This window comes from Elgaria multicarinata, chromosome 11, assembly GCF_023053635.1.
Source record: "Elgaria multicarinata webbii isolate HBS135686 ecotype San Diego chromosome 11, rElgMul1.1.pri, whole genome shotgun sequence".
Taxonomy (NCBI): domain Eukaryota; kingdom Metazoa; phylum Chordata; class Lepidosauria; order Squamata; family Anguidae; genus Elgaria; species Elgaria multicarinata.
The window spans coordinates 26,669,154-26,741,242 of NC_086181.1; the positions used below are offsets into that span (position 1 = coordinate 26,669,154).

General features: G+C 44.3%; 2 protein-coding genes across 2 annotated transcripts; one reads left to right on the plus strand and one right to left on the minus strand.

Annotated features, from left to right (window-relative positions):
- Positions 1–16,423: 16,423 nt before the first annotated feature.
- On the plus strand, positions 16,424–38,109 carry LOC134405619 (serine protease 27-like). Its single transcript, XM_063136859.1, has 6 exons — positions 16,424–16,476; positions 18,400–18,546; positions 26,302–26,493; positions 29,698–29,969; positions 34,594–34,763; positions 37,813–38,109. Exons 1-6 carry the CDS (start codon positions 16,424–16,426, stop codon positions 38,107–38,109), a joined length of 1,131 nt encoding a protein of 376 aa, XP_062992929.1.
- Positions 38,110–42,665: 4,556 nt separating this feature from the next.
- LOC134406037 (serine protease 33-like) lies at positions 42,666–57,364 on the minus strand. The gene is made up of 6 exons (XM_063137276.1): positions 57,257–57,364; positions 50,644–50,670; positions 49,098–49,260; positions 47,397–47,668; positions 44,685–44,854; positions 42,666–43,002 (listed from the first exon to the last, which is right to left on the minus strand). The coding sequence occupies exons 1-6, from the start codon at positions 57,309–57,311 to the stop codon at positions 42,712–42,714; spliced, it is 978 nt and encodes a 325-aa protein (XP_062993346.1). The 5' UTR covers positions 57,312–57,364; the 3' UTR covers positions 42,666–42,711.
- Between the last annotated feature and the right edge of the window lie 14,725 nt (positions 57,365–72,089).

Here is a 72,089-nt window from a genome sequence, read left to right on the forward strand (position 1 = left end):
AATTCAATACTAAGCTCCACAGTGGCCATTCGGCTTGCTGGCCCACCACATATCCCTGTCCAGCCGATGCGACCCATCAGGGGTCGGTATCAGCTGGGGCACTCCCCTGAAGCAGCTCCGATTCAAAGTGACAGATAGCAGATGCCATTGTCACCTCACCGCAAGCTTGAAAACTCTTGGTAATTCCATGACTTTTTTAAAACAGAGCTTCAGGGTTTCCCCTAGATGGCTTTGGGATGACACCTTCATCATCTGCCTGAAATGCTGTCACTGAGCATTTACTATAGGGCAAACAAGCGTCTAGAGGTACCCCAGGTTAGGAGGGCGCTAAGGTTACCCTGCTTGAGCCCCCGTCCTCCTGCTCTGGAGGCAGTGTACGTTGGTGGATCCGATGTCAGTGGGGGCAGTGAATCCACCCCAGGTTTCAGCCAGAACTCGAAAGAAGGCCACCTTGGATAGCTCCTTTAGATTTCTGACTGGTTCTGATGAAAGCCTGAAGTGGATTCACCACCCCACTGACATCGGATCCACCAGCCTCCACTGCTTGGAGGGACGCTACCATTAAGCGACTGTAGATAATACTGAGTTTCATGGACTCAAAGGGCTGATTCAGCATAAAAGGAGTTATATATGTTGCTATGGAATCCTTCCCTCTTCCAAAGATGCATTCTTTCATTGCTCTCCCAACAGTTCTGTGCAGTCAAAGGCTGCTCTCCCTGCTACCATTCATCATAGACAGACATATTGAAAGCATCGCAAAGCAGTTAGGCATGCTTTCAATCAAACCCTTCCCCCCCCCCCGTCCCCGCCCCCCATACACAGAGAGAGAGAGAGACACAGGCAGGGATGCTCTTTCACTGAGTTCATGCCAACAGAGGGCAGCAAAAGTGACTTTGGTGTCTCATTCATGAGGATCTGCTGCTTCCCAGTGGCCAATGCCCTGGACTGCAGTGGTAAAGTGGCTTCAGCTGAAAAATCCTGACCCAAGTTCAACACAGAATTACAACGGGGGGGGGGGGGGGGCAGGCCACATTAATAATAATAATAATAATAATAATAATAATAATAATAATAATATATTTCTTACCCACCTCTCTGACTGGATCGAGGTGGGGAACAACGGCAAGCACAAAACACATAAAATACTGATTAAAAACATAGTATACACTGTTAAAATAATCCTAAAAGCATATTCAAAGCATCCTAAAATTCCACTGGATAGGCCTCCCTGGAGAGATCAGTCTTGATAGCGTTTTCTTGAATGCTAAAAGACTGTCAAGTCGATGAGTCTCCTCTGGCAGGCCATTCTACAGTCTGGGAGCAGCAGAAGGGAAGGTCCTCTGGGTAATGGTTGTCAGCCTAGTCTTCGCTGACTGGAGTAGATTCTTCCCAGAGGAACTGAGTGTGTGGGGCGGATTGTACAGGAGAAGGCGATCCCGCAGGTAGCCTGGACCCAAACCAGGTAGGGCTTTAAAGGTAATAACCAACACTTTATACTTCGCCTGGAGACTAATTGGCAGCCAGTGAAGAGATTTTAAGACTAGCCAGCTATTGGCCACTCAGCATTTATAATTGGACTATAATCATTGCTGTTATTGCTTTTATCGAAGCAGAGAAATCTCAGGGCATAATCCCATATGTTTAATCAGAAGGAAGTTCTGTTGAGTTTAATGCAGCTTGCTCCCAGGTAAATGGGTATAAGATTCTAGCCCTAGTCAGTTAATTGGGTTGCCAGGTGTCTTACTTTACAGAAGACAGTCTTCTGCTTGCTGTCCAGTCCAAGCCTTGCTTAAAGACAGAGGGTCTGTCTTTATGGGGCATTTCCTGCATCTTGGGCGCGTTATGAGGTCCTTTTGGTACATGACATTGTGTGTCCCTTATCAGGAATGACAGTGCCCTGGTAGGAATAGTGTGGCTCCTGCCTTTTATATACTGCTTTCATACCGCTTTCATAGTGGAATATCCTTCTTGGTGTAGATGAGTCCCATATGTATATGTAACTCTTGTTTTTTTAACCTTAGGGCTCATCTACGCCAAGTAGGATATTCCACTATGAAAGCGGTATGAAAGCAGTATATAAAATGTAGGAGCCACACTACAGTACAGGAGCGACTGGTGTAAATGTGTCATGGGCCCCAACAGTTGTCAGAGCACTTCAATACTGCTATAAAGCAGTAGTGTGGCTCCTGCCTTTTATATACCACTTCCATACTGCTTTCATAGTGGAATATCCTGCTTGGTGTAGATGAGCGTGGTCAGTTAATTATTCTTAGGCCTTAGCTAGACCTACGGTTTATCCCGGGATCATCCCGGGATCATCCCGGGATCATCCCTGTTCATGTAAATGACACACAGGATTTCCCGGGAGCAGGCAGGGATGACCCCGGGACAATCCCAGGATAAACTTTAGGTCTAGCTAAGGCCTCAGTTTATGTAGTGCTCCAGGTGGTTGCTTTCCTCACCAAAATGTACCTTGGCCATCTGTATCGTCCAAGTGCTAAAGAGGTTTTTAACATACACACTGCATTTGGCAAGTTGATAATTAACCAAATTTCTTTAGAGCTGGTCTGCATTCTGGATTTGTGGCCCACTATTATGACCCATTGCCAGGAATGCGTTTCTCAACACAAGTCATCCACCAGGAATCAACACACATAGAAACACACCATCAGCAACAGTCATTCTCCCCTGCAGAGGGCAGCATTGTTCCCCATAGTACCACGTAATACTGCAGTGTGCCTTTGCAAACAGCATCTGTTGCAAACACCCGGAGTGACTCAATTCCTTGATCCCATTTTCTTTGCCCTGGGGGATTCTCACCCTAATTCAGAGAGAGCTACCCACGATTTCCGTTGTTCCGCCTCCTGCACCAGAAGGTTACACAAGCCCCAATGGGAGAGGAGGAGTAACTGAAACAGGCAAACTGTCAACTGAAATTGGTGAAACTCCAAGCCCCATGGCCCATCATTATACCTCTGACCAGACTATGAGCTGGCTAGGTACTTCCGATCCTGGGAGGCGATGGAACAACTTGAGTGTCTGGAAGACTACCTGCTTCACATCTGCCCAACTGAAAAACATAGCCACCATTTGTGAAACATCTCCGTTCGCTGGGGGTATCTGATGCTTCAGGAAGTAATCAGAAGTGATAGCATCAGGATCCAACCCGGGTCCTTCCAGTTCCCTATAAAATGGGGGTTCCCCTCTCTCCTGTCGTTCGACCGGCAAGCACAGACACTTTTATATTCAGGCATCAGGCGGCCTTTTGGCATATAAGCTGATCTGTTGCTAGTGTGTGTGTAATGTGAGCAGAGGTTAATTGGCTGGTGCTATTTATTGCTATTGCAATAACTGATTTATAAAGTTCTGACTTTATACTGTTAGTTTTACCCTACCCAGTGCCTGTTTACCCTACCCTGTGCCTGTTTGCATTCTCTTCCCCTCCTTATTGTTTTATTATGATTTTATTAAGATGTAAGCCTATGCGGCAGGGTCTTGCTATTTACTGTTTTACTCTGTACAGCACCATGTACATTGATGGTGCTATATAAATAAATAATAATAATAACTGCATGTTTGGTATGTCCAATCCACCAAAAGTTATGGTAAGTTTTGATAGGCAGACAGCCTAATTTGAAAAAAAGAAAAAATCTTGAGCCCATTCTATTGCCTTGTTTTAGTATACATTATGAACTCTCTTTACAAGATGGTTATTATGGCTGTGCAAGCTTTGGATTTGGAATTCCAAGGCATGCCGGCCATTTTGTGTGCAATCTGCCATTGTCTGCACAGCCCTAGTGTGAAGAGAGAAAGAAACCCTACAACTCCCGGCATGCAAATTATGGGTACAACTTTAGGTTGAGCAACAGTGATGCCACACCCCTTTTTGGCTTGCAGATGAGATATTCATTAGGGGGAGGAGATAGGGTTATGGTTCAGAAAGGGCATGGCACTGCTGCTACTCAACCTAAAGATGTACCCATAGTTTTCTTAACTTTCCCTTTCTATTCCCTAAATGACAGCAAAGGGTTAGTCCATTATTCTCTAAATGAACAGTATCACTCAGTCTGCAAAGGGTTAGTCCATTATTTCCAATGAGAGGAGAAGCCTGCTCTCTGATTGTCTGCGATGCATGCTGGGAGTTGTAGGACTTTTTTGTCTCATCACACTAGGGCTGTGCAGAAAATGGTGGATAGCATACAAAATGGCTACCATGCTTCAGAATTCTCAGTCCAAAGCTTACCCAGCCCTGATGGATCCATTACATGTGCCAGAGGAATTTCAGTCTATGTTTATACATTTGGAACATGATACCCTTAAAGGGAGTGTTAGAACTAAACAGAGACTGAAAGACTGGTATTGGTGGCCAGGGATGGATTCCCAAGTAGAAGCAGCTACAAAATCTTGTGTCACTTGTCAATTACATGTTAAGACAGAAGTACGCACATACATCATCATTACAACTAATTCCACTCCCAGTTTCTGCATGGGAAAAGATTGTAATTGGTATTATTGCACCATTTATTAATTTATTATATTTATATACCACCCCATAGCCGAAGCTCTCTGGGCAGTTTACAAAAGTTAAAAACAGTGAACATTTAAAAACTATACAAAATTTTAAACCATCAAAAACATAAACAGTATAAAATCAATGGTATCCATTTAAAAACAACGGTTCTGGGCTCAGTTAAAAAACAAACAAATATAGTGTTGTTAAATGCTGTTAAATGCCTGGGAGAAGAGAAAAGTTTTGACCTGGCGCCGAAAAAATGACGACGTTGGATTCTGCTTCAATTGAATGGCATCTTCAAGCCACCATCAATTTGATGGTTTGCCATCAATGTCCTGGAAATTCAATCATTCTGGAGCATTCAGGGTACAGAGGGAAGAAGTGTCTGCTGCAATAATACCCTGGCAGCTCCAGATCTTAATTGCGGTATTAATCCCCCACCCACCCAATGCACACACAACATGCTCTGAAGTGACTGAACGTCCAGGACATTGCAAGAAATTTTCAATGAGGAGCGGTATATAAATAAATAAATAAATCCAAGATGGCAGCTAGAAAATGGTTGATAACCTGATGCCATAGTGCCAGAAACAAATCCAACATAGCAGCTGGAAGCCATTCAGTGGTGGAGCACCAGGAGGGGATTTAAAGGTAATATTAGGCCAGTCACTGGCCTTAGCTAGACCTAAGGTTTATCCCGGGATCGTCCCAGGGTCATCCCTGTTCATGTAAATGACATACAGGGGATCCCAGGAGCAGGCAAGGACAACCCCGGATTGATCCCGGGATAAACCTTAGGTCTAGCTAAGGCCACTATCTCCCTGCTTAACATACTTAACAGGGTTGTTGTGAGGACAAAATGGTGTGGGGGGAAAACATATATAGTGTGCATTATACACTATCTTTAGCTTCTTGGAGATGAGGTATGATATAAAATAATACAATATACTGGGGGTGTTATCAAATGCAAATGCAACCCCTTCACAAGTCTCTCTTGATTAAGGGTTTGGGTTTCTGTTCCTGTCACTGAGGGTTCATCTACACCATGCAGGATATTCCGCTATGAAAGTGGTATATAAAAGGCAGAAGCCACACTACTGCTTTATAGTGGTACTGAAGTGCACTGACAACTGTAGGGGCCCATTGACACATACCATATACCACTTTCATACTGCTTTCATAATTTTTATAGCCTACTTGGTGTAGATGTGTCATGGGCCCAAACGTCAGTGCACTTCAGTACCACTATAAAGCAGTGGTGTAGATCCTGCAGTGAACGTCAATACTGCTATAAAGCAGTAGTGTGGCTCCTGCCTTTTATATACCACTTTCATACTGGGTTTCATAGTGGGATATCCTGCTTGGTGTAGTAGCTTCATCCCACGTACCTGTTTCCATCAAATTATCTCCTACAGCGCTAAGCTGTCGTTGTTGTTGTTGCTAACTAAATCACACCCTGGGTGGCAGTGTTCCTAAGATCCTTTGCGTACTAGGAAAGGGTTTAAGGGGGGAAATGTAAAAAAAAAACATTAAAAATCAACAGATGACGCAATTCAATTCAAATTTGGTATGCTTAAAGCTCTTCTTAATATCTATTACTGTGCCAATTTTGATGTCTTTATCTTTAAAACTTACGCAGATGTAAGCATTTGTTTAATTTGAAGCTTAAAAGTATCAAATCCTGCTCCAGTGCCCCCAGTGGCTGCTCGGAAAATAACAAATGATTCGCTCCAAAACTAGTAGCAAAATAGGTCAGGTCTTTTGGTTTTGAAGCACAATTAAAGCAGGATGCATGGGAGTACTTCATAGTCAATGCAGATTATAAACTGGAAAACTTCAGAGTCCTTTGCACACGATTTGCAGTGATTGCACAGTATAATGCTGGTGTGATAAAGCTCTAGATGAACCCTGCAAGTGTAACAAGATAGTATGGGTTGCTTAATATCATTTGGCAAGTATCTGTTTCTGTATTTGTCACTGAATTTTCCAGGGTAAGGAAAAGGAAATCTATTTTAGGAAATCAGGACAGTAAAAACAACAAGTGGCACAATTCTCAAGGAACAGGAAATAGAAAGCAATGAACTATGAAATGCCCGGCCAATGACATCATTGTGACATAGAAAAGGGATAAGTAAGAGCTGTCTCAAGTAGTATGGGAGTAAATTAATAAGAAATATGGAGGAGGAAAGTTATACCTCAGCAGCAGCATATGAATTAAAATATCAAAATATCAACTTGGACGGACTGGCCTAAAATTCAAAATAACCTAATTCTTCCCCAAGGTAAATCAAAGACTTAGGGCTCATCTACACCAAGCAGATATTCCAATATGAAAGTGGTATGAAAGCAGTATATAAAGGACAGGAGCCACACTACTGCTTTTTCGAGGTATTGAAGTGCACTGACAACTGTTGGGACCCATTGACACAGACCATATACTGCTTTCATACCACTTTCATAGTGTTATAGCCTGCTGGTGTAGATGTGTCATGGACCCCAACAGTTGTCAGTGCACTTCATTACCACTATAAAGCAGTAGTGTAGATCCTGCAGAGCACTTCAATATCACTATAAAGCAGTAGTGTGGCTCCTGCCTTTTATATACCACTTTCATAGTAGAATTAACTGCTTGGTGTAGATGAGCCCTTAGTCATACTTAGAGTAGACCCATGGAAATCAGTAGGAGTTAAATTAGTCAAGATTCCCCCTGGGTACCTCCTGCTCTGCATTTTAGCTAGATGGGCGATTTCTCCCGTCTAGTGGAGGCTTTGAGGGAGGGAGGGAAGAAAGGAGGTTGGGGGTGGCTGAGATAAGTTGTAGCCCCATGCCACCAGTCCCCTCCATGGGAACACCTTCTTTCCCCCATCTCTACGCTTGTATTGCAAGCGTGGGGAGGTAGCCAGAAAGATTCTCTTCACACGGCTGGGAGGGTGAGCAGAGGAGGTGGGGAGCATAGTTTTCTGGCTTCAAGCTCAGAAACCTATCTACATGCTCAGAGCCAAGGAACCAAACAATTCTATGTCCCTTCTACCACCGACAATGTCTGGGGGCATAATATTTCTTGCTATACTAAGTCCCATTGATTTTGGTTAGTCTACTCTAATAATCACTCAGTCTGGATCCAACCAAAATATATTACTAGAAATCTGAAAGTGGCCAGCTTTTTTTAAAAAAAATCTATTTTAATGTGTTTCTATTCTGTTTTTATTTTATTTTATCTTGTGCACCGCTCTGAAATTTTGAATGGGGAGTGGCATATAAATATTGAAAATAAATAAATAAATAAATAAATAAAGGATGAGAGAGGAAAATGCACTTTTTCATGTACATTAAAATGTATTCAGAATGCATTTCCAGAGCCTTTTGTTTTTTAAACTCCAAATAAAGTTCAGAATGCTAATATTATGACAACTTTGAACACCCAAGTGTATGATTATTTACTACACACTCCTTCCTTCATAACTATGTGTCTCTACTTTCAGGTTTGTTTCTATAGCGTAGCTCATGAGCAGGGGGATAAGGGGAGGGAGTGTAGTTACGTGAATGATAGATCCAAATCTATCAGCTCGGAAAATAACAAATGATTCTCTCCAAAACTAGTAGCAATCAGCAGTTGTATGGGGCAAGAAAGCAAGACAGGGAGAAATTATTGCTCAGAATTGTATTGTTCAAGTTATGACTTACAAGGACAATGATTAGCATGAACTCCTGGCTGTTTTTTTCAGAATGGGTAGTGCATTCCCCAAGATCAAGAGATGAGCATATACGGAAATATTCTCTAAAATGTGGTAAAGGGTGCAATGTGAAACTCCATTTCGCAATTGCTCCAACAAGGTGAAGCATGTGTTTTCTTGCTTTTCATTGAAAACAGGTTCTTTGACCCAGTCACAGATTAATAAGAAATCCACCCCAAAAGAAAATAGAAACCATGCCAAAGGTCAAGCCTCCCTGGAAGGCCTTTTTGATGTATTATTTTTAATTGGGGCTATTACCCATTCCAAACGATGATTATGATTAACGTTAATTTTTACCTAAACACTAAAGTTATATTCTTCTTGTGGTGTTAAGGTGTTCTGTCTCCTCTAGGGATTGTTTCTCCACCTTAGAACTATGAACATCCTTACCGTACCACCTGAGTAGAAACCAGATATTCACAGCGCTGATTGGTTGACTGTTGTGTCATTCTTGAAACACTTCACACAGAGACAAGAACAACTTTGCTGGTGCCACAGAACGTATCAGTGCTGCTGTTTAGGTTTCTGAAATACTCTCCCAAGATACTCCATTCCATTTCCCTCGTTCTGGTTTTCCATCCCTTCTCCCTGAACAGTCACTTGCCTTGTGTCTACTGAACATAATCAGTCCTCATTGGGCTGTTTTTAGGGGGTGGATGGTGGCTCTCCCCTTTTTGTGAGGGGTATCTCTGCTGCCAGGATAGGGATGTCTGTTGCTGGGGAAACTAATTCTTTTTTTTGACTCAACAGAGTTCTGTGGTATGTATGACTCACTTTGCATAAGCGAGCCAAAAAGGAAGGCTGTTCCCCAAACTCCAGGAAGCTTTATGCACATTTTTGCAGAAGGTTCTGCAATGTGTGTAAATTTCTGAAGAAGAAAAAAGCAAAAATTGCAGCCACGTTTGTACAAAATACACACATTTTGCCATAATTTGTGCAGATTGCTCAGAAATTTGTGCGAATTGCAGAACCACCCCCCAAACTGCACAACATTCCCAGAAAATCTGTGATTGAGTTGGGTGTCATAGTGGGAACAGAAATGAAGTCTGGGGGAATGGGATGAGCTTAGGAAAACCTGCCAAGCTCACCCCTAAAATGGATTACTTCAGTATCCCTATTTTAATTTTTGTGAACCGCCCAGAGAGCTCCGGCTATTGGGCGGTATAGAAATGTAATAAATAAATAAATAAATAAATAAATAAATAAATCCCTATGCCAGGAGGATGAGAGACTGCTCAGAGAAGTATCTACCTCATTGACACTATGGGAAGGAGTAATAAAGATGGCTTTTCCTTAGAGCAATGAATAGTAGTTTTGTCTTATTTTTAATTATCTTACACTTCGCAAAAATGGTTCATTTCATTCAAGACCTTCAAGCAGTCAGCTTTATGGTGATTTCACCATAAAATGTATTTAAATTAAGGATGTGCCTTGGAGTTGGATGAAGCCCAAAGCCAGAGCAGAATTGGACCATTTTGCTTCAGTTCAGTTGCTTCCTGACTGAGGTGGACTGGGCTTCCCTCTGAAGCCAACAGAACTATAGCTGTTCCAGAACGGGTTTTCATTACAGACTCTTGCTTCAGAAATGCACAGATTTTATGTCTTTCACAAACAGTGTCTTTCAGGTTTGTTTCTATAGTGTAACTCATGAGCAGGGGGATAAGGGGAGGGAGTGTAGTTACGTGAATGATAGATCCAAATCTATCAGCACATTTTACCATGGGCTCTAATCACTGTGCTTTGGGGGAGGGACTGAGTTCTGTTCAGTGTTTCATAAAGATTCTTCCTTTCTTCCATTTTCCCCCATACAGTGTAGCAGCTTAGAGTAGAAGGATATGAAGTAGAAGGTTCTCTCTTACTAGATGGGTTGGGATAGGATGCCTTGGCTTCAGGTTTTGTTAGTTTAATTTCATTCTAAATCATCCTTTCCTTTCTGCTGTAACTCAGTCCTTCCCTCAAATGGTTTTCTTGCAAAATCTTTTTGAGATACCTTACTTTGATTTCTCAGCCATTATGTCTTGGGTTGTCTGTGTATGTGTGTGTGTGTGTGTGTGTTCATGTAGAATAGAAAGTCAACAGGAAGCAAGAACCCTAAGTTTTCTGGACCTCAACCCAAATTTGGCACCAAGTTGAAGTGGCCTGTCTCTAAATCAGTCCAAGATGAATCAGGCCATTTTTCAAAGCACCACATCAAGGCATGAATTGATGCTAGGGGTTGTTGCACAGCACTAATTAAAATGTAGTTGTTTAATTCATTGGCTAAAAGCCCAAATGTCTATCAATTAAAAAAAACCCACCAAAAATCTTTATGAATCCCTTATCATCTTGCTCTCATGATGTGCAACAATTGGTGGCCTCTGATAGAGATATGCATCCCTCCGCCCCTATGGATCAACAGATGTATCCAGATGATTCAGTGTGGAATGGCTGGCTATTGTGATACAGATGTGAAGGCATAACCAGATAGGAAGATGCCTTATACTGAGTTCATCTAGTCCAGTATTCTTGACACTGACAGACAGTGCTCTCCAGAGTGTCTGGAGGGATTCTTTCCTTGCTTTACCTGGAAAAGCTGGGAATCGAACCTGGGACCTTCTGCATGCAAAGCATGTGCTCTATCACACTGAGCTATGGCCCCTCCTCTATGGTTGAATGGACCAAAGTCTGAGTGGTATGAACATAAGTTGAGTAAAGTGGACCTTTGGAGGACAAGGATGAATTTAAAAATTGGATGGATGGATGGATACATAGAATCATAGAATAGTAGAGCTGGAAGGGGCCTATAAGGCCATCAAGTCCAACCCCCTGCTCAATGCAGGAATCCACCTTAAAGCATACCTGACAGATGGCTGTCCAGCTGCCTCTTGAATGCCTCTAGGTTGGGAGAGCCCACGACCTCCCTAAGTCATTGGTTCCATTGTCATAATGCTTTAACAGTTAGGAATTTTTTTCCTGATGTCCAGCCGAAATCTGGCTTCCTGTAACTTGAGCCTACTAGTCTGTGTCTTGTACTCTGGGATGATCCAGAAGAGATCCTGGCCCTCCTCTGTGTGACAACTCTTCAAGTATTTGAAGAGTGCGATCATATCTCCCCTCTCTCTTCTCATCTCAAGGCTAAACATGCCCAGTTCTTTCAGTCTCTCCTCACAGGGCTTTGTTTCCTGTTTGCCCTCCTCTGAAACCCTAGGTCCTAGGGTATGATCCAAAAGCACATGATGCAGCAACCCTAACTCTGGGCGTTGACTCTCTCTCCTTGCTAACACTCTTTCCTCACACACAATCAACCATGTGTTTCTCTCACACCCTGTCTGTTCCTTTGCCCTCTCCAAACTGTAATGGGCATCTCATTTGAAAACATAGAGAGATCTTCGTCTATCAGAGGACCATCTCCAAACCATTAGCTCTCCATTGAAGAAACATCAACCTATCACCCTGCACCAGCTTCCCAAATCCAGTGCCCTCCTTCTCTTGTTCTACAACTTTCAGCACCCCACACTTCAGCCAACTTTCTAGTCCATAGTTGGAGTCTAACACAACTGGAGGGAACCGGGTTAGGGAAGGCTGCCTTGGATTATAAACCTGCAATTTTACATGACCAGCAGCAGCCAGCAGTCATAACAAGATAGTATATCTCTTATTTCATATGTTACAGGTGTGTGAGTGTGTGATCCAGAGCATGATTCACAGCAATGCCACTGAGAGGTCACCTTTGTACTGGTTGCATACAACTCAGTACCTCCAATACAACGACAGATGTTTCCCTCAGTGAATCACCTGTTGTCTGTTTACCAGAAGACAGTCATGAGAGCATCTTTCTTAACATCTTTCCACACCCAGGAGCTTACACACTCATCTTTCCACATAGACCCTTTGCCAGTTGAACAGGTGTAAATATTCAAAGTACTGATTCACCCGAAACAGTCAAGGAGCTGAGTAGCACCATTGGAATTATTATTATTATTATTATTATTATTATTATTATTATTATTTCTGGTAGAAACGAAGCGATTCAAACCAGATCTATAACATGCAGAAAGTCTTCTCAAGGGTGGTTTTAGAGGACACACACCCAGCTCAACTCTGAAATAAGCCCCATCAAATTCATTGGGACTTGAATTTTTCCCCTAGTAAGGGTAATTGGGATCATAGCATGATTTGCAGCCCTAAATATTAAAATGACATTTTAACTTGCAAAATGCCCATCATTATTCTGGCAGGGAGGTAATGAATGGATTGAGAGAGTGCTGTTATATTACAGAGAGCTAGTTCCTTGAAGTGGAGTGTGAGACACCTCGTGGTAAGACAGGGCAAGTGTAGGAATCATAGAATCATAGAATAGTAGAATTGGAAGGGGCCTATAAGGCCATTGAGTTCAACCCCCTGCTCAATGCAGGAAGCCTATTGATGGTGTCTCCCACCCCCACTTTCCTTCCACAGATGACATTCATGGAGTCCCTCTTCTGTATTTGTAACACCCCCGATTTTCACACTGCCTGAGTGCATCCCCCTACCCTGCTATTGTTTCTTCATTCGTTGATTAAGGGAATGTATGTATACTAGGGATGTGCTCCGTTTCTCCTCAAACCGGAGAAGCAGGAGCGGAGCGGGGGGCTTCGCCTACCCTTAAGGGGGAGGCGAAGAGGATTGGGGGGCCGGCGGAGCGTTGCGAAGAGGATCGAGGTGAAGGCGGATCCTTTGCCTCGATCTGGAGCTCCGCAAGAAAGGTAAGTGGGGTTGACTGGGCCCTGCCGCTGCCGCTGTCGCCCATGCAGCGACAGCGGCAGGGCCCAGTAAACACCCCCTCCCTCCTCTCCCTTACCTGCGTCCGTCCGTGGTCCCACGGCTTCTTCAATTGAGCCCGCAGCTGAACCAGGAAGTCTAGGCCGCACTTGCGGCCCAGACTTCCTGGTTGAGCCACAGACTCAATTGAAGAAGCCGAGGGACCACGGATGGATGCAGGTAAGGCCCCCCTCCCCCTTGGTCTCTGCAGGTAAGGGAGAGGAGGGAGGGGGCCCTTACCTGGCACCACTCCCCTCCACTGCGGAGCTCTGATTCGGAGCTGGAGCTCCGCGGCGAAGAGGAGCGGACTATGGGCGGAGCGGCGCGGAGTGGAGCAGGCCAATCCGAAATTTTCGGATCGGCCTGCGGGGCAGATCGGGGGGTCCGTGCACACCCCTAATGTATACTGCACCATAACAACTGAAGTTAATTCTCACCTAATATTACACACATTCATGGAGGCTCTTCTCTCCACGATGGGCGATGTATTCGTTTCAGGCAGGGAGGTCAAAACTCATTAAGCCCAAGGGTCAAATGCAACTTCAGAGGAGGTCTTGGGGGCATATGCCAGTGGTGGGTAGGACCAGTCAAAATGGGTGGAGCTAAAATACACAAAACACCAGCATGTTTCAGCTTAAAGCTCTTAGTGACAGTGACTAAACCTTAGGTAGTGGTGACTCCGATTTCACTGAGGCTGAATCCATATACCCAGAACCCTAAAGGAGCTGAACATATTTTGGGGAGACAGTTCAGCACTTTGAATAGCTCCTTTAGACACACACTTAGTTTCCACATGCTTAATAGGATGTTTAATTCCACAATAGCCTTGGTTGTCATTCTTTCCCATCTTGACCCAACTCACTTTAATTTTTATGAACATTTCATTACATTAATTTCATTTAGACGCCAAGTAAACACATGGGTTTTTAACAAAGCCTTTGATGGTTAAACTCACTGGCACATTGTTTTAACTGTTTTAACTGTATCTATTGCTTTTAAATTATATATTGTTTTAATTTGGAACATGGTTTAATTTGTTTTAAACTGTGTATATTTATTGTTTTACACTGTATGTTTTTATCTGTATGCCACCCTGAGATCTTAGTGATATAGGGCGGTATATAAATATTTTAAATAAATAATAAATAAATAAAAGTACCAGTAAGGCAAAACTTATTACAACAGAAGATGACTATAGAAGGATAAAACGTTAAAATACAATAAAAAATATTAAGTTGTAAAATAAATATATTGACCATTATGGAACTAAAATCTTGTCACTTTGGATTTGCAGATTGAAATCACTTCCTAGGTGTTCAGGTTGAGCAGAGGATACATATGAAGTGGTCTAATATTGAATCAGGCCTTGCTCCAGGTAGCTCAGTCTGGCCTATACCAGCCTTCCCCAACCTGGGCGTTTTCAGATGTTTTGGACTACAATCCCCATCAGCTCAATGATCAGGCCAATGACTGAGGATGATGGGAGTTGTAGTCCAAACATCTGGAGGGACCCAGGTTGGGGAAGGCTGAACTATCTTGACAAGCAGTGCCTCTCCAAGGTCTCAAGCAGACCAGGGCTTTCCCAGTCCTGCTACTTGAAATCTAAAGTCATCAAAAAAAGTAACTGAAGATATGAAAGGGGGGGGTGTTTGCATGAAAAGCATATGCTTCTGCTATCGGTGGAGGCTTTGATTTCAGTGGGGTTGCGTATCCATTCTAGGTTTCAGTCAAAACCCTAAAAGAGCTAGCCAATGTGATGAACGAATGGATTCGCAGCCCCACCAAAATCGGAGCAACCAGCCCCCACTGAACTTCCACATACATACACACATACACATACACCCTAGTGTGTGTGTGTGTGTGTGTGTGTGTGTGAGAGAGAGAGAGAGAGAGAGAGAGAGAGAGAGAATTACTGAAGTAGTAACAATAAAATATTAAAAGGAAAACAACATAGGCCGTAGCTAGACCTAAGGTTTATCCCAGGATTGTCCCAGGTTCATCCCTGCCTGAGCGCTGGATGCCCTGCGTGGCACTTAGATGAACAGGTTTGACCCCAAGACAATCCTGGGATAAACCTTAGGTCTAGCTATGGCCATAGAATCCCAGGGGTGGGAGTCTAACTCAAAAATGTAGGCCAGCCTCAAATAATACGACTATCAATCTACCATACTCCAGTTTGTTTTATTTATGTATTATTACATCTCCATATCACCCAAGAGCCAAAGGTGTCTGGGCAGTTCACACAACTGAAAGCATAAAATACAAGATGATAAAACACAATGTAAAAAAATTTAAAGTTCTGGAAATGCCCTTTTTGGGTCGCCATCTTCCTTAAAGATGGTGGCTCTCCTGGAGAAACTCAAGCCGCTGCTCTGCTACCAGAAACTAAATGTTCGTTGTAGAGAATGTCTAGGTCCTAGAAATACAGAGACTGTCCCTAGAAGATAAGGACAGTGGAACGTTCATATGCTGTCTCCAGGTGCAAACTGTACAATCCTTTTTTGCAGCAAAGAAAATGCCAAAAACTACCACTGGGGGGGGGGGGGAACGGGACTTGGGCCCGAACTAACAACACGAAAGAATGTGATTCCTCTAAGTCAAATTCTTCTGCCCCTTGTGATAGTTCTATGAGGGATACCAGTTGCACCCTGCTCTCTACTGCTGTGGCCCTTCCCAAGCAGCATGTAGGAATTTGGGTGGACATGTGTCCTACATTACTCGAGGCAATTCTCTGTTTTAAGGGCTGTCCAGTCCAAGTTCAGTATTAAGATGAAGAACCATAAGAAGGAAGACTAGGGGGACTTGAAGTTGCCCATCACCAGTTGGGCAACCTCAGTTGCAGAATGAGCAGGCCCATGGATTACCTGGTCACAGTCTTCCCCCCACATGGTGTGAATAGTATCATTATTTCTAAAATCTGCACCCATACATATACATTAGGATATGCAAATGTTATGCAAATCTGTGCCTGCTTTTGTCCTCTTTTGGGGGGATGTGTAAGTGGCCACTCTAGAAGGAAGTATACATTCATAACTCTTGCCCACAGAGGGTTTTTTAGACATTTGGAAGGGGCAGGGGAAACGGGAGGTTATTCCTTTACTGCCTGGGTACAGCCCAGGGGTGGGATTCTAACTCAAAAACATAGGCCAGCCTCAGATGGTATGGCTATCAATCTACCATAATCGAGAGTTTGTTTTATTTATGTATTTATTACATCTCCATACCGCCCAATAGCCAAAGCTGTCTGGGCAGTTCACATAATACAATGCATTAAAAAAAAATACAAGAAGGTAAATACAATATAAAAAATTAAAGGTTTCCAAAAATGCCCTTTTCCAACTGCAATAGTTTGCAACAGTAGATCTATTGCAGTTCAGGGCCTCCATCTTCCTTAAAGATGGCGGCTCTCCTGGAAGACGGGCAGCTTGCCAGTGTCAGCAGAGGCTTTAGGTAAGTCCTGTGGGCAGGGAGCAGCAGCTGGTCATCTGGCCAAATCAGTCTGACGCACTTTGGCCCCATCCGGTGCCACCTCAGATTCAGGATGAATTGGCACCCGCTTTGACTCGGATTAAGGGTTCAGGACCGAAGTGGTGCATGCCCCTACTAGCACAGAACAAGTACAGAACAAGAACTACAAATATGTGCAGAGCCAATAAATCAAGCACAGAATACATAATAAGTCAGAAACAGTCAGGGAATATAATATGCATATTGGTAGCATATTATTCTTAATTAAGCCTTTGTAAAATGGGTACATTTCTCACCTGTCTTTAAAATAGACAGGCTAGGAAAAAATACTGATTTTACTGCTTGAGTACACTTAGGAGATTTAGGTCACAATCCTATGCATTTTTAAACCCCAAAAAAGTCCTACAACTCCCAGCAAGTCCCAGCCAGCATGACTTGCTGTGGCATGCTGATTGCTGTCAGACTTTTTCAGTCTGTACCTGCATAGGATTGCCATTAAGTTTTCTGACTGTGCAATCCTAAGTATCCACTTTGAATTAAGCCCCATTAGGAACTTACTCCTACGCTAGGGTGACCATATGAAAAGGGGGACAGGGCTCCTGTATCTTTAACAGTTGTATAGAAAAGGGAATTTCAGCAGAAATTATTCGTATGCATGCTGCACCTGGTGGAATTCCCTCTTCAACACAACAGTTAAAGCTGCAGCAGCTACACTAGAGTGACCAGATACAAAAGAGGGCAGGGTTCCTACAGCTTTAGTTTAGCTGCTGCAGCTTCAACTGTTGTGATGAAGAGGGAATTTCACCAGGTGCTGCCTGTATACAAATGACACCTGCTGAAATTCCCTTGTCTGTGCAACTGTTAAAAATACAGGAGCCCTGTCCTCCTTTTTATATGATCACCCTATCAAATGCACATCAGATGACAGAGAAGAGATTCTCATAATGTCTGGAGACATGCAGCCCTTCATTAACTGACTAATATTAGAGATGTATGCCACACCATTTATGCAAACTGTTCAAGCCCTCTTACAAAGAATCCATGAACTGCAACCCTATATATGTCTACTCAGGAGTAAGTCATGTTGATTTCAATAGGGTATACTCTCAGGTAAGCAGTTTGCTGCCTCAAAACAATAACAAAACAAAATAGGCATGGAAAATGCAGCCCATAAACCCAACAGTCTAGAACCGCAGTTAAAGCAGTAAAATAATGATCGGGACCACCTGTGTGTTTAACAGAGCATTAATACAATCCTGTATTTATCAGAGTTAAAGAGAGCTTTGGCTATTGGGTGGTATAGAAATGTAATAAATAAATAATTCTTTGCAATCACATTAATAAACAACCAATAACAAAAATTGGACCTCCACAGTCCATCATCCATCATCCAATCACCCATCATCCAAATGGATTTGAAGCTCTACTCTTTGAGCAACAATATTTAAAATACACCTATTGGATAAGAGGAGGTGGGTTAGGGAGCATGTTAAAGAATAGCTAAAATGAAGCTAAGCGATTCTCTCAACGCTTCCTATGAGAAGTGGAAGGAACAGAGGAACTCCTAGCTGCAAGGAATGCAAAAATGGAACACTGAGGAGGTGACTTTGGGATAGCGGGAGCCAGCCAAATGGTGCATGATTGGGAAGGAAGGATTCTTCCCGTTGGTCCACATTGCATGAAAAACAGAGTTAGAAACAGGGAAATGGAGAGGCCTGGATGGAAGAAGGCAGAAGTGCCAAGCTGTATTTACCCAACTGGTTTCGTAACATTCCCAGCCATCAACACCCAAATTTGGCCGTATTCCCAGTGTGAATACACCCTGCCGGGATCCATATATAAGCGCCCGACGTTTGCACTGCACAGACAATAACGTGTGCTACCAGATGCTTCTTATTTTGGAAGAGTGCCCTTCCTTACCTCTCCTTGCCTACAAGAAAAAGAAGAAGAAGCAAGCAGTAGCACTATGGGGTGTGAAGGGCAAGGACCAGGGGGAAGAAGGAGATTAATGGGATTGGCTTTGCTGATGTTTCTACAGGCGATGATGGGTAAGTGTTGCTTTTGCTAAATGAGCAAGTAATTCCCATCAATAGGGGACATGCCTGAGCCAACATCACCACTCAGCATCCTGGGGCAGCTGCCAGAACCCCACCTTGGCCCACCACTGATGCCCCCCCAGATCCCTTTTACCTTCTTTTTTTCTGGCAGCAGGCAGTCCCAGGCATCTCTTTAAACTTCCCACAATGCCCAGGGGTGATATTGTCTCAGAGTGGCATGGGTTGACATGGTGGTGCAAACCTGCCTGCTGCCACCACCAGGTAAGCCCATGGGGGCTCACCAAATTAGATGGGGTCGATCAGATGGAAACGCACACACCCCATTACAGAGAAAGCCCACTGACCTAGAGGGCCCTTTGCCTAGGGCCCTCTCGAACATAGAGCTCGACCTGAGGCATGTTGGGTGTCTGGGAAGTGGATGATTTGCTGCAACTTACATCATGGAAGGCTAGGTTTGAGTCTTGCTTGGCATGTCATTCTTCTGGACTCTGCTATCCAGAAAGAGGGAACTTCAAAAAAGGAAGACTTCCCAACATTGGGCCTGCTTGGCCATTGGATGAAGGAATAGGTGTCCCCAATAAGTCTCTCCTGATTTTTACATTGTTCTGATCTGGTTCGTTCTGCTTGAGATGTCCTAAGCCATGATGCTTGAAATTAAGACAAGCTTTGCTTAAGGTAAGCTTTCTAGAACAAAGCAAATGAGGGGAACTTTGTGGGATCTTAACCACCCTGTTATCTAATCAAAGTAACCCTTTTCAAAATCTGAGGTGTTAAGATAAAATATCTGCTTACATTACCTTCTGAAGTTAAGATCTGCTTTGCCAAACCAGAGCTGCTAGACTGCCCAGATCCATGTCTTGCACACAGACTTTGCAAGACTTTAATAGATTTATAAATTCACTAGATTTGTCCTAACTCTGAGATCCTTGAAGGCTCGGAGGTAAGGTCTTACCCGTAGGCTATTTCCAGGATAAGTAGAGATGCCTTGAATGTATTGGGAAGTATCAATGTTTTTGTTATAGTGTACATTTCGGTATATGGTTTGAATTAGTGTGATAATTAAATACATGTTTTGCCTTTCTTCACTTTATTTTCACCGCAAGCTACATAGCATGGACTTGAAAGTCAGGATGATGAGCCAACCTTTTAATATTTCACCGATTACTTAAACGCATTCCCAGAATCAAGAGAGGCACGCCTTATTAACAACAGCAATGATGGCTTCTCCCAACTTGGGTTAGTTCTGACTCAAAAAGCCAGTATTTTTTCAGTCCATAGGGGGGGGAACGAATTTATAGCTTTCACCCCAGATTATTATATTTAATATAACCATATTACAAGTATTTTCAAACCAATGTTGGTGCTGTGGAGTCGATTTGGCCTGTTCAGAGGCCCCAGCAATACAGGGATTGTGAACAAGCCACAGGCCACAGCTAGACCTAAGGTTTATCCTGGGATCATCCAGGGTTCACCCCTGCCTGAGCACTGGATCCCCTGTGTGTCACCTAGATGAACAGGTTTATTATTATTATTATTATTATTATTATTATTATTATTATTATTATTATTATTATTTATTTATTTATATAGCACCATCAATGTACATGGTGCTGTACAGATAACACAGTAAATAGCAAGACCCTGCCGCATAGGCTTACAATCTAATAAGTTGTAGTAAACAATAAAGAGGGAAGGAGAATGCAAACAGGCACAGGGAAGTGTAAACAGGCACCGGGTAGGGAGAAGCTAACAGTATAGAGTCAGAACAAACTCAATATTTGAAGGCTATAGGGAAAAGAAAAGTTTTTAGCTGAGTTTTAAAAGCAGTGATTGAGTTTGTAGTTCTCAAGTGTTCTGGAAGAGCGTTCCAGGCGTAAGGGGCAGCAGAAGAAAAAGGACGAAGCCGAGTAAGGGAAGTGGAGGTCCTAGGGCAGGCGAGAAGCATGGCATCAGAGGAGCGGAGAGCACGAGCGGGGCGATAGTGTGAGATGAGAGAGGAGAGATAGGCAGGAGCTAGACCGTGAAGAGCTTTGAAGGTCAGCAGGAGAAGTTTATATTGGATTCTGGAGTGAATTGGAAGCCAATGAAGAGATTTCAGAAGTGGAGTGACATGGTCAGAGCGGCGGGCCAAGAAGATGATCTTAGCGGCAGAGTGGTGGACAGAGACCAGCGGACTGATGTGAGACGAAGGAAGGCCAGAGAGGAGAAGGTTGCAGTAGTCCAACCGAGAGATAACCAGTGCGTGAACGAGAGTCTTGGCAGAAGAGACAGACAAAAATGGTCGAATCCTGGCAATATTATACAGGAAGAAACGACAGGATTTAGCTACTGCCTCGATGTGAGGAGTAAAGGAGAGCGAGGAGTCAAATATAAAGCCAAGACTACGAGCTTCCTTGACCGGAGTAAGCGTGACATCGTTGACAGTAAGAGAGAATGAGAGGTGAGGAGAGGGTTTAGGAGGAAAAACAAGCAATTCAGTCTTTGCCATGTTAAGTTTCAAACGACGATGAAGCAGCCAGGCTGAGATATCTGAAAGACATGCCGAGATACGATCGTGAACATCAGGAGAAAGTTCCGGAGATGAGAGATATAATTGTGTATCGTCGGCATACAGGTGATATTGGAGGCCATGAGATTGAATAAGCTTACCCAAGGGCAGCATGTATAGGGAGAACAACAACGGGCCAAGCACCGAGCCTTGCGGAACCCCAACTGAAAGGGGAAAAGAGGAGGACGAGCTGCCGTTAGCCGACACGCTGAAAGAGCGACCCTCTAGATAGGAGGTGAACCAGTTATAGACAGAGCCACAGAGTCCAAGGTCATGGAGGGAATCTAAGAGAAGATCGTGATCAACCGTGTCAAAGGCTGCGGTTAGATCGAGGAGGATAAGAATGGAATAATGGCCTTTAGACTTGGCAATAAGAAGATCATTGGTGATCTTGGTAAGGGCTGTTTGTGGAATGCAAAGGACGGAAGCCAGATTGAAAGGGATCCAGAGCAGAGTTATTAGAGAGAAAGTCAAGACGAGAGTAGACCAGACGTTCCAGGATCTTTGAGACAAAGGGCAGGAGAGAGACAGGTCGGTAGTTAGACAGGGATAGTCGATCAAGAGTGGGTTTTTTGAGAATGGGAGAGACTGTAGCATGTTTAAAAGCAGAAGGAAATGAGCCAGAGGACAGAGAAGAATTAATGATGTGAAGCAAGGACGGGAGGATAGCGGGGATAAGATTAATAAAGACGCGAGAGGGAATCGGATCACGGGAACAAGTGGAAGGCTTCGACGAGCGCAGTATTTTAGACAGTTCATCAGCTGAGACCGAAGGGAACGCCGAGAGAGTTGCAGGAGGAACTGACAGGTGAGGCACAGGAGCTGGAAGCGGAGCAGAGCTGGCTAGATCGGAGCATATAGTTTGGATTTTAGCATTGAAGAAAGAGGCAAAGTCATTGGCAGACAGAGAGGCGGGGAGAGATGGTGGATTAGGCTTCAGAAGAGAATTGAAGGACGCGAAGAGCCGCTGAGGGTGCTTAGCATTTGACTGGAAGGGATAAACCTTAGGTTATTATTATTATTATTATTATTTATTTATATAGCACCATCAATGTACAATGTAGGTCTAGCTATGGCCACAGTCTCAACCCCACTATCTGAGGCTGAGGCCTCCTCTACATTTTAGAGAAGCCAGCTCAGATATAGCTTTGTAGGCTGTTAAAAATCCATTTCAAATTTATTTATTTTATTTTGGGTAGTATCATATGAACATAAGCAGAGCCAAGCTGGATCAGGCCAATGGTTCATCTAGTCCAGCATTCTGTTGACCCAGTGGCCACAGGAAATCCACAAGATGTACAAGAGTGCAGCAGTAGGGTGACCCTATGGAAAAGAGGACAGGGCTCCTGTATCTTTAACAGTTGTATAGAAAAGGGAATTCCCTCTTCATCACAACAGTTAAAGCTGAAGCAGCTATAATAAGAGTGACCAGACACAAAAGAGGGCAGGGTTCCTACAGCTTTAGTATAACTGCTGCAGCTTTAACTTTTGTGATGAAGAGGGAATTTCACCAGGTGCTACATGCATGATACAAATGACACTTGCTGAAATTCCCTTTTCTACACAACTGTTTAAGATATAGGAGCCCTGTCCTCCTTTCCATATGGTCACCCTATGTAACAGCACCCTCTCACTCATGTTCCCCAGCATTGGTGTATATAGGCTTACTGTCTCTGATAATGGCGGTAGCACACAGCCATCAGGACAAGTAGCCATTGATATAGTCTTCTCCTCCATGAATTTATCCACCCCCTTTTAAAGCCATCCATATTGGTGGCCATCATCCTATGTAGAATAGACCCATTGAAATGACTGAACTAAATCCCAATTATAATCCAATGGGTCTACTCTAAACAGGACTAATGCTGGATACTACCCTCAGCTTCTGAAAGCGCCATCCGATGAGCGTTTTATTGTACGCTCATTACTGGACACTCATGAAGTTTGTTCAGGTCCCTCACATGATGTCATCTGCCTCCCACCCCATGTGGCCTTCCTTGTGCAACAAAAAACCTCTCAAGTAAGTCCGATATAATTTTAAACCTGGAAGTTGCTGCTCTCTCCTGCTGTGTGCAGGAGAAGCAGCGGGATTAGAGCAGCCTACTGAATGGGCCTCGTGCACGTTGTTTACTTCCTGTTTTGAAAGCGGAAATAACTTGAGGAAGGAAAACACGGGCGGAGAAGCGACTGTAGGGAGCGTGCTAATCCCCGGTGTGATGGAGCTTTGAGTCACCCTGGCTGAAACTTTTAATAATAAAAGCAAATACAATGAAACCCATAAGAAAACACATTGAAATTCTTTTTCTTTAGTTTTATCAGCAGCAACAATAATTTAAAATCATGTGTTAAAACAAAAACAGGCGGCAGTTAAAAAAAAATTCATTCTTGCTAATGAGAGGTGAGTTTTTAAGGTCTCTGGATTCTTCCCCAAATTGGATCAAAACCCAAAAACAGAGAAGGATCCCTGCAGCCTATCTCTGCCAGGTGATCCCATAGCTCCAAAGATCCTTTCTGCCAGACCAAAACACAGGCATCTTTCCCTTTCTGTCAAGCAACTGCAGCAGAAGAAAAACTGGCAGATAAGAACTTAAGAAGAGGCATGGTGGGTCAGATCAAGGGTCCATCTAGTCCAGCATTCTGTTCACATAGAGGCCAACCAGGTGCCTGTAGGAAACCCAGAAGTAATGGCACCTTCTGGCTCATGTTTCCAGGCATCTGGCTTACAGAGGCATATTGCCTCTGATGCTGGAGGTAGTACCCCAAGAAGCTCAGGAGAGGAGAGGAGAGGAGAGGAGAGGAGAGGAGAGGAGAGGGTTTTTGTCTCTTTCCTGCACCCTCTCTGGCATCTTGAAGCATCGGATAACAGCACACAGGCAGTGCAAAGAGAGGAAGTTATCCAAAGATTCTGCAGTTTTGCACTAGTCCAAGTCTATGGATTAGCTCAAAAATTGGCAGAATTGTCCTTCATCTTGCTCCCTTGGAAAACTCAGGCATCATCTAATTTCTGAGTTAATCCATAGAGATTTGGTGGGAGTCCACCTAATTCTGTCGGATGGGCAGCAATATGAGGTAGTAAGAACCATGAGGTAGGAGAGGGGTCCTGTACCACTTCTGAATACAAGTAGAGGCACCCTAGTTTTGAAAGTGCCATGCAGGTGAAAGTTGAACAGCAGGTTAAAAGATTCAGCCCTAGCTCATTCCTTGTTGTGCTAGGTTTTATAATTTGGGGGTGGGAGTACTGCATTGGGGTGTATCCATAAATATAATATGTCGTCTGCAATTTAAAATGGTAAAGCAGGGTGATGACATGGAAAGAAGCACAGGGCTTCTGTATCTTTAACAGTTGTATAGAAAAGGGAATTTCAGCAAGTGTCCTTTGTATGCATGCAGCACCTGGTGAAATTCCCTGTTCATCACAACAGTTAAAGTTGCAGGAGCCCGGCCCTCTTTTGTATCTGGTCACTCTACACAACTGTTACCCTAGGTAAAGTTCATTCCCCCAACCCAGAATTCTGTCTCTACCACTTCACGGCTACTTACACATTGCAGAGAGAGGGGGGGGGAAATGCATCACACACGCACCCCAAAAAAGAGGGCATCAATTTGCATAATGTTTGCATATACTAATTTTATAGAGAGAGATACAAATTTAGAAATGACAACTAATTGAAATAGGAATACAATACATCTCACCTTAGCAGGCAAGATTGTGATCAGGTAACTTGTGTACCTACTCAGTTTGCTGTCCAGGTGTTCACTCTTGATGGGCAATTTGAAAGAACTTGAGTACTCTCCCTTCCTATGGCTCATTATCTAGAGGACCCCTTTGAATAGAGGACTGTCCTTTGTAAAATAGGACAACTGGCCACCCTACAATGTCCACCTCATTCTGCTACATGTGTAGTCCAGGCCTGAGTGCCACCATTTTAACAGGGCCAGGAAAGAAAGTATGTTGTGGCCAGATACAAAAGATGTCAGGGGCTACTACACCTTTAATAGTTACATGGCAAGCTACATCTACAGAAACCCCCTTCGTCTACACAACTATTAAAAGTGCAGGAGCCCTGTCCTCTTTTTTTGCATTTAGCCACACTAACTGCAGCTGCAAAAAATCATAGTTTTGGGAGTGGCACTAATAGCTGAAGAAAATCTTGAATCCTAGTGGACTAGACAGTACCCAGACCCCATCCAAAATTATTGCAAGCCAGCCTAAGGGTTATGGCAGCTCATTTCCCACTGTGAGGTGACTCTGGATTCCAGATCCAATTATTATTACATCGCTTCTGTTCTGACCTTATTTATTTTTGTTTTAGATGCCAAACTGAGTTACGCTGACAGAGGTGAGCACAATTCATATATTTGCTTTCATATTGCCCCATGCCCATGTGTCACTAAGTAGAGAGATTATCTTTTCTTTTTTAAATCCCAAATTTAAGGAACAATATGGAGAAGGACTGTCTTGGCCACAGAGCTCTGTGGAGAATGGCTATTAGAAAATATAAAATGGAAATAGCCATAGTGATTTGACTCAGAAGGATATTGCACTATCAGATAACGTTGAAAAGGGACTCATGCCTTAAAAAATTAATTAAGGTGGCCATATGAAAAGGAGGAAAGGGCTCCTGAATCTTTATGGTTGTATACAAAAGGGAATTTCAGCAGGTATTATTTGCATGCATGGAGCACCTGGTAAAATTCCCTTTTCTATACAACTGTTAAAGATACAGGAGACCTATCCTCCTTTTCATGTGGTCAACCTAGTTTAATATCTTATATAGTATTATAGCAAACCTGTTCTCTGAACACCAATCCTTATGTAGGCAAAATGGCATAATCCATACACAAGTAAGCTTTAAGGAACCCCAGAATGAACACAACATATTTAGGGGGAAGATAAAGGGGGGAACCCCCAAAAAAGAGCCTATTGAGTAATGATTATCTCAGTGGCTACAGAATGTGGGATGTTGGGGAGATGAAAAACTGGGAGAAAGAAGAACAGAATGGAATATTCTGGCTGGCTGGTACTCTGAACAAGAGCACTCCAGACTGCAATGTTTTGTTGCAGGTTACACTTGCATATTTTAAAATAATACAAAACATAATAAGAGCCCTGATGGATCAGAACAATACCCATCTATTCCAGCAACTGGGATATGAAGGTGGGAATTCTATTTAACTATTATAGTTAATACCCATTGATAGATATATCCTAATAATCACCTCTTCTTCAGTATGTGGAAAGCAGGGTTTTCTGAACCGGATCGTAGGGGGGAAAGACTCCCAGGAGGGGGAATGGCCATGGCAGGTCAGCATCAAGATGAATGGGGAGCATCACTGTGGGGGGTCTCTCATCACAGATCAGTGGATCGTCACAGCCTCACATTGCTTCAAACAGTAAGTATGGACTTGGCACCCTGCAGGGGCAACATCAAAGGTAGGCATGCTTAAGCACCTGACAAGGGCCCACTCACAAGAGCCTCCTGGTCCTGCTCTTCCTCTTCACTATTGAACCCTGCTTGTTCATTTGCCTTTCACTCTTCCACAGCCAACAGTGTTGTTGGTGGTGGTGGTGGTGGGGAGGAGGAGGAGATGCCATGGCCTACATGCTCCCTGGCTCTCTGCCTGCCAAGCAGGCAAGTACTGGCAATAATGTCAAAGAGAATGAGGAGCAATAGGAGCTGGTGTCAATGGCACTGAGAAGGGAGGCTCACAGAGGGAGGGGAACTATTGAAAGTCTTGCCTGAGGGTTCTCAAAAACTTGGAACCAGCACTAGGCCTACACCGCTCAGTCCTGTCCATCTCTCGATGGTTGCCAGGGCCAGGAGGAATTCACACACATTTTCTAAAGTCTATTTGGCATAAGGGCTACATCCAGTGTTGGCTGGGAGGCCGGGGTTGCACCTGCACCCACACATATACACACACACTTAGATGCACATACATCTGAGCGCACAGGGATGAGGAGGTTTAAAACTAGGGTGACCATATGACCGGATTTGCCTGGATTTGTCCAGGTTTTTGATGGCAAATCCAGGAGGGGGAGGGGAAATCCGGATTTTTCTCGAAGAGCAGCTCTAATGGGAATTAACAAAAATGCTAATAACTCTGTCATTTTTTTAAGATAAAGATATGAAACTTGGCACAATGATAGCTCTTAGGAAGGGCTTTAGCCACACCAAATTTGAAACAGATCTGTTCATCCATTGATTTTTTAGGAATTTTTTAAAAATTGAAGTTTTAAAATTATTATTTTTAAAATCATCATTTTTAAAGATAAAGAGATGAAACTTTGTACCATGATAGGATTCAGGTAGAGCTTTAGCCACACCAAATTTGAAACAGATCTGTTAATCCATTGATTTTTTAGGATTTTTTTTAAAAAATGAGGTTTTAAAATTATTATTATTTAAACTGTCATTTTTAAAGATAAAGAGCTGAAAGTTGGCACCATGATAGATTTTAGGTAGAGCTTTAGCCATACCAAATTTGAAACAGATCTGGGGCCAGTAGCAAACCCTGTTAACAACAACAGCAGCTTGCAATGAGTGAAGATACAGTCAGAAAAGATATTTGGGGGAAGGGGAGAATGTAACAGAGTATAGCAAAAGCTTCAAAGTACAGCACAACCTACAAAAGTAGGAGTGAGTGAAGTTAATTTCAGATACATTGAATCTCTCACTTGTTCTTTATTTCAGTGATTTTAACATTAAGATGTTATGTAGAACAGATTTGTCTTAAATGTGTGCTGTAAAATCAGACATGTGACCAAGGCTATGTCTTGCTACTGGACACGCCCCCTTGGGGGCGACCATGTTGTCCTCCTTTTTGGTTTCCAAAATATGGTCACCCTATTTAAAACAGTCCATTTTGCCTCTCCCAGCGAACTCCATTGAGATAGCTGTTTCGCTGCATCTACGAGCTGTGGGTTATCACAGAAGTGAGGTCACTAGGAGCGGCTTTCATCTCTGTCATCCCCCGCAAGGTGTCTGCCTTGGAGTTGCTAAGAGCAATACTGAAGCAGTATTTTTCCTCCTTACAAGCCAACTGAGCTGCTGGGTTTCAGGGAAAAGTGGGAGGGTTCCCACAGACTTCATGGGCCATACTAGGAACAGCTAAGAGCTGCATGTGGCCCACAGACAATGGGTTGTGCACCTCTGTTTTAAGCTTTGACTATTGAAATTCTGAGCTCTCTTTTTTTTTAGAGGCACCTGTTATGGGGGGGGGAACCCAACTCTTTTCTTCTTGTGTGTACATTTTTCAGGGCAATAATATTGATTATTCAATGGTTTAGATCCGACCTAAAAATTAGTATTCAATGTGGATCCGAATGACACCAATGTGAAAATTTGGCCAGGACTTAGTTAAGTTTCATGGATTTCAATGAGACCGAAGTGGTTAGCTGAGACTGGATCCAACGTTTTTACATACTGTTTTTGCCCATTCTTCAAACACAGCAATATTTAAAGGAATTGTTGAAGCAGATTTTAATTAAGAGAACTGAAGGGCACCTTCAACACACTAAGATATGCCGCACAGGTCCTCTGAGCACCCGTTGCCCTCAACTGTTAAGCAGGTGGTTACTGGAAAGGGGGCCTTTTCAGTGGTGGCTCTCTGATTCTGTAACATTCTTCCGTAGGGCTGTCTGCCTGGCACCTACATTGATAAGCTTTAGGCACGAAGCTTAAACCTTATTACTCAACCAGGAATTCAATTGATTTTAGCTGCTGTTTTAATTTAGCATGGTTCTATTACCTCTTTACTTAAGGTTTTTTTAATTATTATTTTGTGTTTCTTTTCTGTTGATTTTATTTTTCTATCTCTAGCATTTTTCTCCTACCTTTTAGTGAAAAATGGTTCCCAAGGTGGCCTACAGAGGTTCTTGTTGTTTTACTTATATATGTTTTGAAAACCGCTTTGAAAAGGCTTTTTTGTTTTTCTGTTTTGTTTTGTTTTAAAGAAGGGAATAGGCAAATTGTGGCCTTCCAGTGGTTTTGGCCTTTAACTCCCATGATCCCTACCCATTGGCTATGCTGGCTAGGGCTGATGGGAGTTGTAGGTCAAAAGATCCAGAGAGCCACAAATTGCTCAATCCAATCTAAATAGTTATGTGAATTGAACCTTTCATGCTATGCAGAGGAGAGTTCCTACACAACTCTTGTGCTGCGTGTTGTGTGGAGGGCTCCATGGAGTTTTCCCTTGCGTTGACCTTGGCTACAGAGTTCTCTGACAAGAGGGGTGAAAGGAGGAAGTGTCATTCTAGGAGAGCTGCCAGGATTTTTTTTCAAAGCAATGGCTGATGGGATACCATCAGGAGGACCGGGGGAGGAGAGATGGTGAAGGAACTGTCAACCAAATGTCATATTGACTTTTACTCAACTCCATGGTAGCCCACAGTCACACAACAGTGGAGTTAGAACATGTTGTGTGGGGAATGCCTCCTAAAAACTCAACCATTGATTGGAGTTTTCACACTGCATTTACTAATGTGTTGTCTGAACTGAACCTTTGTTTCTTTGCTGCTCACAAACCCATTCTTGGTTCCCCCTCACCTTCAGGGATAAGGATCCCCTCTCCATCTGTCTCCTTTTGTGTCTCTAGTTTCAGCACTCCATCCAATTTCACAGTGTTGCTTGGAGCACTGAAACTCTCAAATCCAGGTCCTCATTCCGTCACCGCTGCTGTAAGACAGATCATCCTCAATCCTACCTACGACGGGCATGTGAGGAGTGGAGACATTGCCCTGGTACAACTGGAGCAGCCAGTGACATTCTCCAAATGGATCATTCCCATCTGTGTCCCTGATGCCAATGTCAACTTCACCCCAGGACACAAGTGCTGGGTCACTGGTTGGGGAGATGTGCAAGCCAGAGGTAAGCAGAGAAAGAGAAGCAAACTTCACTGCAGAAACCAGAATCTATACTAAAGATGTTAAAAGTGCAATCCTAATGCATGTTTAGACAGAACACAGTCTGACAACTTTGTTCTATCTAAACATGCCTAGGATTGTGCCTTACTTTATTTAACAGCCATACTCTCTTCCTGGGGGAATCTTGGGAATTGTCACACTGAAGGATGGGGGTTGGAGCTAAACATTTTTAACAGTGAAACATCATTACCTCACCAAATTCCAGTTTTCAAGGTTGAAAATGACAGTTATCTATAATCTATTTTATTTATTCATTGCATTTCTATACTGCCCGATAGCTGAAGCTCTCTAGGCAGTTCACAAAAACAAAAACCATCAAGTACAATTCAAGGTATAAAACAAACCACAATATAAAAATACAATATAAAAGTACAACAACAATAATAATAATAATAATAACAATAATTTATTTCTTACCCACCTCTCTGATTGGATTGAGGTGGGGAACAATAGCAAGCATAAAGTACATAATATATAGAAGCACAAGCAGGACAAAACCGAGCAGCACTGCAGAGATTTATACAGATTTAAAATACAGATTTAAAACAGCAACGCTAAAAGACTAAGGCCTCATCTACACCAAGCAGGATATTGCACTATGAAAGCGGTATATAAAAGGCAGGAGCCACAGCAAGCAGGATATAGTGGTATGAAAGCGGTATATGGTATGTGTCAACAGGCCTCAACAGTTGTCAGTGCACTTCAATACCTCTGTAAAGCAGTAGTGTGGCTCCTGCCTTTTATATACTGCTTTTATACCACTTTCATAGTTCAATATCCTGCTTGGTACAGATGAGGCCTAAGATGGTAGACTATTAAAATACTGGGAAAATAAAAACAACTTCAGCTGGCCTCAAAAAGAGTATAACATAGGTGCCAGGTAAACCTCTCTAGGGAGCTTGTTCCACAGCTGGGGTGCCACAGCAGAGAAGTCCCTCCTCCTGGTAGCCACCTGTCCACTTCCTTTGGCAGGGGCTCATGGAGAAGAACTCGTGAAGATGATCAAAGAGCTTGTGTGTCTATCCTTTTGGCCGTCTGTCATCACCATTGTGCTAAGACTGTGAAACCTAGACACCTGTAACTTAGCAAGCCTACTAAGAGGATCCTACAGGTGTGCACCTTGGGCTTGTGTTGTTGTTGCTTTAAAACACATTAATTAATTTAAATTTACATAAATGTGCCTTCGCGTTTGAAGCCTGCAATACTGACTACAGTCACGAGATGGCAGACTTTCCTATACACTTTGAAGCCAGGAGGGAGGGTTCCCTCAGGGGATTGGAGTGGCATGTTTGTAGAATGGATGCATCCTTAGGCACTAGGTAGCTGTAGTGATGCACGATTGCAAGCATAAAGCTCCAGGTTTTATCTTTGGTAACTCCAGTTAATCCCTATCAACACCAGTTCACAGATCTCAATTAAGAAGAGGAAGACTGGGGGCAATTTCATTTTTTGGCAGGACTGCTGCCACCCCCATTAGCAGTTTAATGATGACAGGTAGAAATTAGGCAAGAGAAGAAATACAGCCTTCATTACATCGTCAGAACAGGAAATGTTCTACTTGCTGAATTTCAGCTTGTTATTGCAGCTGTCAAAGGCAAAGAAATTGTGTCATGAAAATAAAGTTGGCATGCTCTTTAAGAAACTCATTGCATGGAATGACGTATTCAGATGTCATGGAGGAAACCAAGAAGAAAATGTCACTGAAGTCCAATGGGCAGAGAGTTAAATTTATTAAAGCTTGGGCTGAACATACCCACCATTCATGGGATCGTTTATCCCCCACAGTTGTGTCTGGGGAATGTATTTGATGACTTTGCCCATGGGGTAACCATCTTTCCCCCCCAGAATGCCACTGGGAGCGATGCAATGTCATGATGTCTCATCATTCCCATTTGGTATCCTGCCCCAGGAATGCAGTCGGGCTGGTGAGAAGAACATAGGAAATTGCCTTATACTGAGTCAGACCATTGGTCCATCTAGCCCAGTATTGTCAACACTGACTGGCAGCAGCTCCCCAGGGTTTTCAACCAGGATTTTTTCCAGCTGAACCTAGAGAGTGCAGGGATTGAACCAGGGACCTTCTGCATGCAAAACATGTGGTCTACCACTAAGCCATGCCCCATACCTGACAAAAACCTGCTCTTAGAGCTTTTTTGGGGGGGGGGTTGTTGTTAAAAAAAAAAGGAAGAGAAAAGACCCCCCCCTCAGCCACCTGTATTGAAAGTAAGAAAATTCTTAGTCCAAATATTAGTCCAATCTTTCAGAGGTGTTTTTACCTCTCCGCCTGCCTCCCAGCACCCTTTTAAATATTGATTTCATCTGTTCCAAATGGCCAGTTGCCAACAACAGAAGAGCTGCCACATTTGGAGTGTCTCTACATTAAGGAATAAAACCGCTCCCTTACCAGGATCTTTTTTTCTTGGGCCTTTCAGTGTTCACTATGGGCTCCTTCAGATGTGACCTTGTGGTTTGAAATTGCAACCTTCCCCTCTGGCCAATGTTCCCTAAAGCTCAATTAAACACCGCAATCTAGTAATTAATTCCATGATTATTTTAAATACTGATATATCTCTGGGGGTAGCGAGATTTCTGGGGGAAGACACAAGAGACGTCCTGGAAGTTGATGGCATCATGTAATGGACCTGCAAATATCTGTGAGTGGCCAATCACAAAAGTGCCATATATCATTGGTGTAGACATGCTCTGAGTCTGGTGACACCTTATAAAGTCTAGCTGGTTTATTATGCCATAAGCTTTCACAATAGGTCTGCTTTGTCAGATGCATGATTTGGGGAGCCACCCTCCATGTACCGGTATTCATAGGCCTTAGCTAGACCTAAGGTTTGTCCCGGGGTCATCCCTGCCTGCTCCCGGGATCCCCTGTCACTTAGGTGAACAGGGATGACCCCAGGAAGATCCTGGGATAAACCTTAGATCTAGCTAAAGCCATACAGAGAGAAGAAGGTGGTGGAGGTGTTTTTATAAAGTAGGTCCCAAAGGCTGAGCGATGCAAGGGACAAGCATGCCACATCGCAATGCAAAGCAGAAATGAAAATGAGATCCAGCCCAAAAGACCCATCAGAGTGGGTGTAACTGTCTCCCAACTAGTGATGAATTGGCAAATCAAGATAAATGACACACACAAACTCCTAGACAGGGACAATTACCTTTTGTAGTGGGCGAGCCACACCTTGTCACTATTAAGCCCAAGTCTGTTAGTGCCAACCATATTCCAGTTCACAAATAAGTCTCCCTTTGAAATGCTTTTGTTGATATATGAGCTTTCAAATCTGTTACAGGGATGGGCAGATTTGTCTATTTCTAATCCATGTTACTCACATCTTTTTACCCATAATGGTGTTCCATTCCGTGCCTGCGTTAATCTGCAATCTATTTTTTTTAAAAAAAAAAAATCCTCCCAAATGCAAATTTAAATGTGTATTTTCCATCAAAATACATATTTGAATATCTGTCTTCTTTCAATATACATATTTGGACATGTATCTTCTCTCAAAACATTTCTCGAAAGTGATATGATTAAATGGCTGAGATCTGTGTCATAATATTCAGGGTCAGTGCACACTGTTAATTGTATTCAGTTCACATTGAAATCAATGGGGCTTAATTTATGTCAAGACTAATTTGTCCTATTGGTTTCAAGTGGGATTTAAATTGAGTTAACATAGCCTGGCTCCAACCCTCAGAGCAGTGTGAAATCTGGTGGACAGTAACGTTCCATCAATACATTCGGCTTTGGCTGATACGCCAGCTGCGCCCCTTCCTAGAGTCTGAAGACCTAAAGACGGTAGTGCACATGCTGGTAACTTCGAGGCTCAACTTCTGCAATGTGCTCTACATAGGGCTACCTCTGTGCCTAGTCCGGAATCTTCAACTAGTTCAAAATATAGCAGCCAGGTTGGTCATTGGTACACCTAGGGGTGACCACGTTACACCAGTTTTAAAATCTCTTCACTGGCTGCCGATTAGTTTCCAGGCAAAGTATAAAGTGTTGGTTATCACCTTTAAAGCTCTACATGGTTTGGGTCCAGGCTACCTGCGGGATCACCTTCTCCCATACAATCCGCCCCACACACTCAGGTCCTCTGGGATAAATTTCCTTCAGCTAGCCAAAACTAGGCTGACAGGTATTACTCAGAGGACCTTCTCTTCTGCTGCTCCCAGACTGTGGAATGGCCTGTTGGAGGAGATTTGTCAACTTAAATCTTCTGGCAGGCCTCTTCAGTGGAATTTTAGGATGCTTTTAGGATGTTTTTTAGGAAGTTTTAACAATGTATACTATGTTTTTAATCCGTATTTTATGTATTTTATACTTATTGTTGTTCTCCGCCTCGATCAGGATGGAGAGGCGGGTAAGAAATAAAATTATTATTATTTATTATTATTTTGTATTCGGCTGAGAAGTGGGATCAGGTCACTTTGTGTAAGAAGTGCAAATTCCTCAAGCCACACTGGTTTGTTAAAGAACATCCAGGGAAAGGTTACTTTCCAGGTGTTGCCGTTTTTATTATATCCTGGGAATTAAATCTCTTATCTTGCTGTCTTTGCAGATAGACACCAAACCTCTGATATACTAAAAAAGCTAGAGGTTCCCATAATCAGCACAAAGACCTGTAATGCCCTCTACCTTCAGGACTCTGGACAGTCCAAGGGCACACTGGACATTAAAAAGGACATGTTATGTGCCGGCTTTGCTGCTGGACGATGGGATGCCTGCCAGGTGAGACCCAACTCTGTTTCAATCAATTAGAAAGTTACAGGGCTCAACCAGTGCTGAAATTAAGAGGTAGCGGAGTGATCCCTTTACCATTTATGGCACAGTCCTTTGGTGACTGATTTTAGAAAGGTACTGAATAGTCAGGTTTGGAACAAAACTGGGTGGGAGCCACAGGGTGGGATTTATTGTTTTCATTTATGTGTTTGTGTTTTTTAATGTTTAATTTCCTTTTAAACTGCCAAATAACTCAGTGCACAGCTGCTGTGAAAAAGGCAAATTCCATGTTAGGGATAATTAGGAAAGGAACTGAGAACAGAATTGCTAATATCATACTGCCCTTATACAAATCTGTGATGTGACCACACTTAGAATACTGTGTCCAGTTCACCTAAGAAAATATATTGCAGAGCTGGAAAAAGTGCAGAAGGGGGCAGCTAAAACAATCAAGGGGCTGGAGCAGCTTCCCTATAAGGAAAGGTGACAATAGCTTAGGGAGAAAGGGGAGTAAGGGGAGTCATGATAGAGGTGTACAAAATAGAGGTGGAGAATGTGGGTAAGGAGACATTTTTCTCCTCTCATAATACTAGAACCCAGGGTCATCCCATGAAGCTGATTCACGGGAGATTCAGGACAGATAAAAGAAAGGACTTCTTCACACTACACATAGGCCGTTTCTACACCAGCCCGAAAATCCGGGCTGGTCACGGCTGAGTCCCTGTGCATCCAAATGATGCACAGGGACTCCCGGGACTCCCGGGGGCAAGGGGGGACAAGCATGGGTTTTTCCAGAGATAAATAATCCCTGGGAAAACCCAATTCTTCCTGCGTTCTCGGGATCATCCCAAGACCGCGGGACATGTGGGTGCCCGTCCCAGCTTCTTCCCTCCTCCCTGTGAGTAGCGGGGGTCAGTAGGGGGAAGGAGCTGGGCCTGGAGGAATTGAGGGTTTGGGGGGAGAGGGGTCGGGGGAGTTCCTTACCTTTTTTTCCGCTGGAGCACAAGTGTCCCCTGTATCCTTCTACACCCTTATGGTGTAGACTATGGAATTCACTTCCAGAAGACATGGTGATGGACACCAATTAGGATGGCTTTAAAAGGGGGTTAGGCAAATTCCTTGAGGATAAGACTATCAATAGCTACTAGCCCTGATGGCTCTGTGCTACCTCCAGTATCGGAGACAGTATGTTTACGCACATCAGTTGCTGGGGAACATGGGTGGGAGGGTGCTTTGCACTCATGTCCTGCTTGTGGGTTTCCCGTGGGCATCTGGTTGGCCACTGTGTGAACAGGATGCTGGACTAGATGGAATCCTGGTTTTTTCCAGCATGGTTCTTTGTATGATGTTACATTCTTATCTGGATGGTGGCATCATCGCCCAGTTTCCTCTAGGTCACACTGCCAATGGTGGTGCCTGCCATGGCATTCCACAGTGGATAGCTCACTATTTGAAGGCATTCTCTATTTGTAGGGTTGCCCAGTCCATGTCCAGTTTCAAGGTAAAGAGTGATAATCAGGGAGAGCAGGAGTCTTGAATTTGCCCATCATCAACAGTTAGCACTGGGCAATAGACTAGACACTTCCTCACTATTGGGAAGACATAATGTCTTCCCGTTTAAATTATAATATTTTTTTCTGAATCTGCATGTCTCTCTTTTATCTTCTTTTTTGGTAACGCATTTCCTCATATTTTGGGAATGCATAAGTGGCTGCCCTACAGATATTCCACTCTGAGCCTCAGTTGGTCACATACAAATCACCAAAAATGAGGAAATGCATCACACACACACACACAGAGAGAGAGAGAGAGAGAGAGAGACAGACAGACAGACAGACAGACAGACAGACAGACAGACAGACAGACAGACAGATAGATAGAGGAAGACATGGATTTTCATAACATGTGCACATCCTAATTTACATTTAAGGAATAATTGCTCTACTTTAAATAGGAAAACAATATATCTCACCATAGTGGCAAATACAGTGGCCAGATGACCTGTCTGCTTGCTCAGTCAACTAACTTGTGATGGGCAGCCAAGACTCCGGCACTTCCTCCTTATGGTTCTTTATCTCCAAACTGGACTTGGGCAGGATCTACACTACTGCTTATAACGGTTTATAATGGTTATGACAACTGTTCAGGCCCAGGACACATTACATGTACTGTTTCCATAACATTTTAAAAGGGTTATATCCTGCTTGGTATAGATCAGCCCTTGGACAGTCCTTCCAATAGTGGACTACCCTCTATAAAGTAGGACATATGGTCACCCCATCTGGGCCTCCAGCAACCACAGTTGTAGCCACCATCTCCATTTTCCCAGAATGCCGTGCTCCAAATGTTATGCCCTTCCATGGCATTGTGGGTAAAAACATCTTGCAGCAACCACTTTGTTTTTACCCTTTACATCGTGAAATGATGGGACCTCTGGGGCATTGCATTTTGGGAAAACTAAGATGGAGGCCACAACTTTGGTTGCTAGAAGCCCAACAGACTGCCAAGGGCCCCCCTCAGCCTTTGAGCTGGCACTGATTCAACTTATCTCTTAGAGCATCATCAAATGGGGGGGGGGAATCGTGTTTCCTTACCATCGCTTCTCCACTCCCGCTTTTGTCCCTCATTACTTCCTCTTTCTGCCCGGAGGGGAAAGAGGAAGCAAATAAAGACCACATGGCTCATTCAGGGGCCGTTTTAATCATGCTGTTTTCCCTGCACAAAGCAGGAGATCATGGCACATTCCATTTTAAAAAAAAAGTCGGGTTAAAAGGGGCCTATTTTGTGATGGAAAAATGAGCGGAAGGAGCAGGAGACACGTGGGAGGCAGACGATGTCGTCTAAAGGACGCACGTACATCTGTAAGTGGGCAGTAGTAAGTGTGTGATAAAACGCTCGTCTGATGAACCTCTTAGTAGAGAATCAATGTTGTTGCTGCTGCTGCCATCATTATTATTTATTATTCCTCCTGCAGACCTTGTACAGTATTGTTGTCAGGTGGCTTCTCCCATCTCCATAGTTATATTTCCCATGACCCACTTGGGTTTTCTCCGCACAGGGTGATTCAGGAGGCCCACTGGCCTGCCGTCTGGATGATTGCTGGCTCCTTGCAGGCGTGGTGAGCTGGGGAGATGGGTGTGCACAGAAGAACCGTCCTGGCGTTTATGCCCGTGTCACATCCTACCAGCCCTGGATCCACAGCCTGATACCAGAACTGGCCTTCACAAGCGTGAGCAACAAGAGCCATGGGCCAATTGTGAACAACAAAAGCACTATCAACGGTGCATCAACAGGCCATTTTAGCCTCCCCTCCATTGCCATAGCCTGCGCCATTTTGCTGCTATCTTTTGACTAGACTTTTTAGAAAAGGCAGGCTGCTCTTCTTCAGGGAAGAGCTTTGGGTTATTCCTGTACACTCAGCTTGGAAGGGGACGGAGTGCATCACAACTGCCACCAAAGTAATGAAGAAGTCTTCTGATTCTGCTACTATTAAAGCTGCATTCCTTTGCCCTGACACTCCAGAGATTTATGAATATCCAGAAACTGAGGGGATGCCCCATTACTTTCTTTTTTTGCTTTTCATGGACTCCATCTTCCACTCCAGGGACAGATTTTGCTCAGTGATTGGAGCAGAAGGACATGTAGCTGGATTTTGTTCCCAGCCTTTGAGCAGGCTCAGTTGTAGAACTTGACAGGGCTTGTACCCAGAATGTTACTGGCCCAATGGTACTGATGCCTGTTGTGACCCTACCTATCCTCCCATCCACCCTGCAAAGCCCACTCTTACCTTAGTAGCAGCAGTGGGTAGGTGGGAAGCTGCCATTTTAAGGTATCCCCAATGCCCTGGGGAGAAGCTTCATTGGGGCACTGTGGGTAGTTACTATTTCTCATAGCCACCCAGACATTTTCAGGAGAGGAGAGTTGAATCAGATCAGAGCTGTGGTGCCGGTGTACTTGTATGTTTTCTCCTGTGAGGCAAATAGCAGCTTAAGGGGGCAGTGAGGATCACAGATTGTATCCAAAGTTGGTCTCACTTTGAGTAGCCCCATTGAATTCTATGAGACCTAAGTTCGGCCTTAGCTAGACCTAAGGATTATCCCAGGCAAATGGAGGGGTCGTCCGTGCCTGCTCCCGGTATCCCTTGTGTGTCATTTGGATGTACAGGGATGATCCCGGGACAATCCCGGGATATAGGCCTGGTCTAGCCATGGCCTTAGTGACAACTATTAGGGTGACCATATGAAAAGGAGGACAGGGCTCCTGTATCTTTAATAGTAATATAGAAAAGGGAATTTCAGCAGGTGTGAATTGAAGAGGGTGGAATTCCCTCTTCATCACAACACTTAAAGCTGCAGAAGCCCTGCCCTCTTTTGTATCTGGCCACTCTACTATAGCTAGTGTAGCTTTAATGTTGTGATGAAGAGAGAATTTCACCCTCTTCAATTGACAGCTGCTGAAATTCCCTTTTCTACATTACTGTTAAAGTTACAGGAGCCCTGTCCTCCTTTTCATATGGTCACCCTAACTAAGTTAAAGCTCGCTTTAACTCAAGTGTAACTCAGGGCTCATCTACACCAAGCAGGATGTTCCACTATGAAAGCGGTATGAAAGTGGTATATAAAATATAAAAGGCAGTATATAAAAGTGCACTGACAACTGTTGGGGCCCATATCTACACCAAACACTTTCACAGTGTTTCATAACACTGTGAAAGTGGTATGAAAGCGGTATATGGTATGTGTCATGGGCCCCAACAGTTATCAGTGCACTTCAATACCGCTATAAAGCAGTAGTGTGGCTCCTGCCCTTTATATACCACTTTCACAGTGAAATATCCTGCTTCGCGTAGATGAACCCTCAGTCTGGATCCAGCCCCAGAAAACCTGGTGCAGAATAAAAAGTTAACCCCTGCCCTATTCAGACGATTGCCTGGTCGAGTGACGACTTAAAGAGGGTAAAAGCTCAGGGCCATGCAGGTAAACTGTGCTCCCAGTGTCCCTAAGGGCCCAGCTTCCTGTTAGACCTTCCTGTTAGGCCCCAGTAAGGCAAGGCTCATGCTTGCAGGCTTTCTGTAAGTGCATTCAGCTGAATGTGTTTACGAAGCCCTCTTCAGACCTTTGCACTCAATGCATGAAGGTCTAAGTGGGTACTGGGTGTGGCCCCACATCCCCTTACACACTTTGGCTCTACAAAGAAACAGGAAAAGACCTGCATAGGGCTCCCCACCACCACCCCACCTAGAATTGAGGGGTCTCTGCATTTGCAGAGAAAGTGGGAGGTGCTCATAGAAAATCCAGTCATGGATTTTTTAACGACATGTCTAGCTGGTTCTCAGGGATTTAAAAAACAGGTCTGTATTCTGAATTCTGTTTCCTATTCTGACAAGTGTTTTCCCTAGGAGTTAAAGCAGAGGGCAACGCTGGGACCGAAGATAAGCAGGTTCTTTTCCTTGCTTTCGTCAGAAGCTAAGTCTGGCCGTACAGGGTGACTGGGAGAAAAACCCTCCAGATTCTTTCTTGCTTTTTGTTTTTAAATGGAATATGTTGTATTACACCCACCATCCACTACCTCTGCCAATGGGAGGCTGCTACCTCCAAAGCAAAATGTCTCTTGCCATGAACGTTCTTGCCAGGTTTATTTCATGAGGTGACTTCGAGCTTTGCTGAATTGCAAGCACGGTGCCACATGTAGGTATTTAATATGATCTTATTTATTGTTTGTAACGCATACGACAGATTTTTGTAAAGCACATGCAAATCCTTAGCCAAGTCCCCCATTTGTGTGTATGTGTGCAAGTGAACCATGGAGCCGCGTCTGGTACGGAGCTCCCACACATTATACCATCTCTGTTTCCTTCCCTCACAATAAACTCCTTGAACCCTAATAACTGGCATGGAGCAAGATTTTTCTCTGACCTGAGGTGACTCTTATCTGAGGTGATCGGAGGAGGCAGGAATGTGAGCAATGTTGCTGCACTACAGCACTAGCCATTATGAGGTAATCACTTAGAACGGGGAGAGGAGGAAAAAAACAGGCTTGTGACACTCTTCTAGGAAAAATGTGGGTTTTTATAATGGTGTTTACACAAATTAATACACAAAAAGATGACCCGCCTTCATTGCTGCCGTCACCGGATTCTTGATATACCACCTCCAACCCCACCTTTCCTCAAACTGTTCAGTCAAGCCGATGCACTTACAGCTGCAAAGGTATTTTTCTTGAAACTCTTAGGAGTACAACAGGAGTCTCTTGCATGTCAACTTAAACTGGCTCAACAGAAACAAAATAAACATTACGCAGAACCTTTCTGTTATTTTCCCCAGTCTAAACCACTCCATACCCAAGCTGCTACTTGTTTTCCCTGGGAAAACCCATGCCCATCCCCCAACCGCCCCCCAAATTCCCTGTGCATCATTTGGACGCACGACTCAGCCATGACCAGCCTGGACCATCAGGCTGTTGTAGAAACGGCCACTATATACCGCTTTCATACCGCTATATCCTGCTTGGTGTGGCTCCTTCCTTTTATATACCGCTTTCATACCACTTTCCTAGTGCAATGTCCTGCTTGGTGTAGATGAGGCCTTAGTTACTGGCAGTAAGAGCTTTAAGCTACAATATGCTGGTATTTTTGGTATGGTTGCCCCACCCCTATTTGCATTTGGCTCCACCCCTTTTGTCTTCAGTCCCAGCCACCACTGGAATGCAGCCCCCAAGAGCTTCTCTGAAATGGAATTTGGCCCTTGGGCTGTATGGGGTTACCTGCCCTCTGCTACTGGAACTGAGAGGTCATAATCTGAGTGCACCAAAACACCTCCTACTTCCACACACCTTTTAAGTACGGGGGGGAAAGGTGCCTGGAGGGGGGACACAATACACTGCCAGCAAAATGCTACGCAGAGCAGTCCCGGCAAACTGCCAAGTTCAAAATCACCTTCAGGGGGGATTCCACACGTCGTACTGAGGCCGCTTCCATGCGGCCCCAGTGTGACCCCAAAGTGATCGTGTAACTTGCCTGTAAAAGAGACGAGGAAGAGGTGTCCTTGCCGCCGCCGCCACCCACCTCCCTCCTCAACGGCCGGGACGGAGATCTCGGCGGAAGAAGGCAGGGTGGAGAGCAGAAGAAGCTCTCCACCCCGCCTTCTTCTGCCGAGCTCTCCGAGCCGGAAGGCGAGGAGGGAGTTGGGTGGCGCCGGCAAGGACGCCTCTTCCTCGTCTCTTTTACAGGCAAGCTACATGATCGTTTTCGGGGTGCACCGGGGGCCCTGAGTACGACGTGTGGAATCCCCCCTGGATACCTTCTCCCTGATTAGGACATGTCTCCCTTACCCCTGTTGTCTTTATGAAGCAGCTCTTGAGAGAAGGCAGCCAGAGAGAGAGAGAGAGAGAGAGAGAGAGAGAGAGAGAGAGAGAGAGAGAGAAAGGAAGAAACTGAATTCTACAGTGTGAAAGAAAAAAATATGTGGTCATCATCGTAGATAGTGCAAATGTGCATATATTCACTAGTTTAAAAGAGCAGCACCTTTGGGGACAGAATGCAAGCGCCCCAGTTCCAATGTGAGGAATAATTCAGGGGTGGGGAGAAACATAGGGCAGTGTTCCAAATGAAGAAGTCCTGCTCCCTCACTGGTAAAATAAAATATTTCTCCCGCAACCTCCAACGTGCTTATAAGTCCATAGAGCCCTGCGTTGTTATTGTTGTTGATGGTGATGTTGATGGCGATGAAAATGATGGCGATGTTGACAGACAAGGAACGTTCCAGAAACTATCCATTCAGGAAGAACTGGGCTCCTTAAATATGTCACCAAGGATATATGATAGAACAGCAAAAGCTACTGTTCTGTCAGTAAACTTCAGACAGTTTTTTTTAGTGGAAGGTATTGGTTTTACAAGGATATTTTTCCCCCATAACACTTCATCTCGGTGAGAAAAACACTGCAACACTCTTCTATCCCTCTATGACAGAAGAGTCCAGATGAAACAGGAGGCCATGAGCAGAAGCAGGAAGTTGAAATCTTTGAGGACTAGGCAGGAGGCAGATGCAGACGGAGTACCTTGGAAGTAGGTGACATTCATAAGGCCAAACTGGGCACCAGGGAGATGAGCCTTTATCCAGTCCTGGTAGAAGCCAACGCGGGTGTAGACACCTGGGCGGTTGGGGAGGGCACACAAATCACCCCAACTCACGATGCCTGCCACAAACCAGGAACCAGACTCTTGGCAGACCAAAGGACCTCCAGAGTCACCCTAGTTTGAGAAAAGCAAGCAATGATAGTCCATGGCATCTCAGGTCAAAGCCAGCTCCATTTTATGGTCAATTTACTGCTACCAACCCAGAACTGTACAGATGGCCCCTCCTCACACACAACTAACTCCCTCATGGGCTCTCCACTACCTGTTTTTTGTACCTAATACAGGGATTAGTAAAGTAAGGATTACTATTAAGGTACACAGGGATAACCATCCCTTTTTCTGTGCTGCCTTTGAGCATGAGCAGAGCATACTCCCCTCAGCCATGGGAAACCAAAACAACACTCTTCCTCCTTCGGATTATGGGACAAGACTTCCAGGTGGAAATAACTCAGGTGGAGCTGAAAGTTGCCACTGAAAACATTTCAGTAAATTTCTGTGACACAGTTGCCTTTTTTCAATACTACTGCCAAAGATTTTGTGACCTTGGCAGTACCAGCAGCAAGAGCACTCCTTGGAGTCTCAATGGCTGCCAAACACAACCCCCCATGAACATTTCCTAGAGCGAAGGCAAGTAGCATTGCCTTCAGTGTAGGACATCTTTCCCAAATCCATTGCCCTCCAGCTGTGTTGGATTACAATCCCCATAATCTACAGCAAGCATGCTAGCTCGATGGGGGTTATAGTCCAGCACATCTGGAGGGTGCTGGGTTGGAGAAGGCTGTTGTAGGGCATGGGGGGTTGGGTGGATAAGGAAGAGCAGCCACCAGCTACTGTAGAGAGTCAGCACCACCGGGGAGAGTTTAGGCACTCTCTTCCTCCCCTTGTGATCTCCCCACCTCCCGCTCAATTGGCCAAAACGCCACCTCCAACTTCGATCCCAAGAACAAGATGGCAAAGTTGGGGGGAAATACTTTTGAATCAACCCTGAACATAACTGAGGGGGCGTGGCTCAGGGGTGGAGTTCCTGCTCTGCCTACAGAAGTCCCCGGATCGATCCCTGGCATCTCCAGGTAGGGCAGGACAAAATCCTGCCTGAAACCCTGGAAAGCTGCTACCAGCCAGTGTTCACGACACTGGGCTAGATGGATGAATGAGCTGACTCAACATGAAGCAGCTTTCTGTGCTCCTCTGTCCTAACTCCTAGGATCTTTTCAGAAATTGACCACTGCCCACCTCAACCCCATCTGCTGACCACCCACCCACCCCCCAGCAAGTGCCCTTCTATTCCCCCAGCACCCAATGTTCCCCACACCAGGGGGGGATCCGCACGTCGCTCCCAGAGCGATTCTATGCGGTCCCAGTGCACCCCGAAAACTATAGTGTGACTTCCCTGTAAAAGAAACGACGAAGAGCCATCCATGCCGCCGCCGACGTGGAGAGCTCTCCGCCGGCGAGGAGAGCTCAGCAAAAGAAGGCGGGGTGGAGAGCTTCTTCCGCTTTTCACCCCGCCTTCTTTTGCCGAGCTCTCCTCGCCGGCAGAGAGCTCTCCTCGGCGGCGGCGGCATGGACGGCTCTTCATCGTTTCTTTTACAGGGAAGTCACACTATAGTTTTCGGGGTGCACTGGGACCACATAGAAGCGCTCTGGGAGCGACGTGCGGATCCCTCCCAGGCTTCTCCAAGTTGGCTCCCTCCTGATGTCTTGGCCTGCACTTCCAGACCATTAACCATACAAGCTGAAGCTGATGGGAGTTGAAGTCCAAAACATCTGCAGGCTGCCCCACACTCCTCTCTTACCAAACACGCGTCCTTCTGTCCCGTAGCATAGCCGGCACAGAACATGTCATCCTGGATCTCTCGCCTGTTGGGATTGATAGTCGTGCCGATGTGGTACATGGCATCACAGGGCAGGGTGTCTATCAAGGGCAGCTGGATCTGTTGCAGTGTCCTCAGACCCCCGAGGGAAGCTGGATGGCAGGAAAGAAAAAGTGGGAATAAGAAAAGCCAGCAGTGAAGAAGTTACCTGGTACCATGGAGGGAGACCAATTGTCCTCCTCCCAATCCTCACACATTGTCCATATCCCTCTCTGCTCACTCCAGTCTAGGTCCTGCATAACACCCAACTAAGTGTCTAAAGATCTTACTACTAATTTCATTTTACCTTTGGGCTCAGCCAGATCTACAAACCTCCCACTGCCTCCTTACAAGCCCCACCCCATTCTAACAAGCTCCTCCCTCTACCAAATGAATGATCTGTTATGCCATGCTGGACAGTCAGGCCTGCATTCTCCTTAATTAATGCTTCTTCTCCATAGAGCCCTGTTCATTTCTAAGCCTCTCTCTATTTATTTATTTCATTTTTATACAGCCCAATAGCCGAAGCTCTCTAAGTCTAAAACACAATTATAAAATACAATATAAAAAGCACAACCAGAATAAAACCACACAGCAGAAATTGTTATAGGTTGAAATATGGAATTAAAACAGCAAAGTTTAAATTTAAGTTAAATTAGGTGTTAAAATACTGAGAAAATAAAAAGGTCTTCAGCTGGCGATGGAAGGAGTACAGTGTAGGTGCCAGGCAAACCTCTCTGGGCAGCTCGTTCCACAGCCGGGGTGCCACAGCAGAGAAAGCTCTCCTCCTAGTAGCCACCTGCTTCACTTCCCTTGGCAGGGGCGCACAGAGAAGGACCCCTGTGGATGATCTTAAGGTCTGGGCAGGTACATATGGGAGGAGGCATTCCTTCAAATAACCTGGCCCCAAGCCATTTAGGGCTTTGAATGTTAGTACCAGCACTTTGAATTGGGCCCGCACCTGGACTGGCAGCCAATGAAGTTGTAAAAGGACTAGTGTGATGTGGTCTTGCTGGCCAGTCCACAGCTTGGGACCACAGTACCTCTAATATACTCCCACCCCCTTGATTTCCAAATGCAATTAAGCCCCTTTCCTTAATTTCCCCTGTAAAACCCACAGACCATCTGAACTATAAGTTCCCTGAGCTTTGGATGATTTATTCTTATTTATTTATTTTACTATGGTATTTTATCTTATTTCTAAATAAAGTTTACAAAAAAAAGGCAACAAATAGAAGAACATACATCATAATAAATCAAAGTCACCAGAGAGACAAAGGAATTCGCTAACTGTAATTCTTAGTCTATAACCAATATGCTTATGAAACATCTACAATAAAACATAAACAAGTTCACATAAAAGGATTAAAAGAAGAAGAAAAACAACCTAAAATGCAAGTTCAAAACAACTCTCAGCTAAACCCCACTATGCACCCTAATAATAGTTGGGGGTTCTCCTGGAGCCGTCATTATCACTTGAGGCTCAGGTGGCCTGAGTGGCATGGAGTGCCTTCTCCCAACGTCAGTTGATGACCCAGCTTCAGCCCTATCTGGGCAGGAATAATGTGGCTTCAGTTATCTACGCTCTGGTAACCCACAAGTTAGATTACTGCAGTGGGCTCTACACGGGGCTGCCCTTGAATATGGTTCAGAAGACACAGCTTGTGCAAAAACGTGGTGGCCAGATTGATAACAGGGACTAGAAGGACTGAACATATATGACTAACTCTCGCCCGCTTGCACAAGCTGCCTGTATGTTTCCGAGCCTGAACTGTGCAGGTTTTAACCTATAAAACTTACACCGTGTGGGACCGCAGAACCTGATAGAGCGCCTCACCTGATATCAACCTACCCGGACACTAATTTCAGCATCTAAGGCCCTCATCTGGGTGTCTCCTCCAAGGAAGGATCAAAGGACAGTAACAAGGGGGAGGGCATTCCTGGTGCTACACACACACACCCTCAATTTTGGAGCTATCTCCCTGAAAAAGCCCATCTGGCCCCTAACATTGTTGTCTTTTTGGCACCAGGTTAAGGCATTTGGCAGGATATGCTGATTTTTGATCGGGTCCTGAATTTGTCTTACAGTTGATAGTTTACAATTGATTTAGATACATGTTGTGTGCGCGCTCTCTATTTATGTCTTTAGGTAAAGGGCTTTACACTTTGTATCATGTATTTTTATTTTTTGTGAACTTGCTTCTATATGGAAAGCACCCCTGCACCATAGCCTATTAGGGTGACCATATGGAAAGGAGAACAGAGCTCCTGTATCTTTAACAGCTGTAAAGGAAAGGGAATTTCAGCAGGTGTCATTTGTCTGCACAAAGCACCTGGTGAAATTGCCTCCTCATCACAACAGTTAAAGCTGCAGGAGCCCTGCCCTCTTGACCAGATACAAAAGAGGGCAAGGCTCCTGCAGCTTTAACTATTGTGATGAAGAGGGAATTTCACCAGGTGCTGCAGGCATACAAAGGACACCTGCTGAATTTCCCTTTTCTGTGCATCTGTTAAAGATACAGGAGCCTTGTCTTCTTTTTCACTACCATAACACTTCCCTACCTGGATTCACTCAAATTTGTTTATATCCCAATCTAGCTTTCATTGCCTCCCCCTGCCTGAGATCCAATGCTTCACCCCACAACTCCTCCTCACCTCCGTAGTGTGGGGCTCCCCATCCTGTCACCCAGCATAAGGAGCCACCTCGGAAATGGATCTCAGCACCTGGGAGACAGGCCGGGAGGATGCTTTGGGTGAAGCGGACCGGATGTTCCAATTTGGCCAGAGCTATATCCCCACTGGTCCCATCTCCAGCATAGTCCTTGTGCACAATCACCTGGGAGAGTCTCAGCAACAAAGCATTCGGATCTGGGTTTGAGAGCTGGTAGTTCCCCAAGTTTGCTCGGTAGCCAGAGAGCACTGCCTTCCTGTTGGGAGAAACAACCTAGTCAGGACTGGGAGGTGGAGGGTGTATTTCTTTATGGAAAGCAAAGCCTTTATCCAGCACCTTAACTGGAATCATACTTCTGGGTTCTTTGTGCCTGCTTTACATGTGTCTTTTTTTCAGGGGTTTTCTTTCTCTGCCTTTCTATGTGTTTTATTGTAAAACCACTAGATGGCACCAGATACCCAAGACTCTCATTCAATCACTTCTAAATGTTACTAGACTTTTCTCATTAGGAAAAAAAAAACCTGGAAGATGACACATCATGTAAAGGATCCACAAACTACAGTGAGTGAGCAATCACAAGGGCACAATAAAAACCTCATGTAGAAAGGTTCTTTGATTCAAATGATGTGTTACAAGTGGGACCACCACTGACATTTCTGTGTGGAGTCCCGCTCCCCGCTCCAGGATTCCAATCACTGTATTACATCATTACACCCACATTTTCTATCCCCACCCCAATCAGTCAGCATTGTATGGCACTCAGCATGGCTAGTCATCTTTGGACTATTTGGGAAATTCCCTTCGCCTTTGGGTTTTGTTTGTTTGTTTGTTTGTTTTTGTTTTTCGGCTAATTATTTTTTGTACATCTACAAACCTTGGCATTTCCCCCAAGTCTGCTGTGCTTGGATGGTGCTGTTAAGTATACATAAATCACTGCCTGGACATTGGAAATGAAGGGAATGATGCCAGGTTCATATTTGACATGCTATCCCAGGCCATCAACCATTCTGAGCACCTGATGCCAGCCAGCACCCTTCTCCGAGATGCCAGATAACCTCGTATCATTGTGCAGGCAGACTTAGCCACCATGTTTGTTTGCCTGTGGCGGCCATATTGTTTGACAACGTCCATGAACAATATCATGAGGAAACCATGGTGACTGAGATTGTCGGACCAGTGGCTGCCAGGAGAAGCAGAGAAAATGTCTGGGGACACGGAGGGGAATGGGAGAGAAGCTAGTAGACCTGGCAGAGCTAGAACTCCTGGGTTCTCTTGTCAGGGAATAAAGGAGAATTATAATGAAGACTTGTGAACAGAAGCCAAAACCTTTGTGATGAGATAACCTAAGGGGACATGGACTCATTACAGAACAGCCAAAGCATCATGCAAATAGCTGGATACATTCAAAGGTAGTTCTGTTGGATAGGATTCTGATTGCATGCTTACCCTAAATTCTCCACAAGTGCTAGCCTCTTACTTTTTAAAGAATAAATAAAAGCTGGACATGTCTTGAAGGGACTGGAATATCCCCAAGGGGGAGGGGATAGGGTAGGAGTTCACAGGCTCCTCTGTAAGTACAGCCCTGCTTGTGAATCCTTTGAAAATGCTGGGTCAGACCATTACTCACTTGAAGGTTACTCATTCTCCCAATTACTCACTCAAGGGATGTTCTCCCAGTTACTCACCTAGGGAAACAATGGGCTGCCGTCAGCACCCATTCAGCATTGATAAGGGTCCCACCACAGGCGTGTTTCTTGTTGTACTGGAGGCTGACTTGCCACGGCCAGGCACCGGGGGAGGAATCCTCTCCCCCCACAATACGGTTTCGGGCCAACACTTGGCCACACACTGGCAAAATACACATGAGAGAGAAAGAGAAGTTGCCAGAAAACCAAAGTTCCAGCCTAAAATTTCAGGGTTTTATCACTTTCCCAGGAGGGCATTACACCCTAAAAGGTGGGGTAGAATCAACAACAACAACAAAAAAAAAACAACAAATAATGAGGAGGAAAGGAAGGGGGAGGAGGAGGAAGAGGAGAGGAAGAGGAGGAGCAGTCCAGACAAAGGAGTAAACTCTTAACATGGGAGACAGAAGCTAAAGGCTAGGCTATTTTCCTCTAAGGCCATTCTTCTGGTGCCAACTCATGGCATGTGGCTACCCCACAACACTTTGGGCACTGCCCAAAGCCGGGTACTTGGCCAGAACCAGAACTAAGAAAAGCAGCTGCTTTTCCCAAAGCTGGCTGAGTCCCTTTCTCCCCGCTAGGAGCAGCTAGATCAGTGGCATGGTCATGGTCACTGGTCACTGGTCATCAGTGGCATGGTCACACCCACCAGTGAAATCTGGGCCCCATCTTGACAGCGGTGTGGTAGCACCATGAGGCCTCAGGGCCCCCCTCCCATTGCTGCAGGCACCAGGCGAAGCACCAAGGAGGGGGGAGGAACGGGGCAGCCAACTCACCTCCCTCTGGCTGCCCCATTCCTCTCCCTCCTATTTTTTTTTTTAAAAAATCTGTAGGTGTGAATCTTCACATCTACAGATTAAAAGAATGGGGCAGAGAGGAACAGGGCAGCCGGAGGGGGAGGGATTTGCGGTACCTGAACCAGTTCGGGCACCACACAGTCCTCTCTTTCCCCCCCACCGGCTGCCCCGTACCTTCCCCCCCCCCATTTTTTAAAAAATCTGTAGATGTGGAGATTCACATCTACAGATTAAAATAATAATTTCTAAAAAAAAAAAAATGGGGGGAAGCAACAGGACAGCCAGAGGGAGAGGAAGAGAGGGACGTGCAGCGTCTGAACCGGCCCTCCTCAAGCCGATGGTGACCAATTGGGGGCACCGTCAGCTGTGGCACCCCTCTACTTAAAAGAAGTCAGGGTAACAGCCCGACTTTTTTTAAGTGGAGTTTAGAGGGTTTGCCCCCTGGATGGCGGCTGCATCATATAGATGACCTGCAGCCACTCCGAATCCACTCCAGGGCAAGCCTCTCATCAAGACAGGCTCCTGGTCCTTGGAGGGCCTGATGGGGAGCAATCTGGCCTCTTAACCAAACACAGTTCTGCACACCCTGTTGTAGGGTGACAGCCTTGTCGGACTCCATCTTTGATCCTCCCCATGCAATGCCCGCTGTTCTGCAAGACGTCACTAGAATAAGGGTGGGAGAACCCAGGATGCTCAACCTCACTGAAAATCCCAGAACTTTACTCCCAAACTTGGTTTGGCTCACTTACCTATCTGAGTGCTGTTTTCCATATCTCCTAGAAATCAACGGGACAGAGAAGAAATAGGAAGCCATTTTCAAAAGAAAACTTGGAATCACAGATGGACAAACAACAAACATGTCGATTGCATAATATTAGGTTGAGGGCTTCAACTGCTGATAAAAATTGGGAATTCCCCCGCACACACACACACGCACACACACACACAAGCTGGTAAAAGGATTTTAAATTAATTGTTTAACAGTTAACAATTCTTTAACAATGAGCAAGCCTATACATCAGGGTGGGGAACTGTTTCCTCATAGTGGGTGGGCAGATGATCCCCCACTCAGATCCCACGGGCTGAATGACATCTCATAGGTGTCATAGCCATGCCCCTGAGGTCACGGGCACAGCCATTCCCTTTGATGTCCCCCAGTGGCCCTTTGGAGCTCATATTGGTCTTCTTAATTCACCCCTGCTATTACAAGAAAAGTTCAGAAGGCCACACCGGAACATAAACATTGTATTTCCATGGCAATTATGCCTGGGTGCACACACGGATTAGCATAATTGCTACAAAGTACAAAGTGAATGCATTTTCAAATGTTCCAGTTGAGAGATACTCACCACTTCGAGCTTCATTTTTCAGGGCACCTGAGCAAAGAACGAAGAAAACAAAAAGTGAAGTCAGAGGCAAAGTTGGAGAACCAGATGATTAGGTATAAAGAAAACCAGGAACAGAAACTAAACAAAACTTTAATGTGAAAACAAAATGTAAACAGAAACTTCCCTTCGGGTCATAAAAGCCAGCATTGTTTAGTCATGGCTGGGTTTAGGGGCAGGTAACACAAGGGACCATCTATGGACTTAGCTAGACCTAAGGTTTATCCCAGGATCGTCCCCGGGGTCATTCCTGTTCATGTAAATGACACACAGGGAATCCCGGGAGCAGGCAGGGACAACCCCAAGATGATCCCGGGATAAACCTTAGGTCTAGCTAAGGCCTAAGGCTCCAGGCTCTGGGGGAACCTAGCATAGGCCACCTGATCCAACACTAGGGTGACCTTATGGAAAGGAGGACAGGGCTCCTGTATCTTTAACAGTTGCATATAAAATGCATTTCAGCAGGTGTCATTTGTATATATGGGGAACCAGGGGGGGATCTACACTACTGCTTTAAAGCGCTTTATAACAGTTTTGACAACTGTTGGGGCCCAGGACACACTGCATATACAGTTTTCAAAACGTTTTCAAAGCGCTTTAAAAGCAGTAGTGTAGATCCCCCCCAGGTGAAATTCACTCTTCACTACAACAGTTAAAGCTGCAGGTGCCCTGCCCTCTTTAAATCTGGTCACAGTATAGCTGTAGTATACTGTAGCTCCTGCAGCTTTAACTGTTGTGATGAAGAGGGCATTTCACCAGGTGCTGCATGCATACAAATGACACCTGCTGAAATTCCCTTTTCTATGCAACTGTTAAAGATACAGGAGCCCTGTCCTCCTTTTCATATGGTCACCCTATCCAACATTCAACAACTGAAACAAAAATTACAAACATTTCGTCTTCTCTTCTAAAAACCAGCAAATCACTTCTTGTTTTAGTTTTTCATTTTCAGGAAAATATACATTAGTACCTATCAAGAAATGATAGTTTGTGATCAGATCTCTGTGTTGTTGTTGTTTTAAAAAAAACCTTTATCATCCTATAAAACAGGTTGAAATCTGGTACTTTCCCCAACCTGGTGCTCTCCAGCTGTGTTGGACTACAACTGCCATCGGCCTCAATCAGCATAGCCAATGATCAGGGATGGAGTTGTAATCAACACAGCAGGAGGGCTCTAGGTTGGGGAAGGCTGATGTACACAAAATTGTGCCTTTAAGTTGTGAAAGGGGCTACAAATGCCATTTAAAGTAAGGTATCCATTGGATCACAGGAAGACGGCTTACATTGTTGGTATTCATAAAGGGCTGGGAACTTTTCACCCTCTAGATCTGGCTGGACTACAACAATCCCCAACATCCCTGACCACTGGCCATGCTGGCTGAGGATCATGGCAACTGGGATCCAACAACGGCTGGAGGGCCACAGCTTCTGGACCCCTCCTCTAAAAGATTCTGCTTTATTTCAGCAGAGAGAGTGAATATAAAAATCCAATAAACACACACACACACAAAGAGGCAAAATATTCTTGAATTTGAGCCGAGCTGTGACAAGGAGACAGAGGGGAAACAGCCATGGAAGATGAACCAGGGTAATTTTTGGAAAGAGAGGTTCCAAGGCCTATGTGGAATTCAGATTCTGTGGGCTAAGAAACCTGCCCGTTGGCCCCGCATATGTATGGTTTGGGCAGTGGTTTGTCAGTGATGATAAAAAAGGGGGGCATTCTGTAGGGTGACCATATGGAAAAGAGGATGGGGCTCCTGTATATTTAACAGTTGTATGGAAAAGGGGAATTCAGCAAGTATCAGTTGTATGCATGCAGCACCTGGTGAAATTCACTCTTCATCACAACAGTTAAAGCTGCAGGAGCCCTGCCATCTTTTGTAGAGTGATCAGATACAAAAGAAGACAGGGCTTCTGCAGCTTTAACTGTTGTGATGAAAAAGGAAATTCACCAGGTTCTGCAATCACACAAATGACACCTACTGAAATTCCCATTTCTATACAACTGTTAAAGATACAGGAGCTCCATCCTTCCATCCATATGGTCACACAACATTCTGCATTTGCTCAGAAGACTCATGTCTTTGTTACCAGGTTCTAAAAAATGTCCTGAAATGACCTGGAAAGTTGAGGAAACCTTCCATTTGTGTTCTTTCTCCCTGATTCTTTTTGTTCGAGAATGGACACCACAGCACCCTTCCTCTTTGTTGAGATATCCCTGCCTAGGGTCTTAGGGTGACATTGGGGAGGGGGGGACAACTTCAGGGACTGCCGGCCGTCTTGTGACACACCCATTCTTCCTTTTCCCTTTCTTCTGAGATTCTGGTGTGAACATTCCAAACCACACCTTTATGTGAGCATGGCTTAGAACACACAATGACAACAGAATTCATTGATCCTGTGAAAACATGTTGTATGCTTTAGATCTATCATCACAGAGGCTCTTGTGCGATGGTTCTAATTCAGTTTGCTTATCTCTGGCCTCGTTTGCACAAATGGCAGGTGCGTCCTCTCTCCCACTGGAAATACAGACATGCTTGGAATACCTTTACCACAGCCTAGCCCCAACTTGGTGCTTTCCAGATGTGTGAGACTACAACACCTAACATTGCTTAAACCTATCCAATTAAACATGGGGGTGGTCCTACTACAGTTGCCATAGGCTATACACACATATCCTGAAACAGTCTGTCCCCAATCGATTTAAAAGCCAAGAAGGTAAAGCTTCATTTGAAAAGCACAATTGTCCTATAACATAAGACGCAAAAAAAAGTATTGAAAGGATGCATGAGCATGGTCACAAAACTGAGCAAGCTATTCCCACCATAACTGCCACCAATGCATATAGTGGCATGCCCCCCATTGTGTACACATGTTTGGCTGATGCCTGAAGCATGTATACATACTCATGGCTTGGTAGCTCACTGGCAGCCAGTGCATTGCTGTCAGGATAGGTGTACTATGATTCCTCCTAGCGACTCCTAACAGCAGCCAGGCCACAACATTCTGAATTAGCTGCAGCTTCCACAGTCTTCTAGGGGAGCCCCACACAGATTGCATTAAAGTAATCTATCCAAGATGTTGCCAGAGCATTGACAACATTGCGATCTATTTCTACAAAAAAAGTCAAGGTGGCCACAGAGCAGCATCAACAAAGGACCAAAACTCCAACATGTCTGGGAGCATCTCAGTCATCTAGGAGCCCCAAAGCAGCTTGATTCTGGAAGAGTCTCTCCTCCCATTGGAAGATGACAAAGGAATTGGGGATCCATCCATGATCTGAATTCTACTGGTCTGGTTCAGACAACACGCTAAACCATGCTGCTTAACCACAAAATGGTTAAGGGAATGCATTAACCTTAATGCATTCAATTAGCCATTTTGTGGTTAAGCAGCATGGTTTAGAGTGTTATCTGAACCAGGCCACTATGTCCTTTCTGGGACTTCTTCAGCCTGTTTCTGATTGGAGAGAGCTTGGCTTGGCTTGATTTACTTTCTGGCACAGCTGCAGTCTCAAGACATATTTGCATCTTAGCTTTTTATCTGATAAAAGTCATCTTAGTTAATAAATGCTAGGAGTTTAAATTATTTGGAAATCAAATTGATTAACTCTTCATGAAGTTGCTTATGAGAAAAATGCAGCGTTTAAGGGACAAAAAAAAGGCAGACTCGTTATTATCTGTTTATATGCTTTTATGGTTTAACATTTTGTATATTGATTTTTATTAATGTTTTAATCTTTGTAAACCACCCAGAGAGTTTCAGCTATGGGGCAGTATAAAAATGTAATAAATAAATAAATAAATAATCTCAAATGGGGGTTGGGGGAGGCTATAGCTGTACCTCCCCATTAGCCAGAGTTTACTGTTGTTTTAAGGAGGTAACATCTAGCTATTTCATATTTAAAGGTAAGACAAAAATAATATAAACTTAAAATCCACCAGTCCAAGACATTTTTTTCTCCCTGGGGAAAAGACAGAATGTCCTCATCTCTGCCCATGACATATACAGTATAGAATCTGAATGGACTTAAGCTGATGGGATATTATTTCCTCCACCATATGTGGGGACAGAAGGCTAGCTTAAGGGAAGCCGGGGAGGCTAGTTGAGGGAAGTCAAAGGAAATGGTGAACAGCTGCCACCCTGCCTCCAGCATCTGCCACCTCAGGAAGCTGTTTCACTCTGCCTAATGGTAGGGCCGGGTGAGCAAAAACTGGGCAGGTGCTTCTACACACAACAGAAAATGCCCTCTCTTGTGCATTGCCACTCCATGTGCACATGCACCTTTGGAAAATCCAGACAACCTTCACCTGCTCAGCACATGAACATGCTTGATGCACACATGTGTAAAATAAAATATCAAATTAATGAAGGGGGGGAACCGGAGTGGGAAAGAGAAACAAAATGAGTTTCTCTGTCTTATGCCTAGGGCTCATCCACAGCAAGCAGGATTTTCCACTATGAAAGTGGTATATAAAAGGCAAGAGCCACACTACTGCTTTATAGCAGTATTGAAGTGCTCCGACAATTGTTGGGGTCCATGACACATCCCATATACCGCTTTCATACCACTTTCATAGTGGAATATTCTGCTTAGTGTAGATGTGTCAACGGGCCCCAACAGTTGTCAGTGCACTTCAGTACCACTATAAAGCCATAGTGTAGATCCTGCCTTTTATATACCACTTTCATACTGCTTTCATAGTGGAATATCCTGCTTGGTATAGATGAGCCCCCAATCTACACCAAGCAGGATATAGTGGTATGAAAGTGGTATTTAGTATGTGTCAACGGGGCCCAACAGTTGTTAGTGCACTTCAATACCGCTTCAAAGCGGTACTGTGGCTCCTGCCTTTTATATACCGCTTTCATACCACTTTCATAGTGCAACATCCTGCTTGGTGTAGATGAGGCCTTAGAGTCTCCTGCTCCCAATCTGGGCCGGATGCCAGTCGAGCCAGTCATGAAACGGTCAATTGGCAGACCTCCTTGCCTACACCCATGCACACTGCACCCCATCCTGCTTCCGGAATGTTCCAGTTGCCTGCTCTCAAGTCAGACTTCCTGGTTCCTGAGTGCTATATCCCTCCCAGAGCTAAAGATCAAATCCTGTTGCCAGGCATTTACCTGATTCCCAACCTTTCTCTCTCACACACACAGTTTCCAGAGTAGTGAACAGCACACAGGCAGTTAACTCTCACACATATGTGAAAAACCCATGCAAGAACATATATTGAAACAGCGGGGTAATTCCACCTTCTTAGCCACCTTTAGATGCATGTGATCTCTGTGTATGCTGTCTGTGGTGTTCATTTTATTTTATTTTATATACTTTTATAATTGTTTTTAATGTGATTTTTTTATCTTTGTAAGCTGCCCAGAGAGCTTCGGCTATGGGGTGGCATAAAAATGTAATGAATAATAATATCAACTTCAATCCTCAACACATTGTGAGGTGTTTTTTTTAAAAAAAAAAAAAAAAAACTACAGGAAATGACAATTAATATACATCCCATTATCACCAGTGTCCCTATATTTTCCCATTCTCATCCCACCATTGGGGACAAACTGAGGACCCGGTTTCCCATGCTGCCTAGATCCCATTCCTACGATGGCCAGCAACCATTCCACCTCAGCAGCTATGGAGCTACATGACTCCAAAGAATAGAAAAATACAGCCCTACAGAATCAATTGTTTTTGAAACAGAGTGATTTGTGCGGCTGGGGAAATAATCCCCAGATTGTAACCCATAAGGTGCTGCTGCTGCTGCTGCTTTCTTGGATCTAAAAATAAAACGTGGTTCTCTTAGAATGAAACTCCCCAAAAAGCCTGGAGAACAAATCCTTGGACACTCCTGTTGAGAATCACCCCCCTTGTTGTTTTAATCAGAGAAATAGGATTTTGCACACACACGCACACAAACAAACACACACATGCAGACACACAAATGTACACACCCCTTGCTGAATTACTTACCCTGTATCATGGGAAGCATGAAGAGGCAAAAGAAGGGGCAGAGAGGGCTTTTCATACTGCAGGCGGGCCCTGCTTCACCTCCAAGGAAGCAGGGCAGTCTCAAATGTATGACCCTCCAGGTTTGCTTCTGTGAGAAACTAGGAGTACACCAAACACACAACACTTCCTGGCAGCCTCTTGGGAGAATGTGACCCAACCTGTCTGCCCACCCACTATTTTTTCTGTCCCCTCCAGGTAATCACGCCTTCCCGGCCTTCTGTCCATTCCTGGAGTGATCAGACTTTGCTTGTGACATTCACAGAGGAGTTTGGACACTTTGGATATCCCTAGAAAAGGGTCGCTTCCAAGAAATAAGGTGCAGTTCCAAGGAAGAAAGGAAAAGAAAAGAATTCTGTTTTGTCCTGGGTTGGCCTGGATGTAAAAACATGATACCTGTTAGCTTTCCTCTGTACAAACTCTGGTGCCAAGCCTTAGGGGGTTTGCATTTGTTGCGGAAGGAATGAAAAATCGAACTAAATGCAAAAGCCGTGAGTAAAGTATAAGTACAAATGGCTGTGGTTTTCATTACTTACGTTCATATGCATTCAGAGGTTGGGTGTGTATGTGTGTTTTCTTCAGCAGTGAACAGCGGCAGTAAGCTGATTTTGGCAACAATTCCTGGCAGTTAACGTTTCTTTCCCCCAAATGTCCCAGATATTGAGTCGTTCTGAAGGTGGGGGTTAGCATCCGCCCCTGGGTGCCTCCATTTTTAGTGGCATTTGTCACACACACCACAATTCCTAAGAACACAATATCTGGGGCATTCTGGGAAAATAAAATGGCACCCACCTGCTTAAGTTTGCTCCACTACTACACTGTAAGTATGGTGGTGGGGAGTGTGAAAAGAAAGGAAGGAAGTCCTAAAAAAATGTGTGTGTGTGTGTGTGTGTGTGTAACTAGGGTGACCATATGGAAAGGAGGACAGGGCTCCAGTATCTTTAACAGTTGTAGAGAAATGGGAATTTCATTGGGTGTCATTTGTATGCATGCAGCATACAAATAGGTGAAATTTCCTCTTCATCACAACAGTTAAACCTGCAGGAGCCCTGCCCACTTTTGTATCCGGTCACTCTAGTATAGCTCCTGCAGCTTTAACTGTTGTGATGAGGAGGGAATTTCACCAGGTGCTGCATGAATACAAATGACACCTGCTGAAATTCTCTTTTCTGTGCAACTCTTAAAGATACAGGAGCCCTGACCTCTTTTCCATAGGGTCACCCTATGCAAAATGAAAAGAAGTAGAAGAATGAATAGCAAAGTGAATCAAGGTTTTAATAATGCAAATGAATAGATTAACAACATGCAGAAGAATGATTGAACAATCCTTGACATTGCTTGCCCCCCTAATTACTTAACCAACATTATCACAGGGCCAGAAAACGTCATCCATACCAGGGTCTTGCTATTTATTGTTTTACTCTGTACAGCACCATGTACATTGATGGTGCTATATAAAATAATAATAATAATAATAATAATAATAATAATAATAATAATAATAATAATAATAATCAAGGGCTGCATTCTCCTGATCATCTTCTAATGCTGCCTTTCCCATCCTGGTACTCTCCAGATGTAATCAGTCTACAGCTCTCATCATTCCTGACCATTGACCATGCTGACTGGGGATGATGGGAGTTGTAGTCCAAAGGTAGCCACTTGCAAATCACCCAAAACGAGGTCCCACGTCACCGAAAATGAGGACAAAAGACAACATCGGTTTGCATAAATTTTGCATGCACTAAATAATATGTACAGATGGAAACTGAGAAATTATTATTACCATTTAAATAAAACATACAATTCATCTCACCATAGGGTGGAAGACTGTGGCCGGGTGACCCATGTGCCTTGCTGACTCTGCTGTCCAGGCGCTTTTTATTTTTAATGGTGTGCTACTTTTAATGATGCACTGGTTTTAAATGTTTAAATTAGTTTTATGTATTTTATGGTGTTTTTATTTGTGTTTTACCCCCCACCTCGATCCAGAGGGAGAGGCGGGTAATAAATAAATAAATATATTATTATTATTATTATTATTATTATTATTTTAATGCTCACCTTCAAAACATGGCTCTTCCTACTGATGGTTCTTTGCTTTTAAACTGGACTTGGACTAAAAATCCTTTTGGATAGAGGCTGCCTTCAAAACAGAGGACCGTCCTCTGGAAAAGAGGACATACGTCACCAATGGAGGCACCGGGACTAATGGGCTATATGGCATTGGGAGCCAGCAATGCACTTCTACCCTAGATTCTGGCCGAAACAGATTGTCTCTACAGAAGGGAAAAACAAATGGACAGCACCAAAAAGGATAATGCTCAGGAACGTGTGTGGGGAAACAGGTGAGAGAGACTCCATCAGAAAGCGCAGAGCGGAAATTTCTCTGTGTGTTTGAGATCATCAGACTTGGGCTGAAAAGAGATTGTGAGTGGCTAGCTCACTGCAAGGAAGAATTGTCCCCCTTCAGGAGTTGTACAATATCTACCTTGCTACCAGTTAGGAGACAGGCCGCATCTACACCATGCAGGATATTGCACTATGAAAGTGGTATATAAAAGGCAGGAGCCACACCAAGCAGGAAATACCAGTATGAAAGCAGTATATGGTATGTCACAATGGGCCCCAACAGTTGTCAGTGCACTTCAATACCGTTATAAAGCAGTAGTATGGCTCCTGCCTTTTATATCCCGCTTTCATACCACTTTCATAGTGGAATATCCTGCTTGATGTAGATGAGGCCACAGTCACACCCACTCTAATTGGCTCTTTAAACCTTCTTCGTTTTTTCCTCCCCCTCTTTTTATTAACCCTTACAGACTTTTGTTTGCACGAGTGCTCTGCGTTGTAATAGGTCACACCTAACTCTTGCATTGCAAGGCCTTCTGCCCTCGCTTTATAAGAACAACACCCTTTTGCGGTGTTTATGCGGATACACAAAACAAATAAACCCATGTCTATGTATGAGTATACATGCATATACAGGGTGTGTGTGTGTGTGTGTGTGTGTGTGTGTGTGTGTGTGTGTGATGTGTCTAAGGGTGGAACTAGCCAGCCCTAAAACTCCACCCTATTTGCAAGTGACAAATCTGGGTTTACTACTTTAGGGGCTGTAGATTGAGCACTCCTCAGAATGGTTTTCAGGGAGGGAAGGAAGTTAGCTTGTAAGTGAAGGAGGGGAGGAGCCTGTGAGGGGGGGGTTCTTTTTCTTTCTTTTACAACATGAAGGGGGAGGGTAATGTTTTTAAAAGGAAGGTGGAAAAGTAAGAAACTCATCGGCCTCATCTTTTTTTTTTTTTTATATATATTTTTTTATTATTAAAACAACAAACACAAATCAAAATCACTTAATACAAGATATTATCATACCTTACTATCATATATTCAATATTAACCTATTAAACATAATATAATAAACATAACAGTGCTCCCCCCACCTCGGGATCTCATTCTTGTTTCCAAAAACTCATAGTTTCATCTGTTGGTGGAACCCCCCTTCCTTTAGAAAATACAAACTCCAGGAACTTTTTCCATATACTCTCAAAATCATTCGTTTTTACTATGCCTCTTTGCATTTTTATATTACATGTCAATTTATCGTTTATAGCAATGTCCCACACTTCTTTATACCATTCTTCAATACAATAATCTCCTGTTATTTTCCAATTCCTAGTTACTATCAACCTCGCAGCTGTCAGTAGGTTCGTTATCAATTCTTTCATTTCTTTATTACATTTAGGATCATCATGCAGTGAGAGTAATGCAATCCTTGGTGTAACTTCTACTTTAAATCCCACAATCTGTTCAATCTCATAAAACACCATCTTCCATAACTTTTGCACATGTATACAATCCCACCACATATGTAAATACGTTCCCTTTTCTCCACAACCCCTCCAACAATCTGCTGAAAGCTGTTTATTAATCTTATTTAATCTAACCGGAGTTAAGTACCACCTCCATACAAGTTTATAATAATTCTCCTTTATTCTTACTGACATATTTCTCAACACTCTCTGTCTCCATAGTCCATCCCACCTCTGTTGTCCTATTTGTACCTTCAGATCAGTCTCCCAAACCATTTTCCCAGCACTATCCAGCCCTCCTTTCTCAACTAATATATTATATATTTGACTCACTAACCCCTTTATCCCTATGTTTTGTCCCTTATCTATTTCTTTTTGTTCAATTAATTCCTCAAATTTCGTCCTCTCTTTACATTCTCCATTTTCTCTTATCTAATTTTTAGCTCATCGGCCTCATCTACACCAAGCAGGATATTGCACTATGAAAGCAGTATATAAAAGGCAGGAGCCACACCAAGCAGGATATAGTGGTATGAAAGTGGTATATGGTATATGTCAATGGGCCCCAACAGTTGTCAGTGCACTTCAATACCAGTATTAAGCAGTAGTGTGGCTCCTGCCTGTTATATACCGCTTTCATAGTGGAAAATCCTGCTTGGTGTAGATGAGGCCATCATCACCTCAAGCCCCTTTCCTCCCCTCAGATAGTTTTATTATGCTGCATCCTGCTCTGGTCATCTCCTTTTGTTCCAGGGTTTACCCTAACTGCCACCCCCAAATTGAGTGAACCCATAAACCAGGGGTGGAGAACATGTGGCCCTCCCAATGTTGGTGGACTCCAACTCCCATTGACCCCAGCTAATAGCCAACGTTGAGGGATAATGAGAGTTGTAATTCTACACTCCAGTGGGCCCTCAGCATACTGCTGCCAATGGGCCCTGCGGCCCCCTCCCTGACTTGACCACTATTGCCACCATCTGCTCACAACCACCGATGAAGCCTCTCATTGATCCGCCACTACCACCACTGCTGCCGCCAAAGCACCTCGCCTGCCTGCCTGCTGCCAAAGCTTTCCACTCCCTCATCCACCTGCCTGTCTACTGTTGGAGCCCCTCACTCGTCTACCCACCACTACCACCACCCATCCACCCACCTCTCCATCCATGTTTTGCTTAACCTGGGTATGTGGACATAGTGGATTCTCTTCTCACCTCCCAATCCCATCCTCAGCTGGACAGCTCCACTGGCAAAGCACTAGGACATTGAATTGCCTGAGCTTGCAGACCCAACACGAGGCAGCAGCTCCAGCAGCAGCTTCAGGAGCAGAGCTGGGCCTTCTAAGCCCCCAGAAGCTGCCCGCCAATACCACCCCCTAGTGCTGGGCCTTATTTGGAGGGCCACATGTTCCTACCCCTGCCCTAAACATAATAAAAGGAAATCAGCCAGGGTGTGGGTGGGTGCATTGACTGATGGCAACACTTCATGCATCTGATGAAGTGGGTTATCATCCATCAAAGCTTTTACCACAATAAATGTATTAGCCCTTAAGAAGCCACGGGACTCGTTGCTGTTGGTTTTTCCATATACATTAATCTTCTCAGTGACTCCCAGAGTTCTTTGCTTCTCTCTTTCAAGGCCGCTGCACCTCATGTGATTTTTGGTTTTTGCCTATGGATACTCGTGTACAAAACGCAGCAGTATCTCATCCTGTTAGATGGCCCCACATTTTATTCAAATGCAGCTGGTTTCCCCTTCAGAATACAAGTAGGACCTGCCCGGTCTGTTCTTCTCTCTTCAGCATCTTTCAGAAACATGTGTGCCATTTATATTTAACACAACACCAGTATATTTTGCACTCGGGCATCCATGTAAAATGATCTACTGAGAAATGGCCCTCATTATGTAACACCCAGGACTGGTGTCAGAGGTCAGCATTCCTGGGGATCTGCCAAAGCAATTGTTTACCCTCGGTGTTGGCAATCCAAAGCTGTCCCAGAGCCCCTAGAGAGGAGGAACCATAACTCGGTGGGCTCATCTACACCAAGCAGATATTCCACTATGAAAGTGGTATATAAAAGGCAGGAGCCACACTACTGCTTTATAGTGGTACTGAAGTGCACTGACAACTGTTGGGGCCCATTGACACAGATCATATACTGCTTTCATACCAGTTTCATAGTGTTATATCCTGCTTGGTGTAGTTGTGTCAAGGGCCCCAACAGTTATCAGAGCACTTCAGTACCACTATAAAGTAGTAGTGTGGCTCCTGCCTTTTATATACCTAGGGTGACCATATGAAAAGGAGGACAGGGCTCCTGTATCTTTAACAGTTGCATAGAAAAGGGAATTTCAGCAGGTGTCATTTGTATGCATGTCGCACCTGGTGAGATTTCCTCTTCATCACAACAGTTAAAGCTGCAGGTATACCCTGACCAGATTTAAAAGAGGGCAGGGCACCTGCAGCTTTAACTGTTGGGATGAAGAGGACATTTCACCAGGTTCCCCATATATACAAATGACACCTGCTGAAATTCCCTTTTCAATACAACTGTTAAAGATACAGGAGCCCTGTCCTCCTTTCCATATAGTCACTCTAATATAGCACTTTCATAGTGGAATATCCTGCTTGGTGTAGATGAGCATGGTGATAAGGCAGAATATCCTGGGTTCAATCCCTGCCATTTCTACATAAAAGGATCAGGTCGGAGCTGATGGGGGAAACTCCTGTCCGAGACACTGGAAAGGTGCTGCCAAATCAAAGCAAACTACACTGAACTCGATGGATGTATAGTTTCCACAACTAGTGCACCTTGGAGAGGATGCATATGTGCTGGAGAATGTACAAAGCCCTGTCAGGATATGCACATTCCCCATTCCCCAAGGCCTGCTGGGGGGAGGGCATAAGCCTGGAAAATGTACAAAATGCAGCCAAGATACACATATTCCCCAAGGGCTATTTGAGGTTATGTGTACTGACTGGGAAAGGTGCACAATTCCTTCTACCTGGACAAATTATGTGCATGTTCTCCATGAAATGGTGGCTATTCAGCATTTCCCCCACATTCTTACCTCCCCTCCACCCCACCAGCTCCTTTATTTTCCTGTTTTGTGCACTGTGTTAGAGCATTTCTACACCAGGGGGAAATCCCACCCCTAGCATGCTCAGGTTCAAATTTCACTCAACCAAAGTCCTGAACCAAGCAAATTCTTTCTGCTCTACAGATCAACCGATATTTTTGCCTGCCAGTTTGGATGAGAAGTGTTTCATGGATTCTTGCTTGCTGGTTTTGCCAACTTCATTTGATACACACCCTATTGTCCCACCAGGTTCTCACCATCATGTCTGATGTTTCCCCATCCAGTTACGCAGCATGGCATGTCTTCAGTGAACTCAGCAGAAGAAGGTGGCACACACACAGGGAGGCTGTATGGGCTATATTTCACAGTTCTCAGGAGCCTCAAGAGGGCAATGTCCCCTGGTGATCCAGTTCCTGCATATCCATCACACCGGGGGTTAACATACTTCCTACCTTCACTTCACCACCAGTGTTTTCATTCCTCAGTTACTTCTCAGTTTCAAGAAGAGGAAGTACCCAACGAGCACAAGGCCCATTGAGTCCACTGGTCTAATGGCGCTGCTTCTCCTGCACACAGCAGGAGAGAGCAGCGATTCCGAGTTTAAAAATACATCGGACTTAACAAGGGGTTTTTTTGTTGCGCAAGGAAGGCCAGAAGGGGCGGGAGGCAGACGACGTCATGTGAGGGACCTGAGTAAACCCCATGAATGCCCAGTAACAAGTGTGCAATAAAACATTTGTCAGATGGAGCTTTGAAAGTGGAAACAAACAAGTGCATCATGGTTTGAAAAATGCAGCCAATATTGGTGAGGTACCAATGTTGGGTACCAGATGAGGCCCATGCCCCAGTCAAGTGTCTACTGCGAAACACACTTGGAGGGCTCTGAATGGAGCCATTCACACAATCGCAAATGGTGCGCTGTCTAGTTTGGCCCAGTGATCCAGAAATACTGATAGATTTCTGAAGTGCACAGCAGCGTGTCCCCATTCCCCCCCACACACAAATACTTATAGCAGTGAGTATTTATAGCAGAGTACTTATAGCAGTGAGTATAACAACCCACTGCTCTGCCACAAGGGACCCAGTGCAGAAATGCCTCCTGTTCCAATGGACGCTGACCTGCCATGGCCAGGCTCCAAACTTTGAAGCTTGGCCACCCACAATACAAGAAGACAACATCGGTTGACCACAAACTTGGGGAGAAAGGAGGAATGTGGAGAGACATTAAACAGGGTAATTGCTCTTCAGATGATATTGACCAATGGTTTCCATGACAAGGGATGATGGCAGGTGTTCCAGCTCCTAAGAGCTAAAATAGACATGATCAGATCTCCAAATGGGTCGTCGTCTCCTTCTCCTCCTCCTTCTCCTCTTCCTCCTCCTCCTCCTCTAAAAGCAGACATGGGGCTTTAATTTGGATTTAGAGCTCCGGCATGGGAGGGCATTTATCTCCCCTCCCCACAACACTGTTTTCCTGATCTAAATCACCCTCTGAAGTAATAATTTACTCTGCTTAGAGTCCTCTATTTGATGGACTCCCAGAGAACAGTCCTCACTTTGATGGTTTCCTCTGTTTGAAGGGCTGTCTGCTTCAAATCCAGCATAAAGATAAAGAACCATCAGAAAAGACAGCAAACAGGAACTTGAATTTGGCCATTTATTATATTTTTATACCGCCCAGTAGCCAAAGCTCTGTGAGCATTTCACAAAAATTAAAACCATGAAGAGCATAAAAACAACCAACAATTTAAAAACACAAATACAAAATACAATATAAAAAGCACAACCAGGATAAAACCACACAGCAAAAACTGATAGAGGGAATTTCACCAGGTGCTGCATGCATGGTCACTCTAGATTGTAAGACTGAGGGCAGGGAGTGGCTTCTTTGCTGACTGATTGTAAGCTGCTCTTGGAACAGTTTTTGGCTGAGGAGCAGGATGAAAATTCAATAAATAAATAAGATTATAAATAAATAAATAAATAAGATTAAAAGGAAAGACCATAGACATGGATGTGGAGCAGACTTGTTCTCCCTTGATCCAGAAGGCAGGACTGGAATCAATGGGGTGAAAATTGCATGGAAGGAAGCTTCATAATGGTGAGAGCTCTTCTCCTGGTGAGCTCTCCTTTCCTGGAGGTATTGGAGACTGGATGGTCATCTGCCTGGGATGTTGCAGGGGCATTTCGCATTTCACAGGGGGATGGATTAGATGTCTTCAGGTTCCTGCCCAGCCAGTGGAGGCTGGTAACTCCCATGTCAGTGGGGCAGTGAATCCACTCCGGGTTTCAGTCAGAACTCTAAAGGAGCCACCAGCTCTCAAATTCATTTATTCTACATTGTGCAGTGAGTTCTGCTACATGTTAGAGGAGAGAGGGAAAGAACTAGATATGGAGACATGTGCAGCAACAGCCCAATACCTGCCATAAGGTCTAGTTCCACCCTAAGGTACATCATCTAAGGGCATTTTCACATACAAAGCTTAAAATTGCTCTGGTTGTTCATATGTGCAGGCAGCAGCTCACCTGTTCAGGCTCCCCCAATATAATGAGATATATTGTATTTCAATTTAAGTTATAATTACTATTTCCAAATTTGCATCTCTCTCCATAAATCAGCATATGCAAATGGTATGCAAATCAGTGCCCTCTTCTGTTCTCCTTTATTTTTTGAGGGGGATGCATTTCCTCTTTGGGTGATGCATAAGTGGCCACACTAGCCCTGCTGTGGGGAGGGAAGAATTATAGGCCACAGCTTCTAGGAAGGGATTAAGAACCAGAAAATGGTGCAGGGGAAGGTAAACTAGGGTGACCAAATGAAAAGGAGGACTAGGCTCCTGCATCTTTAACAGTTGCATAGAAAAGGGAAATTCAGCAGGTGTTATTGTATGCCTGCAGCTCCTGGCTGCAGGAACCCTGTCCTCTTGACCTCCCTTTCATATGGTCACCCTATTCTAGCCCTTCTCTTCAGCCTTCAGTGGCTACTAGCTCTGATGGCTACATGCGATCTCCAGTTTCATTGGCAGTATGCACGCATGTACTGCTTGTGGGTTTTCCTGTGGGTAACTGCTTGGCCACTGTGTGAACAGAATGCAGGTCTAGATGGGCCCTTCGTCTGATCCAGCATGGCTCTTATATTCTTAGACCACTCTACTTTTCTAAACCAGGATGCTTAGCCTTGAAAATAAACATCTGAATCCCACTTCCCAGCTGGGGAGGAAAAAGTTTCAGAGATCTTAGTTTTCATTTCGCTACCCCTCCATCTATCTAATTTATTGTTAATGCAAAACTTTGTTCCGTCAAAACATTCAGAGATGTATGCAGGGATTAATTAGAAGTACAGAAATAGGTCAGGCCAACATGGTGCCCTCCTGATGTTTTGGACCCCCAACTCCCATCAGCCACAGCAAGCATGGAAAATGGTAAGGGATGATGGGAGTTGGAGTCCAAATCATCGGAGGGGGGACCAGGTTGAGGATGGCTGGTTAGGCTGTGAGCTAATAGTGATGGCCCCAAACTATCTAGGGAGCACCATGGCTGAGTGAAGAGTTGAACTTTTGTCCCCGCACCCGGTCCAAGTCCAACCACACCATAGAAGTGGACTTAGTGCATGACAAGAGGACATGGCTTCTGAGAAACACAGTTCTAATCTCCCCTAAAGCAAGTTGGGAGATAATAAAATACTGACCTACCTTCCAGTAAGGGTTACTGAGTAATCTGAGCAATCCTTACTGGAAGGATTATGAAGCACACTATTTGGGTTCTTCAATGTCAAACCCTGACACCATTAGAGCTCCCTTCCCTCCTGGAGGATTCACAAATCCAGATTCCAATTTTTTCCCACCTTTCCACCTCTCCCTTCTGCCCCTCTCAAACTGAGCCAACCTCCCTGCTGTTAAAATATAAGGAGGGATACAACGCAGGAGTCTGGTTTGGGTGGCTTTCGTACCTGGGGGGAAAAAAACACTCCTTTGCCCCTGGAAAAGAATTCAGGAAAGAGGAAGGGAGAAATGAAAGGAAAGCATTAGAACTGGGGTAAGGAAAATAATAATGAGAGTTTGCTTATGTATTTTTCTCTTCAAATTCAACCCCCCCCCTCCATTTCTAAAGCTGCAGTCCTATGCCGACTTTCTTGGGAGTAAACCTGAGTAAACCTGCCAAAGGATTGCACTGTAAGACTGCAGTCCTATATCTTCTTACTGTTATGTAACTCCAAGTGAATTCTGGGCTACTTACTTCTGAGTATACCTGCACAGGATTGCATTGTGAAGGCTGAAACTCTGCGGTTGTATTAAGAGCTCTCTAACTAATGTGTATAATCAATACCATGTACTGCCTGTGGATTTGTTTCCTTGTAATTCGATCGTGTCCTTTTTATTATATATCTGTTTATGAGTTTACAATTTACTAACCTATTTATTTAAATTTTCTGCTCCCGGGGAACTTCCACCAAAAAGCCACCTAAAATATAACATTAACGTAACAACGACCCTGTTCAGCTGACATGCTAATCGACAGTGGTTAAGCATTTCAAACTAAACATTATGTCTTAAGTGTGTTATGTGAACAATAACTTCTATATTTATTTATTTATTTATTTATTTATTGCATTTCTATACTGCCCAATAGCCGAAGCTCTCTGGGCAGTTCACAAAAGTTAAAACCATCAGACACCAATCAAAGTATAAAACAAACAACAGTATAAAATAAACAACAGTATAAAAGCACAATAAAAATACTATATAAAAGCACAATTTAGCATGTCATGTGAACTATTCCTAACCATGGTGGCTACATAACCATGGTTTAAACACATTCACTATTTGCTGCAAAAGGGCTAGCAGCCTGACCATGGTTTGGTGTGTTGTGTGAACAGGCCCAATGTGACAAAATTCACAGCCGCTGCCACCATGAACAGTAATTTAATTTATGCCCTCAACGGAACCGAATGGTGTTAGCATTTGAGGATTGTTCAGGCAAAAAAGAAGCAGAGGAAAGAGGCATTTGAAATGTGAACAACCAGAGCAATTTTAAGCTTTGTATGTGAAAATGCCCTTAGATGATGTACCTTAAGGTGCAACTAGACCTTATGGCAGGTATTGGGTTGTTGCTGCAACTATATCCGTATCTTGTTCTTTCCCTCTCTCCTCTAACATGTAGCAGAACTCACTGCACAATGTGGGATAATAGAATTTGACAGATGGAAGCTGTGGAGGCTGATGGCTCCTTTAGAGTTCTGACTGGTTCTGACTGAAACCCGGAGCGGATTCACTGCCCCACTGACATCGGAGTCACCAGCCTCCACTGGCTGGGCGGAAATCTGAAAACATCTAATCCATCCCCCTGCTCAATGCATGATCTGTAATGCGAAATGCCCCTGCAACATCCCAGGCAGATGGCCATCCAGTCTCCAATACCTCCAGGAAAGGAGAGCTCACCAGGAGAAGCGTTCTTACTAGGCATGTGCTCCGCTCCAATTAGGAGCGGAGAAGCAGTAGCGGATTGGCCTGCTCCGCCTTACCCAGAGGCGGAGTAGAAGCGGACCGCGGACCCCTAGAAGCAAGGCGAAGAGAAGCGGCCATTTTTCTGAGCTCCTATTTCAGGCGGAGCGCTCCGATCGCCATCTTGAAAACATTTCGCCATAGGATTGCATTGCGGGAAATAATCGTGGATAACTGGGTTGTTTTTGAAGCTATCGTTCTGGAAATTCTTGTGCACAGAGAGTAGTGGATGGGGGTCATTTTGAGACTACTCTCACCTCTCTGCATCATGCGGGTCGCGTGCTATATTTTTAAAAAAATCGGGTCAACAAACAGGGACAGCGCGGCTCAAACGGCGGTTTTCGGCTTTTCGCCCATAGGATTGCATTATGGGAAATAATCGGGGATAACTGGGTTGTTTTTTAAGCTATCGTTCTAAAAATTCTTGTGCACAGAGAGTAGTGAATGGGGGTCATTTTGAGACTACTCTCACCTCTCTACGTCGTGCGGGTCACGTGCTAGAATTTTTTAAAATCGGGTCAACAAACGGTTTGTTTTTTTGTTTGTTTTTTTTGAAGTGATGACAGGCACATTCAACTCCCAATCCTGATGAGAATTGATCTCCTCATGAAGCATCATCCAATCCCAGCGTTCGAGGGGGGGGGGGACTAAGGCAGAGTCATCCTGAGATCTTTGAGCTCTCAGCGTCTTGTGGGTTTAGCGTTCATTGGGAGAGGGTCTACTTAGCTAGCTGCTGCTGTGTACTTTGGAGATAGATTAGGATTTTAGCTTGGCGCGTGTGTTTGTTTGCTTCTTTCTGACTTTTTGCTTAGTTTGCTCTGTGTTTTTCCCTTACTTTGATTTAATATAAACTTTATTTTTAAATTTTGGAGTGTGTGTTTGTTTGGTTGGTTCGTTTCCCCCCTCCCCTCTCTTAAAGCCTGATTGCATGCACTGCTTTTGTGAAGTGCAACAGCCACAGATTGAGCATTTTGGTTAAAGCATACACACACTTCTTGTCCCATTTCCCTACATTTAGTAATATTCTTAAACATATTATTATATTCTTATACATGGACACATGGATAAGCTATCATGGTGCCGAGTTTGAAGTTTCTAACGTGCAAATTCACGGAGCTATCAAAAGGGGTGTGAATTAGGGTTATGGGTGGTGCGTTAGAGGTTAGAGCCGCGCCAAAAATCAGGGGATGATGGGACTGCCTTGAGTCTGGGCGTCCATGTGGACAGATGGATAAGCTGTCCTGGTGCCGAGTTTGAGGTTTCTAACGTGCAAATTGACAGAGCTATCCCAAGGGGTTTGAATGGGGTGCCCGATTTTCAAAAATTCGCCAAAAATCAGGGGATGATGGGATTTGCTTGAAACTTGGCGTGCGTGTGGACACATGGATAAGCTTTCAGGGTGCCGAGTTTGAGGTTTCTAACTTGAACAGAAAAAATGTTGTATAATTTTTTAGCTTTCAATGCAACCCTATGGGGGGAAAAACAGAGCTCCGATCCGGATCCGGAGCTCCGAGCGGAGCGGAGCGGAAGTGGGCGGAGCGGGGGCGGGGCGAAGTGGCCCGCTCCGAAAATGGCGGATCTGCAAGTGAAGCGGAGCGGGGGTCCGTGCACAACCCTAGTTCTTACCATTATGAAGCTTCCTCCATGCAATTTTCACCCCATTGATACCAGTTCTGCCTTCTGGATCAAGGTCCATCATCCATGTCTATGGTCTTTCCTTTTAATCTTATTTGTTTGTTTGTTTGTTTATAGAATTTCCATCTTGTTCCTCAGCCAAAAACGGCTCCAAGAGCAGCTTACAATCAATCAACAAAGAAGCCACTCCCTGCCCTCAGTCTAGGGTGGCCATATAGTAAGGAGGACAGGGCTCCTGTATCTTTAGCAATTGTATTGAAAAGGGAATTTCAGCAGGTGCCGTTTGTATATATGAAGAACCTGGTGAAATGTCCTCTTCATTACAACAGTTAAAGCTGCAAGTGCCCTGCCCTCTTTTAAAACTGGCCACTCTAATATAGCTCCTGCAGCTTTAACTGTTGTGATGAAGAGGAAATTTCACCAGGTTCCCCAAATACACAAATGACACCTGCTGAAATTCCCTTTTCAATACAATTGTTCAAGATACAGGAGCCCTGTCCTCCTTTTCATATGGTCACCCTAAGTAAGCAGCACCTGGTGAAATTCCCTCTTCATGGCAACAGTTAAAGCTGCAGGAGCTCTGCCCTCTTTTGTATCTGGTGAAGAGGACAGGGCTCCTGCAGCTTTAACTGTTGTGACGAAGAGGGAATTTCACCAGGTGCTGCATGCATACAAAGGACACCTGCTGAAATTCCCTTTTCTATGCAGCTGTTAAAGATACAGGAGCCCTGTCCTCCATTTCATATGGTGACCAAAAGAGAAACAACACACACA

What these genes read in the sequence shown, in the direction of transcription:
- LOC134405619 (XM_063136859.1), top strand. Translation starts at nt 16,424, where the DNA reads ATGGCGGCTCTCCTGGAAGACGGGCAGCTTGCCAGTGTCAGCAGAGGC. An exon ending in AGTGTCAGCAGAGGCTTTAG is followed by an intron (nt 16,477 to 18,399) that starts GTAAGTCCTGTG and finishes TTATTTTGGAAG; the next exon opens with AGTGCCCTTCCTTACCTCTC. An exon ending in GGGAGATGTGCAAGCCAGAG is followed by an intron (nt 29,970 to 34,593) that starts GTAAGCAGAGAA and finishes CTGTCTTTGCAG; the next exon opens with ATAGACACCAAACCTCTGAT.
- LOC134406037 (XM_063137276.1), bottom strand. Translation starts at nt 57,311, where the DNA reads ATGAAAAGCCCTCTCTGCCCCTTCTTTTGCCTCTTCATGCTTCCCATG. An exon ending in GGAAAACAGCACTCAGATAG is followed by an intron (nt 49,261 to 50,643) that starts GTAAGTGAGCCA and finishes GTATTTTGCCAG; the next exon opens with TGTGTGGCCAAGTGTTGGCC. An exon ending in GGGAGCCCCACACTACGGAG is followed by an intron (nt 44,855 to 47,396) that starts GTGAGGAGGAGT and finishes CCTGCCATCCAG; the next exon opens with CTTCCCTCGGGGGTCTGAGG.